The following is a 60,000-nucleotide window of genomic DNA, read 5'->3' on the forward strand; positions in this document are numbered from 1 at the left end:
TCGTCCATTAATTCCTGATTATGGACTCCTCGAAGTGCATTATCCCGCTTATACCATGGTCACTTGCCAAAGAAAAAAAATTAAGACCATTAATTTATATTTTCATGCGTTTTGTAATCAGAATCTAAAGTTTTTCACAAGCCATAACTCAGTTTCCCTGGTAACACCTGATGGTTTGACTAATACCTGGAACAATCATTACCGTCCCATAAGGTTCTTATGCAACGGAAACGTTGTTCACTGCTCCAGTAAATAGGACGAACCATAGATAGGACTTGGCAGCAGGAGATATTTCTAGTCCGCTCAGCTCATAGAACCCTTTGGCTCAGCTAGGAGCCAGAAAGCTAACGTTATGCTAGCAACATTCAAAGTCAATAACAAACAGTAAATATAATTTGACAGTATGTTTAACAACAAGACTAGCTAGCTATCAGCCATGTCATCGTCCCCAAATCAATATCAAGATTTTCACGAACATACAAATTGTAAACGGAGGCTTTGACTGCGTCCCTGTTGCTATGGTTACTCATTTTAGATACAGGCTGATGCTACGTAGCCAGCGCATTAATTTAGAACGGTGAACAGACAGTTTCACTGGAACTACTTAGTAGGTGTCCATTATCAGGAATTAATGGACACCCTGCAGCCAATCAGAATCGAGTATTCACCCAGACCATGGTATAAATTATGTTATTGTTGAGGCTCCCTGTAACTTTAACTCAACCTGATCTGACACAACTTGTTAACACCAAATTACATGTTGGCGGCTTGTAAAGTGGCGGAGGAACGTCATTTTCACATAATTCGTGTCCACAGCAGGTAAATCTGTTTCAGAGTTTGTGCTGATTTCATGACGTTTTATGACTTCATCACTTTGGTTTAACCTCAGTGAGGAAATGAGCGATGTGGGAATCTAGATGTCAGAGAGTCGACCTCGTGATCAGAAGGTTGTCGGTTTGAATTTCAGACCTGCTGGGAAAGTCTGGGAGGGGGAAGGAAACTATAGTAGGTCTGACCTCATTATATTTCCACAGATGGCTTCATTGGCACATTTTTATCTACAAAGCCATCATAGGGCAACTCCCTGGCTGTTTAAATCGTTTCAATCGTATCACAAGTTCTTACAACTTGCCCTCTAAGAATGGCTTTTAGTTATTATGCGCCCTGGTCCTGGAGTCAGCTCCAGAAAGATGCAAACCTGGATCACTTCATCCCTCTGGGTGATTTTAAAAGTCTGTTGCAGTCTTTAAAAACTGAAGTTTGTAGCTGTTTTACTTGAGATTGTATACTGTGTAATTTGTATATTTGTATGTATTCCTTGTAATTTTATATTGTGGTTTTGTGTTGTATTTTTGTAACATCTGTTTGCTGCTCTCTTGGCCAGCGCTCCACTGCAAAAGAGATGAACATCTCAATGGGACTCACCCGGTTAAATAAAGGAGAAATAAAAAATAAAAATAAATAATAGTCCTTCTTCAACTTCAAAGAACTGCTGCGGTGCCGCTGAGCAAGGCTTTTGCTCTGGTCTTTCTGGTTGGTCTGGTCTGCCAGGCTCTATTCTATTCCATTCTATTCTACTGTATTCTATTCTTTACACAGATACATAGACAGTAGATACAGTAGATACAGTAGATGTTTCCGTGTGTTGTGTGTTTCTGAGCTGCAGCGACACTCACAGCTCCTCCTCGCTGTCTTCCTGGAAGGTCAGAGGTCCCATGCAGACCACACAGATGCTTCCCAGGCTGTGGAAACACGGCCGGCAGTACAGACCTGCAAAAACACCGGAGGGTCAGAAAAACACCGACGACGACGACACAGCGGCTTCAGCGCGGAGAAATGAGACGTCCGGCCGCTGGAAACAAGAGACAGACTCTTACAAAACAACCGATGGCACAATGTTAAACCACGACGGGACTGTTAAAGGACAGGAGGCAGCTGGAGGTCTTGGTTAAATGATGAACTTCAGGCCATGATTTGTTTCTCCAAAGTGGATGAAGTTCTATATATACGTTTTCATGAACTCTTCAAATGGACGTTATGCTGAACTGATATTTCTGTGACATTAAAGTTAGTAGCTAGAAGAAATAAATGGTGAAAAACAAGACAAAATATTAGTTGAAACACATTTTTAAAGTGGCATAAAGTCGTCTATTGCCGCTTTTCCACCGCATGGTACCGGCTCAACTCGACTCGACTCTACTCGCTTTTGGTAGTACCACCGTGACGTCATCTTCAACCCGACACACACAGCAACAATGGAGGATATGGAAGGGATGCTGTTCTTGATTCTCGGTATGTGGCTGTCAGTCACAGCAAGGAGACGGATTTTATTTCAGAAGAGGCTGAAAAAAACAGGAGAGTTTGGGAAATCCTACATCAAAGCTCAGACGACGAGACGACTCTGGCTGCTCAAAGGCGACGCAAGAGGGTAAGCTAACCTGGTAGCTAACGTTAGTAACATTAGTAGTTAATTAAATTAAAATTAAGTTAAGTTAAATTAAGTAAAAAAATTGCGGCCGCTACAGTAGCTTGGCTATTTAAATATGGCGGGTTTGTGCAGGATGTCCCGTGTCGCGCAATGATGACGATTCTCTCTGACCAATCAGTAGTCTGCAGTGTTTTCACGTCTCCTTTTGGTATCTCCTCAGCTCGCTTGGAACAAAAAAAGTACCAGGTAATATGGTACCTGGTACCTGGTACTCGCCCAATGGAAAACCAAAAAAGGCGAGTAGAGTCGAGTCGAGTTGAGCCGGTACCATGCGGTCGAAAAGCGGCTTATGACTTTTATCGCCCTCTACCAGCGACCAGTAGGAATTGCAACAACAGTTCTCTGACACGGCTACGGTGGCCTGTAATGGACATGAATAATAAAGTCACATGTTCACAGATGAGTAAGCTTGTTCATTAGAGCACAGACCCAACAGAAACGTCTAGTGAAGATGTAACATGTGATATTCATGTGAACTGCTGCACATCAGGCACGTCTGGGTTCTTTCTGACGCTAACTTGAAACCAGCATGAGTCTGTTCTGGAGCAACATGTTAGTGTAAGATGTTGTGTCTGGAGAGGAAACTGGTTCAAGGAGAAACGGATTCTTTCGGCCTCACACGGCGACCAAAGGACATTCCAACAGTGTATGGAAAAGTTAAAAAAACGTAAAAGTGACTACCGAGCTATCAAGGACTACAACGGCCGGAGAGGTTCGAACAGAAAGAGTTGGAAGTGGTTCGACCAGATGGACAGGAATGGGAAAGACTGGCAGCTATCCAATAAAATCTGTGTAATTCAATAATTTACTTATTTTTCTCAGATTATAAGGTGACTGAACCTCACTGTGTTAGCTCTGTCTGCTTTCTGCCGGTGTTGCTGCGACTCACGTTAGCAACCATGTTAACTGGATGCAACTTAAGCTAGTTGAATGGCTAAATAACAGTAAGTTTAGTCAGATAAAGTAGGTCAGGTCAGGTGGCTTCAGTATAGTAGCTAATGTGAGTCACAGCTAGCGTAGCGACAGACCGGCTGAAGCAGACAGAGCTAACGGAGTGAACTTCCTGTTGTGATGTCAGCTGCTCTCAGCGGCGTCCTGCAGCTGCCAACTCTTCTCCAAGGAAAGCAGCTGTTAGCTGCTCAAAAAGTCGCTAGAAGCCGCCAGATGACGTCATACTCTCATTTTCATATCAACATATGTATATGCTGCAGTCCCTGCTAACAACAGAGGGAGGAACTACACTGTGATCATCAAAAATCTTTCGATTAGACAAGCGAGTAGAGTAAGGCCTTGTCCACACCGAGCCGGGTGAATTTTAAAACACGTTTATTTCTCTGTTTTGGCTTTCCATCCGCACTAAGACGGCGTTTTGGTGTTGTAGTGCGGACAGGGAAAACTGACGTGGGATGGTCATGTGACCTCACTCAGGCGGGAGTCAGACAGTCTGTATTCTCCGTGGCTTTGGCGTCTTGTAGTCGTCCTTTTATTTCAAAAGCAGCTCGACTTCGTCGTCTGTCCAGACAGAGAATTCTGTCTCGCTTTTGTCCGTCTTTTGTCGTGACTCTGGCTTCTTGTTGGTGTTTAAGGCTCTACTGCTGCAGCCATGACAACACTTCTGTAAACAGCGGTAACCATGGTGCTAACGACATAAAGGTCGTGGGTCGGAGGCTTGTGCATGTCTGATAGAGGAGATTTTCTAATCTGTTTTGCGAACCGGTGCGGATGGGAACACGGCCTGGATCCGCTGTGTGGACGGAAACACAAACGACACGAAAACATTTTCAAATCTACCCGGATTAGTGTGGACAAGGTCTAAACTGACATCAGTTAATTTTTCATGTGTTTTGTTATTCAGCTCATTAACATCGTTCCCCTGCAGGCAGAAGAAGCAGCTAGATCTGTTGCTAGTCACTTTTTAGAAATAAAGTGTCCAGGGGGCTGAAAGTCGTTAAAATCTAGTGACAAAGCTTGCCAAGCTGGAATAGTGGTGTTGAACAAATGCCAGTAGGTGTGTGGAGGGGTGTGTGTGTGTGTGTGTGTGTGTGTGTGTGTGTGTGTGTGTGTGTGTGGGGTGGGGTCTGTAAATTCCTGCACCTTATTTTCGCTCTGCATCTGCAAAAAGCGAGTTTTCAAGGAATCAAGAAACTAACTCTAACGCTTTCTTCACTGACACCCATGATTGGTGTTTTTGAAACTATACAGAGGGATCCAACAGGGGTTTCAACAGGTTCCAAGAGCCTCGAGGGCCACAAACCTCCGTCACGCATAAACGACCGTGGAAACTTTATCTCCCAGGTGGAGGAACAAAAACCACCGGAGCTGCGGCCGTGTGTTTCATACAGCTGGAGGTGAAAGGGTTAACAGAGGAACAGCTTCCCTCCAGGTCGCTCCGCTAGGATTTCAGTTGCCGTCTTATCTTTCTCCTTCAGCTGAGTCAACAGTTCTCCAGCAGGACACTCCCTCTGCACACACCGACTAACCAGGCAGCCGCCGCTCCGGTCTGAGCGTTTCACCGGCAGATCACTGAAGACAAAAACTAAAAAGTAATCAAGGATTTAGTTACGTTCATTAAAAAAATCATTAAAAGTTGATGAGACGTGGCAACGTAGTTTAAAACGTACATACCACCTCTTTCTTCATAAGGCCTGGGGCCAGCTGCATAAAGCTAGTCTAAGACCAGTCTAAGCCTTAGACTGGTCTTAGATTCTCAGGTTGGACTAGACTAATTAAGACTGTCTGTTACTTAAATATTACAACTGACTTATTTTGAGGTAGGAATGTTAGCCACCTTCCCCCCGGCTAATCATGAGTTAAGAACTTTGTTGTTATGGCAACGGGTCGGCCTAACTGTCAGAGCGGGAAGTTTAAATACTGAAGCTGTTTCAGACAAGATGCCAAATCTCTGGTTTTTGGGAAGAGTCTGAAGAAGAGAGAGAGTCTTTAGAGACAGAAACAACACATTAGAGATCTACAACAACCAGGAAGCAGTAAGAACAGGTAAATATAAATGTCTATAGCAAGTTTGACTTCAAGTCACATTTAAGTCTAAGACCAGGTCTATCTTTATGCAACTGGCCCAAGGTCTCATTCAATTCAAAGTCGTACATCGGTTGCACTATTCGAATGAGAAATTGGCCACAGTCCGGCTGCATTAGGTCACATGTTCGGGTCGTGTACTTCACTAGGTAACTTCTGGGTGAGGATTTTCAATGCAATCCCCTACATTTGTGGTGGGACAGTAGATCCTAGTGAAATACTCCAGGACAGCACAGACAGTGTGCTTTTTAGGCAAACTAGAGGTGGTTTCATGTCCTCTGAGTGTTGCTATGATTACGCCTTATGTCCTCTGAGTGTTGTTAGTACATCTAAAAAATGATATAACTAATTTGTGATTTTTTTGGAAGCTGCTGCGTCAGCCTGATTACCAATAAGAGTCACCTGCGAGTGACCGATTCAGTTTGTTTGCCTAAAAAGCGAACTGAAGAAGGCCGTCTGGCCCGAAGTGTCTGTGCAGCAATAAATATAAATTAATTAATTGGAGTGCTGTCCTGGAGTATTTCGTTTCACATTTTTTGAGCATTCAGCACCCACATAAATAACTGAGGGTTCAGGGCGTTTTTTGGTAAATTGTTTTCACAGTAGATCGATAGTAGGGGGTGGTGGGGGGGGGTTGTTCTATACTGCCAATGTTTGTTTTTATTTTGTAAACTGAAAATCTATAAATAAAGTCTTAAAAAAAAAGTCTATATTATTTTTTGTTACTACTTATCTGCCTATATATCTTTCATTACTTTTTACCTATTTATTTCCAATGATTGTCATTTATTTATATGTACATGTTAGTCAGTTTCACTGCACATAAGTATCCAGCTAGGCGTCTTGTGAGTGGGTGTGAAGGCTCAGCGGGCCGGAGGTTCGGGTGTGGCTCCTCCTCCAGCATGTAAACACAAAGCTCCTATCAGCAGGATCAGGTCTGGGAGGTGAAAGGCGGTCCGCAATTCAAACTGTACTTCTCTTATTCCTGAAAGTAAAACTTAACCCAAGTACAGTAACGGGAGTATAAGGCAATTGTTTACTCCTCCATGTCGTAAAACTGGTCAATGAACAGCGAACACTCTCTTAACATGAACTCAGATCTGTCAGGCCAAGTCTGAAGTTTACAGCCTGACAGTTAGAAATACAGATGCTTACGCTCCCCATAATGTCCCTTATACTTATTAGGTTTTTCCTTCTCATTGAGCATCTACAGTGTGTGTGTGTGTGTGTGTGTCATTTTTCATTCATTGTTTCTTAACACTGTGGCATTGTGAAGCCCGTTGAGACTGTGACTGTGATTAAGAGCTATGCAAATAAACTGGACATGACTCATTGTGGTCAATAATATTCTGCAGTGAGATTTACTTCAGAAGGCGTCTGAAGTAGCTAGAGGTCTGCAACCCGACCCGAACCAGACGGGACCCGGGCCTGTGTGTCGGGTATCGGCCGGGTCGGGCTCGGTTTTTAAAGAAATCATTCGGGCTCGGGTCGGGTCGGGTCGGGGCTCGGTTGTTTTTTTTTTTTTCATGTGTGGAAAAAAGCAAAATGTTTTCTGCTCCTCGCTTTCTCCTGAAGCTCTGAGTCACACAGGCTGGGCACACACAGCCTCTCTCTCTCTCTATCTTTCTCTCTAGCTCTCTCTCCCTCTTTCTCTCTCTCTCTCTCGCTCCCCCCTCTCTTTCTCCTCTCTCTCTCTTCCCCCCCCCTCTCTCTCTCTCTCTCTCTCCCCCCTCTCTATCTCTCTCTCCTTCTCTTTCTCTCTCTCTCTCCCCCCTCTCTATCTCTCTCTCCCTCTCTTTCTCTCTCTCTCTGCTCAGCGGCTCCAGTACCAAAATGGGCTTTTTTCTTTTTTGTTTTACTACTTCATTTTCTGTTTTACAAATGATAAAGGGAAAATCAAGTCCTTTATAAATGTTGTAGTAGCCTATCTGCCGTTTCTGACCAACAAAACGGAAAATGCCTTCTATTTCTGTTCTTCATTTGTGGATTTTGAAATGAAAATCAAATCACCATTCGTTTTTCATTTTTGAATTTCTGTTTCTGAAAAGAAAATAGAATGACCAAAAAATACAGGGACCACGAGGCTCTGACTTTTAAATAGGAACGTTTTGATTTCTGGTTTCGGGTCGGGTCTGGGCTTCAAATGTTGCGTTACAGTCGGGCTTAGTGTCGGGTCGGGCCTGAACATCGGGGCTCGGGCTGGGCTTGGGCTCAGGCTGGGCTCAGGCTGGGCTCGGGCTGGGCTTGGGCTTGGGCTTGGGCTTGGGCTTGGGCTGGGCTTGGGCTTGGGCTTGGGCTGGGCTTGGGCTTGGGCTGGGCTTGGGCTTGGGCTGGGCTTACTTTCCAGACCCGTGCAGACCTCCAGTCTGAAGACGTTTTTTCAAAAGATGGAAATGTCATTTTGCAAGGAAACTCATTTCCACTGGTTACTGCTGAGTGTTACAGGAAAGCTGTGATGGAAAGGAGGATTTGTCCCTGAGTGTGTTTACATGCAGAGTGATAACAGGATCTAAACCACGTTGAGACAAAACTCAGACTGACGACTCAGACTGCTGACGATCGGAGTCAAAACAACCCGGTCAGCACAGCTAGACTTCTGCTCGGTCTTACCAGTTATCGGACATATACAGTGAACACCTCAGGTGGATTTCTGTCGGCTTTTTCAAAGTGCGCAGGTCAAAGGTCACCGGAGCAGAAACCCGGATGTCGTATTTACAGAGCAAACAGCGTGGAGCAGAGCAGGACAGAAGCTGGAGCTGCTGCTCAACTTGATTATCTCCAGATAACACATGAATGGTTCTGCTGAGCCGGTCGGCCTGATAGCGTTGCCAACGGCAATGAAACTGCAATCAGTGACCTACTGAAGTCTTGATCTGGAGAAAACCAGTTCTGTTATCTAATCCTACTATAACATGAGGAAAACTCTGTCTGTCTGTCTGCATCCATTTTGCTCCTCAATGGTTTGGCCAATCGATCTGAAACTGCACATGGGCATTGAGCATTGACATGACGAAGCAGATTTTTCCATTTTCCCAAATTTATGCTGTTTATGCACATTTTTGCCAAGTCTGCGCAGAGTTGTGGCGCACGCATCCCCGGGTACGGACTAGTGACAATGAAATTATAAATTGTGATCAGAAGGAAATTAGGAATAAAAAAAGTTATGATCAACCAGCCGCTCTCAGCTTCTGTAGAGCAGAGAGGAGCAGGAACTGGATCCATGTAAGATTCAAGATTCAAGATTACTGTATTTGGCAGTGGTTTAGAGAAGCGAGCTTGTGACCGGAAGATCGTCGGTTCAATCCCCCGCACCGGCAGGATAAATCTGGGTGGGGAAAGTGAAAAGCAGCACTATTCCCTCCCTCATTATCACTGAGGTGCCCTTGAGCAAGGCCCTGAACCCCAACCGCTCAGTGGCAGCAGATCAGTACTGGTCAGCTTCCAGGTGTGAATGTGATCAGGGCGTTCCTGAAAAAGACAGCATTGCTCTCAGTGAAACTCCCCCTGAATAAATAAAGGTTAAAAAAAAAATAAAAAAAAATAGGGATATTTGTCTTGGACATAAAGGCCACATACAAATACCTACAATTATAGTGCAGTAACAGACACAAAGTAGCACAAACATGTGCAGACATAACAGACCCTCATTCCACACCCTCCTTATGTCCTGAGTTTAGGAGTTTCACTGATAGAGGGATGAAATAATTTTTATACCTATTCATGTATCTTTTCCTGTATTTAATTGGACTCCTGTGGCGTCTACCTGATGGGAGCAGTTCGTATTCTGAATACAGGACATGGGAGGGGTCAGCGATCATTTTCCTAGCCTGTGGACCTGGTTATTAGAGAAACGGTGTCTTCAAACCATGAAAACACTGTAACTGAAATTTTGCTTTAAGCTGATTACTCCCAGTCATCAGAGCGTTGTGTTCAGGTCAATGTGCCTGAATTCAGATTTCCAGAGTTTGAGCTTTCTGTCTGGAGGTTTTAGTTTTAGTACCAGCTGTTGTGGAAGCATCAGCACTGAGAGAGGACCGGCTGGGCACCAGGGGGTTGTCGGTTCGAATCCCTGCATCTGCTGCTGTGGGTTAGCAGTAGTTTACCTTCAGCAGCCGCAGTGTGGCTGAAGCAGGGCGCGGCGCCGTCTGCCTCCCTGGTTAAATAAAGAATAAAGCTTGAAGTGTTTGTACCTGAACACTGCGGGACGAGGCAGGCGACCATGTTGTTTCCCCCCCGCTCCTCCGCCTCCCCGCAGGCCAGACAGCTGACTGACGACAAGCCCAGCAGGTCGGACAGGTAGAAACCTCCAGGTATCCTGACAGACAGACAGACAGACAGACAGACAGACAGACAGACAGACAGACAGCAGGACACACCTTTACACATCTTTACTTATCAAAACAAAGTTACCAAGTGTATTAACTGATAAATCAAATGTGAACAATAAAGAAGAGAAAAAAGAAGAAAAAATAAAATGGTCAGATGCAGTTCTACAAATTTCGGAGGCGGCACTGCTCTGGAGGCAGGAAGAATCTGATTGGTTGAGTTAAACCTCAGTGGGCGGAGCCAAAGAACCACACTTTTTCTGATCAGAAACGTTAGACTGAAGCTCAGTGAAAAAGACAAGAGCTAAGAGAGGAGGAAGCTAATATTATGAAGCCTAGCGCTCTGCTGCTAACTGAAACAATACAATCTACCATACTAAGTTATCTAGGTTAGCTAGTTAGCTAGCTGACCTTTAAGTTCAAACTAGCCAAACTAGCCTATAGCTAGCTAGGTAAGCTAGTTAGCTAGCTGCTGATCAACATCACAATTTATATATTTTTTATTTACATTTTCACCAGTGTTCCTTCTTTGCCAGACAAGTTTGCTAGCTAGCTTGTGTTCCAAAAATCTGGTTCTTTGGCTCCGCCCACTATGGTTTAACTCAACCAATCAGATTATTTCTGCCTCCAGAGCGGCGCTGCCTTTGCAGAAATGTTTGCAGAAATAAAACTACAATCTGCCTCAGTGTGGAGGAGTTTACTATCCTGATGTTCAGACTGAACGTCCATCTGGTTCCATTCCTTTATCCAGCTGAGATTTCCTCCTCGTTAGCCGTTTTCTGTGTGTGGAGGTTTATTTTTCCCTGAGCCAATCACTAGAGACCGACATATCTGAACCAATCACTAGTGACTGACGTATCCGGCCGCTCTGACATTATCTTCAGATTTCAAATTCAAGAAACTATTCTGCCAAGGTCAGATGCCAATAACAAATGTTGCACGAATGCAACCAGACTCTGAAAAGTAGGCGGGACGAGATTCAGGAGTTTACCGTAGCAGGAGCATCCGGAGCAGACTGCTCCTTCCTCCTCCTCCTCCTCCTCCTCCTCCGTCAGCTCTGCTCCTGGCTGCAGACCTCCTCAGGACTTTACCCACAGTCCTCCTCTGCTCCAGGATGTGGTTATGGAGGAACTGGATCCTCTCCTAGACAACACACACCTCGCTGGTTTCACATTACTCTTCCATTTCAGACATTTAGCTGAAGCTCTTATCCTCTTGTCTTACAGATGCTGCTGAGTCACATTCTCTCCTCCCTCAACATCTACTGCTGAGGAGCCTTTGAGCAAGAGCTGAACACTGAACTGAAGAGTCTTAGAGAGACTCACAGTAGATGGAAAAAATGTTCGGTTTCCTTAAAATAATCATGATGATTGAGAAGTGTTAGGTGAGGATAAAAAGAGACAGAGAAGATGTTTTTTGGTTTGAGTGTGTTTGGTATCAGTTGGAATTGAATTACATGAGGAAATATTAGTCTTTTCTGTTACTACACAACTTCTACACAGAATAACAATAAGAAGAAAGTGCTTTAAAGACAATACAAGAATTCAGAATCAGTGGTGGAAAGTAACTAAGTACATTTACTCAAGTACTGTACTTAAGTACAATTTTGAGGTACTTGTACTTTACTTGAGTATTTCCATTTTATACTACGTTGTACTTACACTCCACTACATTTTAGAGGGAAATATTGTACTTTTTACATACTTTATATTTAAAACATTTGATCATCTTTATAAAATAACTAAAATAGCATTGTTATAGATTAGACTACCCAAAAGTAAAGCTAAATTGTTAAGATTAGCTTCACGTTGACAACTTTAAAATGCTGCTTACATGTACATGTATGTCAGTAAATCAGTATTAATATTCCAATAATTTATGAAAAATATAACTCTCTAAATGGGGACAGTTTGCATAATGAGTACGTTTACTTTGATACTCTAAGTACATTTTGCTGCCAATACTTATGTACTTTTACTTAAGTAAGATTTTGAATGCAGGACTTTTACTTGTAATGGAGTATCTTTACATTGTTGTATTGCTACTTTTACTGCAGTAAAACATCTCAGTACTTCTTCCACCACTGTTCAAAATATACTACAGTGAGATAGATGTTAAAAATGCCAGAGAGAAAGTACAAACAGGGTTATCAAGCAATAAAACAGAATATAATCCAATAAACCAACAGGAGTAAAACAGGTCAGGTGTAAAGATGACAGTGATTCAGCCGGCCTCGCTGACTGACTGCAGGCTGTAACTCTAAACCAGCTGTTAACAGACAGGACAGACATGTGAACAAAGCCTCTCTGTCTCAGCTCAGCAGGTGACAGGTTACAGTATATTCTACATTATGCCCAGGGGCAGCAAACTGTCACAGCAAACAGGAACACACTGTAATCTTAAGTGAATTTATTTTGCTCTTTTTTGGAAATATTATAAATTCTTTCTTTTTTAAATGAAAAAGGTCGAAAGCAGTGAAGGATTAGACCATCGTCCCTGTCTGTTTACAGTGTTTGTGTTGAATGGAAATCCAGAGATGTTTTGTTTAGTTTAGTTTAGTTTAGTTTAGTTTAGTTTAGTTGGCATTTAGGTCTAGTGCTTGGTCTGTCTGACTAGGTTTGTCTGATTATCTGGCCTATCTACTCTAGTTTAATTCAGTTTCATTTAGTCAAGTTTGTTTTGTTTTACTGTAGTTTAGTTTAGTTTAGACTAGTCTGTTAGCATAGTTTCAGCCTGTTAGCATGTTTCATTCTGTTAGCTTGTGGTTTCAGTCTGTTAGCTTGTCTGTGTTGCAGTTACAGTCTGTTAGCTTTTTCAGTCTGTTAGCTTGTTGGTTTCAGTAGCTTGTCGGTTTCTGTTTGTTAGCATTTTCAGTCTGTTAGCTTGTCTGTGTTTCAGTCTGGACCCTTCTTGAACTAACCTATCTTCTTACCCTTCTTAAACTAAAAAAAAAAAAAAAAAAATTCAACGAATGCTAGGCTACTTATTCCTATTAAAAGTCTTAGATGAAGACTGTGATGCACAGCTGGTTTCACTACTGTTGACAAAATGTAATTATACAACAGGTAGTTGCGACCAAGCAATCTGATTGGTCAACTAGACATTTAGAACGTGATCAATCAGCATGACAGCACACCTAGCCGTGCTCATCACTAGCCTAAATGTTACTCCGCCTTATATAATAATATACAATATATTTAAATATAACTCTGTTCAGCCTTGATGTTACAGACACTCTGCATCCTCCATCAGCTGTCCGGTGAGTCGGTGACACGGCGCTATATGTGTGGTATTTATTCAGTTTGGGAAATCCCGCGATCTCTAGAAAGCATTAGCTCCAGTTGGCTGCTGACTCAACAGGGACTAGAAATCGTCTGTTGCAGGTCGGTACTAAGGCTCCGCCTACTCGCTGGAGTAGTAAACTAGGTTCCATTACATAGGAGTCTACTGACGTGACGGATTGTTTTCCAGTTATTAGTCAGACCCCATGTATTTCCAGGGAAACGGAGATAACACTAGCAAAAAGTTTTTTATTTTGAGAGTGAATTGTCCCACAATATGAATACATTTTGATTATATCTTTTATTTTGTTGGTGACTCCTGTATAATCGCAACATTACACTCGAGGGTGAGCTTTACCGTCATTATTGGCACTTCAGTGATGCTTACGGACTCTCGTGTAATATTGCTAAAGTCACTTTGGACAAAAGCGGCTGCTAAATGATGTAATGTAATGTAATGTAATGTAATGTAATGTTAGCTTGTCTGTGTTTCAGTCAGCTTGTCTGTGGTGTCAGTGTGTTAGCTTGTCTGTGTCGTTAGCTTGTGTTTCAGTCAGTCAGTTTCTGTCTGTGGACCGGTCCAGACCTGCCTGCTTCCTCCTCACATAGTTTCCATTCTGTGGATGTTTGAAATGCCTCAGCTCAGTCTGACCTTTCACCTGCAGCTGCTTCTCCATCAGCAGCTGCTCTAACGAACACTTCAGCCAGACAGCAGGGAGGGAAACTGATGCTCTTCACTGTCACATATCAGTCTGTGATGTTCAACACAGCTATTTAGTGATGAAGTGTTGTAATTTACTATTGTGGTGAACCCACTTTCCCTCAACCTGCCTCGTCTGCTTCTGCTGCAGTTAGTGATTTCCTACATTTCCCAGAATGCCTTTCGACAACCCACAGAGAAGGGGGTTCTCTGAACTGTATCAGAGACGGTTTAGAAAGGAGACGGCGCAACTGCGAGTCACTTCCTGTTTCTGTGTCACATGGTTTCTCCTCTGCCCCGCCCCTTTAGGAGACTAGCGGCAGGTCCTGAGTCTGTTCAGTCCAATGGGAGAAGTGAACGTGAGCACAGATCATGACCGAGTCTTTCGCCCCATAGTCACCGAAGTAAATATCGGACCCATTTTTCACAAGCCGCATATCTTCCCAACATTCTGACACTAAAATGGCATTTTTCAGACAAACAGACAAATCAGGAGAAAATTAATTTTGATAGAGAGCTGTCTCTGTCTCAGCAACACACTCTCACCAGATCTGCGATCTGAGATCTGGTTATCTCGCGAGATAACGTTAGCCAAACTGTGTTCGCGAACGCCCTAGCTAACTAATTTTCGGAATGCTAAATATGGCTGTTAGCTGTGTAAATATCTAATGTTAGCAAAAGAAAATGTGAGTACATAGGGGGGATGGGGGGGGGAGAAGTGACCACGCCCACTTAGGAGACAGGAAGTGTAAACCATTTCATACATTGGCGCAGCTTGTAATCTTGTGTGTACAGAGCATCTTTGACTGTATGTAGGTCTTCAGAGCGATAGATGTGAGTTTTTCCAGTCTAGAAGAGGAGAGAACGATGCTCTGCTGCCCTGCTGTTTCACACGCTAACGCCAACAGATCCACAAAGATGGACGCTGTGGCTGCAGTGCATGCTGGTCTCTCTCCTGCTCCTGTGGGTGGAGAAACTGGTCTCTCTCCTCTTCTCTGATGGATCTCTCCCTGTATGATTGTTGAACGTCTCTCGGTGCAAAATGGCGGCTCTAGAAAGAAGAAGCCCTCGCTCTTTGATCCTGAGGGACTGACACCAGAACCTGAAGCTTACCGCTGAGGTTTTACATCCTGAAACATTTTCTCATATCAGACTGGAAACATCTGGAGGTGACGTCACCTCGTCTGTGATTGGCCGGTTATCCACCAAGAAGAAAAACACAACAAACTACTGGATGGAGCCAGAGATGAAAAGTACATCACTAATATCTGACCTCGGGTCTGTCTAACACCTGAACCTGTTTCTACTGTTTCTTTGGTTTTAGTTTTGAAGTTAAACTGTCTAGTTCATAAACAGGATAAAACTCCATTATGACTATTGACTACTGTGTGTGTGTGTGTGTGTGTGTGTGTGTGTGTGTGTGTGTGTGTGTGTGTGTGTGTGTACCTCCTCTCTCTCTGGATGGTATCTGCAGCAGATCAGTCGTCTGCAGCGCTGCACGAAGCCTCCGGCCAGACAGCTGAGCAGAGCCAGAGCGTACAGGAACCCTGCAACAGAACCAGGAGAACCCGTGGAACCAGGAGAACCACAGGAGAACCACTGGAGAACCACAGGAGAACACTGGGCCGCTGGGCTGGGGGTTAGACGCCTTGCTCATGGGCTCCTCAGTGGTCGTTGTTGAGGGAAGGGAGAGTCTTACCTGCTGTGTGGACAGAAGCTCTTCTATATGCAGCTTCCCCCCAAATATTGAGTGAAGACCTTTCTATTTTTTTATTTTTATGATTTATTTATGGGTGAGTCTTTTAAAGGGAGCGGACCGTGCTCAATGACTTTGTTTCTTGGTGTGAGAAGCACTTTTTGCACTTAAAGGTATAATATGTAACATTTCCACATTAAAATATCTAAAAACGACTAGACCTATGTTATATATTTTTTTGAGTTGTGTTCTTACATTATCCCAAATGTTTCCAACAATGTTCAAACCCAGAGAAATCTGTAGTTTTATTCAAGGTAACGGTGCGTTTTATTTGGTCTCCTGTCATGGCGTCATATCCCCTTTACCCCCTAACTTCCTGTCATGATGTCATATCCCCTTTACCCCCTAACTTCCGGGGAAACAGGAAACACCAGATGATCCGTCAGAGAGTGAGGAAGGAAGTCGTCCAGCTAGCCGCTCTGTTGTTTTTTTCATTCTGTAGTTTTTATCTCTGTGACGGATCAGATGATTCATTCCCGTTTGCTGCGTTCTGTCGCTGAAGCTGTCCCCGTAAAAAAAACTCCCATGATCCCACGCTGCTTCACGACGTCATCAAACTACGTCTTTTGTTATTGTTTTGATTGAGAGCCTAGAGGCAGAAACTACAGACTGTGAGTTTAAATGTCACAAAAACAAAAGACATGATTGTGGATTTTAGAAAGTCTCCACCTGGTCCACAGCCGACTGTCATGGATGATTCCAACATTGAGCTGGTGGATAAATATCTAAATATATATCAGTACCTGACACCTTGGTGCAATCATTGACAACAAACTCTCCTTTGAAGCCACTGCTGAGGCTGTTTTAAAAAAAAAGCACAGCAACGTCTTTTCTTTCTTAGAAAAATGAATTATTTTGCTGTTTGCTTGTCCATGATGACTTTATTTTATCAGAGTTTTACGACTGTGGTCGTAATTTTTGTTAAAACGTGTGTCTGCATTATGCAAATAGGTGTGTGTGTGGACAAGGAGGTGATTGGTGGATCAGCTTCCAGCTCCGGCAGGTGATTGGCTGCTTCAAGAGGAAGTCCGCTATATAAAGAGCCAAGATGGCGTCGCCTCTGCACAGGGGATCTCCCATCTCCTCCTCTCCCATCTCTTCCTCTCCCATCTCCTCCTCTCCCATCTCCTCCTCTCCCATCTCCTCCTCTCCCATCTCCTCCTCTCCCAGCCGGCCACACGTCTGACCCTGATGTCTGATCATGGTTTTGTTCCCTCCTTTTGGAGCTAGTAGGGGTGGACTGCCAGTTTGGTTAACCTGATTTTCTCCTGTTCATGTTAGTTAGGGAGGTAAGTTGTTGTCATTTAGTTTCTTTGTTTTCATGAGGTTACTTTGGTTACTTCCCGGTTAGAATTGTTTTGTTTGTTATGTTGGTCTTTGTCCACCCTGAAGTCACATCAAGCTCTGTCTGCATTATTTAATGTAGTATTTAAACCCACTTTCTTTATATTGAGCTGCTGTGCCGATTCCTCGAGTCCCTCTACATTTCATATTTTCATATTTCTCTGGAATAACGGCTCCTGCAGTTTAGTTTGCTGACAGACTAATCTTTGGGCACGATCGCTTTTCCAGTTTTCTGCCCAGAGTTTCCAGCTGCTGCTGCAGGGATTTGAACCAGCAGCTTCCCAGCAGCAGGTCTGACCCCGGTCTGAAACTGGAGTTTGACACCAAGCTGCTGTTTTATTGTTTCTTTTATTACGGTAATAAAAGGCTTCAGATCCAAACCTCCTGTCTTCAAAAAACTCTCCAGGAATTTGGGCAGAGAGCCTCAGACTCTGCAGGTTTCTGCCTCAGGAGCTTCAGTCAGGTCACAACATGCAACGACTACAACTGAAGAGAAAACTGTGACCCGGGGCCGAACTGCTGGACAGGCTCCGCTGGTTTGGGGCCAAAAATCATAAAGATATATATACAGTATATATCCCTGTGTACATTTATTATTTTAAAAGTGTAATAATAATAACAAATAACTTAGGTTTTAAAATCAAGATGCTAATTAATATATTTTGAAATAAATAATATTTCACAAAATAACTTAACTTCAACTGAATTTGATATATGTATATATGTATATATGTATATATATATATATATATATATGTATATATATATATATATATATATATATATATATATATATATATATATATATATAAAACCTCCCCTATACTACTGGCCGCTTTTATTGTTTTTATTATGTATTTAATTGTGTCATTTTACTATAAACCCTGTCTGTCCTCATGGTGAAGTGACAGTGAAGTTTCAACTGAACTGAATATCCTGAATAGTGTCATACCTATGATGTCATATCCTCTATAGTGTCATACCTGTGATGTAATATCCTGTATAGTGTCATACCTGTGATGTAATATCCTGTATAGTCTCATGCCTATGATGTCATACCCTGTACAGTCTCATACCTGTGATGTCATACCCTGCATAGTCTCATACCTATGATGTCATATCCTGTACAGTCTCATGCCTATGATGTCATATCCTGCATAGTCTCATGCCTATGATGCCATATCCTGCATAGTCTCATACCTATGATGTCACACCCTGTACAGTCTCATACCTATGATGTCACACCCTGTAGTCTCATACCTATGATGTCATACCCTGTACAGTCTTATACCTATGATGTCATACCCTGTACAGTCTCATACCTATGATGTCACACCCTGTACAGTCTCATACCTATGATGTAATATCCTGTGTACTGCGGCTCTGCAGGCTGGACCAGACACTTGCTGCTGATGACGGTGATGTTTCCTGTCTGCAGGACGTTGAAAGACGCCGCGACGTCTCTGAAGATGTCCGAGGCCAAACCCGCTCCCTTCACCCGCACCGCCACGAGGAGGGGAGCTGCTGACACACACTCAATACACTGTATCTGGGAAGGACGCTTCCTACAGCCTCGCTCCCTAACTAGGAAGCTTCCTAATAAGGCTCCTTGTTTGAACTAACCGGTTTGAGACAGACAGCGTCATGTGACTGCAGCTAGCAGTGGTGTGTTGTGGTGTGTGACGGTGTTTCTCACCCCTGGCGACGAGGTCTCCCTTGGCCTGCTGCTGAACCTGGTCCAGCATCCAGAACACCAGGAAGTCGAGCGCCAGCAGCAGGCCGCCCATCACCATGTGTTTGAGGACCGAGAGGAGGCCAAGGACCACCGCACGCCGCTCCGCCGCCGTCAGGCTCAACGACACTGGAGGAAGAACAGCTTGGTTTGGTTTGGTTTGGTTTGGTTTGGTTTGGTTTAGTTTAGTTTAGTTTAGTTTAGTTTAGTTTAGTTTAGTCACAGGTGCTGAACAGTTCAACCAAATAACGTTTTTTCCTTTTCAGGTTGTTTCATTTGATTCATTTTTTTGAAAAAATAAAAATAAAAATTTGAGAAATATCTGAAAAAAATAGACATGATAAGATTTTGGGGGGTCGTGGGATGAACGACAACCCCCAGGTTTAGAACCACTGATTTAGTCTAGTCTAGTTTAGTCCAGTTAAGTTTAGTTTAGTGTGGTTTATTTAGAAAGATTTTAAAACAAAAAAGCATTGTATGAGAAAGCAATGCAACTAAAACATTGTCATGGATGTTAAAGTCTGACTGATTTCTAATGGAGTTCTTGAGTGTAAAAAACATGGTGGCCAGCTGTTTGCAGCTTACATTAAAGGAATAGTTCACCCAAAAATGAAAATCCTGTCATCATCTCCTCCCCCTCATGCCAAATGAAACACAGGTGAAATGTGTTAGTCCATATAACACACAGGGAGGCTGCAGCACAACTTGGTAGCAGCCTTCTCCAAAACAACTGAAGTCAATGGGGACCTGTTCTTTAGAGCTCCAAAACAAAAACAGACAAACAATCACACTGTGAATAGAAAGACCTAGACACCATTATTTGTCGCAAATCAATCAGCTGTAGTTCAGATTTGCACTAAATGATGGTGTAAATATACTGTAGGTCTTTGTGGAACTCTGAAGAACTGGTCCCCACTGACTTCAGTTGTTTTGGAGAAGGCTGCTATGGAGTTGTGCTGCAGCCTCCCTGTGTGTTATATGGACAAACTTCACCTGAGTTTCACCTGCATGAGGGGGAGGAGATGAGGACAGGATTTTCATTTTCGGGTTAACTATTCCTTTAACATGACATAACAATCTATTAAATGTATATGAATTCAAAGTGACAGTTGTAATATGAGCTACATTATAATTCAATACAGAAAGTATAAACACACAGTAACTGCTGTGACTGTGGGTTCAGACCGCTAACAGTCCAGGAACCAGGACTGAGAGAGTTTCTGAGGAGAAGATCTTCTGTCAGCAGGTCACTTTTCTGTCTGAATGTGACTGTGGAGCAGCTGATGTTAAAGGCACATACTTAACCAGTGACCTCTACTGACCTCTACTGGTGACCAGTAGGAATTACAACAACATTGATAGAACTGATCTCCTTCTCTGTTACAGCCACCTGAACACACACACACACACACACACACACACACACACACACACAGACTGACTCGGTGTGATGTATGTGGTTGCTTCTCTGCGGGTGAGTGGCAGGACGGAGGCTCCGCCCCCTCTGGCCAGCCGCTGGTCCAGCTCTTCAAACTGAGCCGTGATGTAGATGTTGTCGAAGTCGTCCTGATGTAGATACCTGTGTCTGTACCGCACCGCCCTGCACACACACACACACACACACACACACACACACACACACACACACACACGTTTATATGACTGTACTTGTGAGGAGCTTCCATTGACTCCCTAACCTAATTTAAATCTAATCCTAAATAGCATCTTGAAGAAGTGAAGACTGGCAACATGTTCAAAAATTATAGTAAAATATAATAAGTTATTTATCAAGATATATGCAATATATAAGAAATGTGAATCAATTGAAACAAATATTCTATTTATTTTTATCTAGTATAGTAGTTGTAGTGTAGTGTAGTATAGTAGTTGTAGTTGTATAGTTTATAGTAGTTGTAGTGTAGTTTTTGTTTATATATATATTTAGTAATTCCGTGTTCTGACTACCTCGTGTGTGTTTTTCATAATTTATGTGAAATGCTGCTGCAACACTGTAAATAAAGTACTCTATATATCTATCTATCTATCTATCTATCTATCTATCTATCTATCTATCTATTTATCTATCTATCTATCTATCGTTCTATCTATCTATCTATCTATTTATCTATCTATCTATCTATCTATCTATCTATCATTCTATCTATCTATCTATCTATATATCTATTTATCTATCTATCGTTCTATCTATCTATTTATCTATCTATCTATCATTCTATCTATCTATCTATCTGTCTATCTATTTATCTATCATTCTATCTATCTATCTATATATCTATTTATCTATCTATCTATCATTCTATCTATCTATCTATCTATCTATTTATCTATCATTCTATCTATCTATCTATATATCTATTTATCTATCTATCTATCTATCTATCGTTCTATCTATCTATCTATCTATCTATCTATCTATCATTCTATCTATCTATCTATATATCTATTTATCTATCTATCTATCTATCGTTCTATCTATCTATCTATGTATCTATTTATCTATCTATCTATCATTCTATCTATCTATTTATCTATCTATTGTTCTATCTATCTATCTATCTAATTTTACAGCTGTAGAAACATGTACAGAATGTGCAGATCTGGAAATGTGTATTACCAGCTGTTGGAAATGGAGGAACTGTTTGCAGGTGGCATTGCTGTCTGTTATCACATCAGAGCACTTCTCAGTTTCAGGTGGAGAGGAAGCTGTTATTTGGAAAACTGGGGTCTTTTAGTGTCTCATTAGGGTCCAAAGTCAAGTGCTGCAGGGTTTGATATATTGTTATGATCGTGTCATCAGAGAAATCAGTCAGCAGGTTTCATTAATCTTTCAATCATTACATTTCTGTTTTCACCTTCATGGTCAAAAATGTAAAGTATTGCAGCCATTTCAGTTGGAGAATAACAAACCTTTTTTAGACCAGTTTTTAAATTCTGAACTGTCCTGAAGTTAAGACACAATGTAGGACTTTTGAGAGTCGGGACCTTTCTGTAAAAGCCAAATCCTAAATGATAAAAGACCAAGGTCCCAACTCAAGACTGGAGCTCCTGGTCTGTATTGGCAGAAGTCCTAAATACTGTCCTGAAGTCAGATAAGAGGATTCCCAACACGGTCTCACGGCAGTTTGTGAAATAGTCACGAAAATGTAATCTATTGATTCGTGTTTTATTCGTGAAATGCACACGACCTGAATCACGTTCCTCCACCACGAATTTGAAAACGTAAGTTTTGGCAAACAAAACTACTTGTGTTACGGTTATGGTTAGGCAACTAAAACAACTTGGTTAAGGTTAGAGAAATGGTTTGGTCATGGTTTAAAGAAAACATTCGTTAAAAATTTAAATGTGGCTTACAGTTGAAATGTACTTTGAACACGCTGGGAATCGAACCCCGGTCGTCGGCATCAAAGGCAAACGTACACGCCCACCCGCCCCCCCGACCACAACACCCTGACTACCGTTTTATTTCAATGTCAAACTACTTCCTGAGTCCTGACTGACAGAAAAAAAAAACGTGTTGCAGGCACAAAAGATACTTCCAACTGAAACACATTAGTTTGAAAGTCGTGCTGAGTGTCACGAAAAAAATGGAAAAATCATGAACCATGAACACGAATCAATAGATTAAATTTCGTGACTATTTCACGAACCGCCGTGAGACCGGGTTCGGATTCTGGACCGAGGACTTTGTGAAGTCTAGCGGACGAAGCGCGGTGTGAGCGAGCAGGACTGACCGCAGGAAGGCCCAGGCCAGCAGGACGGTCCCGCCGTAGGCCAGCGGCTCGCTCAGCCTCTGGACCACCTGCAGCTGGGAGGAAACCTCCCGCAGGATCTGCTGCGCCGCCTGCTGCAGAGAGCGGCTGGCGTTCACCTCCAGGTCAAAGGTCACCGAGGCCGAGACGCTGAACTCAAACTCCCGCTTCATCCGCTCAAACGCCAAGACGGTGGCTGTAGGGAGACAGACAGACAGACAGACAGGCAGACAGACAGAGAGACAGGCAGGCAGGCAGACAGACAGACAGGCAGACAGACAGACAGACAGACAGACAGGCAGAGAGGCAGAGACACAGACAGACAGACAGGCAGACAGGCAGACAGAGAGACAGACAGGCAGACAGGCAGACAGACAAGCAGACAGACAGGCTGTTGTTTACTGTGTTCAGTCTGCCAAGCTGTTCACTACAGCACCAAGTTGCCCTGGAGCAAGGCACTGCCTCACTTTTCCCCCATGAAGCGGATCAGTTGTACGAGGCAAAATTAAAGCTCCAAATCCTCCAGAGTTTTATTTAGTGTCTTTCTGTCCAGGTAGGGAAAACTCTCCGGTAATAAACAATGACAAAAAACACTTTGTTAAGCCCTATTCACACGGGACTAGTGTTACCTGGGGACCTCATGTGATTTAGAAATGACCCCCCCCATGTCTGTGTTTTGTGTGGCGCATTTGCACAGGATAAGCAAAGTCAGTATTTTACTCAAATTTACTGACATTATCCTCCGGATATGATGTCAAGGCTCTGCGTATAGGCCTAACTTCACTATTAATAGTCTACCACATAATAACCGTTGAGCCTGTTGAAAGATAGAAAAATTATGCCGCATGCTGCCATGAATATCATCCATCTCGTCATCTTTGGAGATTTTGCTTGATGGATTTGAGCTTGCTCTGTCTGAATGTGTCTCCATGCTGTAGTGAGATCAGCCTCCTGACTTTGCACCCAAAGTGCTGTCAAAACTTTCATTTATAATTTGCCAACGCAGCCTCCGTGATTCTCGACCGGAAAAGAGGCAGAAAAAAGGTGCGGAGAAAACAAAAAACCTTGAAAAAAAAAATACGACCTGCAAATCACAGGACTAATATTATCACATGACCTCTGTGTTTGGTGAAATATGGAAGGTAATTTGCGGTGGAATTTTTTCTTTACAAATTACGGACATGGCAGATTCGCACGGGATTAAGATCACAGACGACCTCCGCAATTATTACAATTATTTATTACTAGAGGTCCCCAGGTCATACTAGTCCCGTGTGAATAGGGCTTTAGTCAATTATTTCTTACAAAAATGATAATGAGCGAACCTTTGTGACATCACAAAGTTACGGAAGTCCAAACGGCTCGTTTAGAGGCTCGCTGCACTAATATGGATTGTGTGGATTTAGTTTTGATACTTTCACCATGTTTAGATAGACCATCCAACTCCTTTATCACCACAGAGGAAGAGGGGAGTCCTGCTTTACATGATGTGGACCTTTAACAACAGACTGTGACATGATGGACTTACGAGCCGCCAGTCGTTCCTTCAGGTGTCCGGCGATGAAGGACGGGACGATGCAGAAGAGCTGACCGACTGCAAGAGGACAGACACCGAGTCAGATTTAAATCAGGAACCTGACAGATCCTCATTTCATTTATTTACTCTCCATCTTTGGTGCTAAATAGGGATGAGACGATATATCAAAATACAAAAATATAACAATCCATCTGCTGTGTCAGGAACATGAATGGTGATATCAGCTCCATGTTATTCTGCTGTCAGGAACATGAATGGTGATATCAGCTCCATGTTATTCTGCTGTCAGGAACATGAATGGTGATATCAGCTCCATGTTATTCTGCTGTCAGGAACATGAATGGTGATATCAGCTCCATGTTATTCTGCTGTCAGGAACATGAATGGTGATATCAGCTCCATGTTATTCTGCTGTCAGGAACATGAATGGTGATATCAGCTCCATGTTATTCTGCTGTAGTAATCACTAATGAGACTCTTGACCATCACAGTTTCACAAGCTCTCCATCCAAATTATATTATTGTCACTTTGTAACGACATTTTTAAATTGTTGTTTACATTCTAGCAGCCAATGGCATCGCTGGAAAGATTTGAGTCTCAGAAATAAACAGAATTCTTTGTTGTCACTGAACTTTTACTGATCACATCGTATCCTGGTTGTATTGATCCTGAACCTCAGATCGTATCGAATCAGATCAGGAGAGAAACAGATCGTCCGTCACTAGTAATTAGTTCTTTACCTCTGCCAACAGAGAAAGAAGGAGGTTCTGTCTTCACCTGTCTGTCTGTCTGTCTGTCTGTCTGTCTCTCTCTCTGTCTCTCTGTCTGTCTGTCTGTCTGTCTCTCTCTCTGTCTGTCTGTCTCTCTGTCTGTCTGTCCCTCTCTCTGTCTGTCTGTCTGCCTGTCTGTCAGCAAGCAGAATAAAATAGAGATATTATCACAAAACTTTTTTTTTCTGACCCACGTTACGTATTGTCACATTTTTGTATTGCGATATATCGTCCCATCCGTACTAACTACTAAATACTATAAAAACATAAATGTGTGTGTGTGTGTGTGTGTGTGTGTGTGTGTGTGTGTGTGTGGCAGACCGCGGGCGAGGCCGCAGAGTGGCAGGAAGCCGTCCATGATGTCACAGAGGAAGCTGAAGGGTCCCAGCAGGGCGGAGCAGGCGTCCCGCGCCTGGCCGAACAGCGCCCGGCACGTCCCGTACGGAGCGCCCAGCCGGGCGTTACACTCGTCCCCGACCTCCGCCAGGAAGTGCAGCACGTTCCTCAGGGTGCGAGCTGCAGGGGTCAGAGGTCACGGTTCACATCGTCATAACGTCTCGCTATTTGATGTTTGCTGTATCGTTTTCAAAATGTTCCGTTGTTTTAATTATTGGTTTTATTTTCTTCAGCACTCAGTACTCATCACCCGTTCAGCCACCAAACTAATCGGTCTTCCCACTCCCACCTTCTCCGCCCGCACCACCGAAACTCCATTTGACCCGTAAAGCACACACACACACACACAGTCCCACAGGACCAGAACCTGCTTCACAGCACTTCACCTCCTCCCCTCTGGTCGAGACACAGCACCCATGAGCAGGAGGGCCCGCTTCAGCAAGAGCTTTGTCCCTTCTGCCATACGAGCTTTAAATAGGAACACCCCCCCCCCCCCCCCCCCCGTCCCGGTGAATATTAACTTTCTGTAACTTGTTTGTAAAATGTCAGTGTGTTTTTGTCTCTGTACCACTGTACAATGTCAGTGTGTTTTTTGGGTTTCTGCTATATTTTTCTGCTATTTTGCATCATGTCTTTGAACTGTTTTCATGTGAGCATCAACTGTGAAAAGAATTTCCTCTCTGAGGACAATAAACTAACTAACTACTCACTGGTTTTCTTATTCTTAGCTAGCTAGATTTGTTGCTAAACTTTAATCTAATCTACTTTACTCTAAAACAGATTTTTTTTTTAAACAACAATGCAATAATAAGTAAAAGCCAGTAGGATAAACAGTGAAATATTAAATATTCTTATCTATATCCTATTTTTCTTTGCTGTATCCTATTACTATTTTCTGCTGCAACAACCCAGTTTCCCTGTAGGATTTTATGAATCTATCTTCAAAACAAGTTACAGAAAAAAAAACAGGCAAAAACAGAAAGAATTAAACGTGAAAGCTGATAGGACCGAACGCACCAACATGGCGGACGTTGTCGGTCAGAGAGCTGATGAGGTTCTGGACTCTTCCTGCTGCAGCCTGAGCGTTACTGCTGATCTGCTGGATCTGATCCAGAACCGCTACAGAGGGAGAGGAGGGGAGGAGGGGGAGAGGGGAGGGGAGAGGAGGGGAGAGGAGGGGAGGGGAGGGGAGGGGAGGGGAGGAGAGGAGAGGGGAGGGGAGGAGGGGAGGAGGGGAGAGGAGAGGGGAGGGGAGGGGAGGAGGGGAGGGGAGAGGAGGGGAGGGGAGGAGAGGAGGAGAGGAGGGGAGAGGAGAGGAGAGGAGGGGAGAGGAGAGGAGAGGAGGAGAGGAGAGGGGAGGGGAGGGGAGGAGAGGAGGAGAGGAGAGGAGGAGAGGAGGGGAGAGGAGAGGAGAGGAGAGGAGGAGAGGAGGGGAGAGGAAAGGAGAGGAGGAGAGGAGAGGAGGAGAGGAGGGGAGAGGAGGAGGGGTTGGTACTGGAAGGTTGCTGGTTTGAATCTCCGAACCAATTGGGAGAAATCCTCTCCATCAACTACAAAATACAGTAATACTGTTTTGATAGTAGAAGCAGCAGTAGAAGGAGTAGTAGTAGTAGTACCAGTAGTAGTAGTAGTGGTAGTATTATTAATAGTAATAGTACCAGTAGTAGTAGTAGTAGTATTAGTAGTAGCAGTAGTAGTAGTAGTATTAATAGTAAGAGTACCAGTAGTAGTAGTAGTAGTAGTAGTAGTAGTAGTAGTAGTAGTAATAGTAATAGTTTAAGTAGTAGTAGTAGTATTATTAGTAGTAGTAGCAGTAGTAGTAGTAGTAGCAGTAGTAGTAGTAGCAGCAGCAGTAGTAGTAGTAGTAGTATTAGTAGAGTAGTAGTAGCAGTAGTAGCAGTAGTAGTAGTAGTAGTATTAGTAGAGTAGTAGTAGCAGTAGTAGCAGTAGTAGTAGTAGTATGGCAAGCCGTTTGAGCATTTATTCCATATCCTTGATATCAAACTGTAGTGCACTTTACTAGTTAGACATTTTGTCTTACTAGTTTGCCGTTTTGTCTTACTAGTTACACTAGTAAGGCTCTTTTTGTCCTGACTAGTTACACTAGTGAGGGCTAAAGTGCTTACTAGTAGAACTAGTAAGAGCTAAAATGTTTACTAGTTACACTAGTAAGAGCCAAAATGTCCACTAGTTGAACTAGTAAGGCCCAAATTGTTTACTAGTTGAACTAGTAAGGCCCAAAATTTCTACTAGTCATGCTAGTGAGGGTTTTTTGACCTTACTAGTTGAACTAGTAAGAGCCAAAATGCTTACTAGTTACACTAGTAAGAGCTAAAACGTTTACTAGTTCTACTAGTGAGCCTCAAAATGTTTACTAGTTGAACTAGTAGGGGCCAAAATGTCCACTAGTCACACTAGTAAGGGTCTTTTGACCTTACTAGTTGAACTAGTGAAGGCCAAAATGTTTACTAGTCACACTAGTAAGGGTCTTTTGACCTTACTAGTTGAACTAGTAAGGGCCAAAATGTCCACTAGTTACACTAGTTGCACTAGTAGAGGCGGGAAAGTGTGCATTGAGGCTTCCGATTGGCTCTCCAGGGCAAAATTTAAAATGCCAACCAATCAGGACTCAGCATTTTGTCATTTTCCAGCCTACTAGTGGCACTAGTGCCACTAGTAGGCTGCATTTTGCAGCTTACTAGTTGAACTAGTAAGGTCCAAAATGTCCACTAGTTGAACTAGTAAGGTCCAAAATGTCCACTAGTTACACTAGTAAGGATCTTTTGACCTCACTAGTTCAACTAGTGAGGGCCAAAATGTTTACTAGTTGCACTAGTAAGGGCCAAAATGTCCACTAGTTTGACTAGTAAGGTCCAAAATGTCCACTAGTTACACTAGTAAGGGTCTTTTGACCTCACTAGTTCAACTAGTGAGGGCCAAAATGTTTACTAGTTGCACTAGTAAGGGCCAAAATGTTTACTAGTTCAACTAGTAAGGGCCAAAATGTCTACTAGTCACACTAGTGAGGGTTTTTTGACCTTACTAGTTGAACTAGTAAGAGCCAAAATGTTTACTAGTTACACTAGTGAGGGTCTTTTTGACCTTACTAGTTCAACTAGTGGCACTGATTTTCATCTGACTAGTTGGACAAAACTGCTTACTAGTCGACATCTGCACGCGACTAGTTCAACTAGTGAAGTGATCACATTTAACTAGTTTAACATGTATGACGGTACAGCACTTTACTAGTTGAACTAGTTGCGCGCACATGTCGACTAGTGCGCAGTTTTGTCAAACTAGTAAGATGAAAACATCAACTAGTAAGCCGAATATCAGCGCCACTAGTTCAACTAGTGAGGTCAAAAAGACCCTTACTAGTGTAACTAGTAAACATTTTGGCTCTTACTAGTGTAACTAGTGAACATTTTGGCCCTTACTAGTTGAACTAGTAAACATTTTGGTCCTTACTAGTGTGACTAGTAAACATTTTGGGCCTTACTAGTTCAACTAGTAAGGCCAAAAAACCCTCACTAGTGTGACTAGTAGAGATTTTGGGCCTTACTAGTGTGACTAGTAAACATTTTGGCCCTTACTAGTTCAACTAGTAAGGTCAAAAGACCCTTACTAGTGTGACTAGTGGACATTTTGGCCCTTACTAGTTCAACTAGTAAACATTTTGGGCCTTACTAGTGTGACTAGTAAACATTTGGGCCTTACTAGTGTGACTAGTGGACATTTTGGGCCTTACTAGTGTGACTAGTAAGCTGCAAAATGAGTCCTGATTGGTTGGCATTTTAAATTTTGAACTCGAGAGCCAATCAGCAGCCTCAATGCACACTGTCCCGCCTCTACTAGTGCAACTAGTGGACATTTTGGCCCTTACTAGTTCAACTAGTAAACATTTTGGGCCTTACTAGTGTGACTAGTGGACATTCTGGGCCTTACTAGTGTGACTAGTGGACATTTTGGACCTTACTAGTTCAACTAGTAAACATTTGGGGCCTTACTAGTGTGACTAGTGGACATTTTGGGCCTTACTAGTGTGACTAGTGGACATTTTGGGCCTTACTAGTGTGACTAGTAAACATTTTGGCTCTTACTAGTTCAACTAGTAAGGCCAAAAAACCCTCACTAGTGTGACTAGTAGACATTTTGGGCCTTACTAGTGTAACTAGTAAACATTTTAGCTCTTACTAGTTCTACTAGTAAGCATTTTAGCCCTCACTAGTGTAACTAGTCAGGACAAAAAGAGCCTTACTAGTGTAACTAGTAAGACAAAATGGCGAACTAGTAAGACAAAACGGCGAACTAGTAAGACAAAATGTCCAACTAGTAAAGCGCAGTGGTGTTTGATATCAAGGATATGGAATAAATGCTCAAACGGCTTTCCATATAGTAGCAGCAGTACCAGTAGTAGTAGTAGTGTTAGTAGAGTAGTAGTAGTACCAGTAGTAGTAGTAGTAGTAGTAGCAGCAGTAGTAGTAGTAGTAGTAGTGTTAGTAGAGTAGTAGTAGTAGCAGTAGTAGCAGTAGTAGTAGTAGCAGCAGTAGTAGTAGTAGTAGTAGTATTAGTAGAGTAGTAGTAGCAGTAGTAGCAGTAGTAGTAGTAGCAGCAGTACCAGTAGTAGTAGTAGTGTTAGTAGAGTAGTAGTAGTACCAGTAGTAGTAGTAGTAGTAGTAGTAGCAGCAGTAGTAGCAGCAGTAGTAGTAGTAGTAGTAGTAGTAGTAGTAGCAGCAGCAGCAGCAGCAGTAGTAGTAGTAGTAGTAGTAGTAGTAGTAGTAGTATTAATAGTGTATAGTGATGCAGAAGGGGGCGGGTCTTACGGAAAAGGGGCGTGGCCGCCCTCTGCAGCAGCTCCTGGGTCTGGTTGGCTGTTAGCTCCGCCCCACACAGCAGGCTGGCGGCGGCTCGCTCTGCGTTCAGCAGCGTGTTGGAGAGCGGCCCGGACAGCAGCTGAGACACAACCAGGAACAACAGGAGGCTCCGCCCCCTCGCTGAGGAGGAGGGGGGGGGGGGGGGGGGGCACGGAGGGTCAGAGGTCAGAGGTCAGAGAGAGAAAACTGTTGTGCAGAAAGACAAAACACACAGAACTACATCTCCAGAACTGGTCCGTCTCACCTGAGCAGAGGGAAGGCAGCATGGCGGCCGTGTCGGCCCGCACGCCGGCCCACAGCCCCATGCCGAAGGCGGCGAGCGAGGCCCCGCCCACCGTGGCGTAGACACAGAGCCACAGAGGCTGCTGCTGCAGGAAGAGAGCGGCGGCTCCGCACAGCGCCGCCAGCAGCAGACCGAGGAGGAACGCCACCAGGCTCCGCCCCGCCGCCACCATGTGACCTCTGACCTTCCTGTGAGCGCCACGCCGCCACCGACCAGCCAGCCTGCAGGGGGGGGGGGGGGGGATCCATCACTTCATATTCCTCTCCACCTATTATACTATATTTCATATTTTGAGTACATTTTCTTACAATAACATGATGTTTTCTACGATAGAATATTTCTACGATAAAAGAATATTTCTATTTCTTATTGTTATCCTGATCTATTTTCTTTCTTTCTTTCTTTCTTTCTTTCTTTCTTTCTTTCTTTCTTTCTTTCTTTCAATTCAATTCAATTTGCTTTATTGGCATGAAAGTTTACAAACAATGTTGCCAAAGCATGAAGTTATAGAGTGTGTGTGTGTGTGTTTCTTTGTTTCTTTCCTTCTTTCTTTCTTTCTTTCTTTCATGTCATTTAGACACATTACTGTTTTACTTTTGCTTGTATTTTTGATTTTGCTTGAAAATTTTCCTTTTGCCTGTGATTGTTTTAATTCATTTATTTTCTGTAAAGCACTTCAAGTTGCAATTTATGTATGAAGGTACTATACTATAAATAAAGTTATTATTATTATTATTATTATTATTATTATCATTATTATTATTATTATTATTACATTATTATTATTATTATTATTATTATCATTATTATTATTATTACATTATTATTATTATTATTATTATTATTATCATTATTATTATTATTACATTATTATTATTATACATATTCTGCGTTCCTTCTTTCTTTTCCTAGTCTTTTGGTATTTGATCTCCTCCCAGTCGTTTACCTTCCCACAGCGGTTGTGACTCTGACTCCGCCCCTCACTCTGGCCACGCCCCCCACTCTGACTCCGCCCCTCGCTCTGGCTCCGCCCCTCACTCTGGCCCCACCCCTCACTAAGTAAAATGGAGGAAAATGTAACCTAACCTTTAATCTAACCCTTTCATGATTTTCCATGTTCATCCTGAGAGTCTCTCTGCATCTCAGACTGTAACAGGAAGTGACAGTGTTCAACATGGCCGCCAGCAGGATGTTCAGTTAACTGATGCCGTCGCCATGGCAACACATGATGCTCCCTGAGTCTCATGCACCAAACACAAACAAACCAAACATCCTGTGGCAGCCATTTTGAGGCGAACCAATCAAATGACCGATCAAGACCGCTGATCTGATGAGGTATCGCCTTTCTAACCATTCCAGTTCTATTGATCTGCCTGTTTCTATTGATCTCTCTGTGTTTCTATTGATCTCTCTGTGTTTCTATTGATCTCTCTGTGTTTCTATTGATCTCTCTGTGTTTCTATTGCTCTCTCTGTGTTTCAATTGATCTCTCTGTGTTTCTATTGATCTCTCTGTGTTTCAATTGCTCTCTCTGTGTTTCAATTGATCTCTCTGTGTTTCAATTGATCTCTCTGTGTTTCTATTGATCTCTCTGTGTTTCAATTGATCTCTCTGTGTTTCTATTGATCTCTCTGTGTTTCAATTGCTCTCTCTGTGTTTCAATTGATCTCTCTGTGTTTCTATTGCTCTCTCTGTGTTTCAATTGATCTCTCTGTGTTTCTATTGATCTCTCTGTGTTTCAATTGCTCTCTCTGTGTTTCTATTGATCTCTCTGTGTTTCTATTGATCTGCCTGTGTTTCTATTGCTCTCTCTGTGTTTCTATTGCTCTCTCTGTGTTTCAATTGCTCTCTCTGTGTTTCTATTGATCTCTCTGTGTTTCAATTGCTCTCTCTGTGTTTCAATTGATCTCTCTGTGTTTCAATTGCTCTCTCTGTGTTTCTATTGATCTCTCTGTGTTTCAATTGATCTCTCTGTGTTTCAATTGATCTCTCTGTGTTTCTATTGCTCTCTCTGTGTTTCTATTGCTCTGCCTGTGTTTCTATTGCTCTGCCTGTGTTTCTATTGCTCTCTCTGTGTTTCTATTGATCTGCCTGTGTTTCTATTGCTCTCTCTGTGTTTCTATTGATCTCTCTGTGTTTCAATTGCTCTCTCTGTGTTTCTATTGATCTCTCTGTGTTTCAATTGCTCTCTCTGTGTTTCTATTGATCTGCCTGTTTCAATTGATCTCTCTGTGTTTCTATTGATCTCTCTGTGTTTCTATTGCTCTCTCTGTGTTTCTATTGATCTGCCTGTTTCAATTGATCTCTCTGTGTTTCTATTGATCTCTCTGTGTTTCTATTGCTCTCTCTGTGTTTCAATTGCTCTCTCTGTGTTTCTATTGATCTCTGTGTTGAAGCTGAGGCTGGTGGTCTGACCTGCTGATCATGTTGCAGTCGACCCTGCACAGTGTGAAGCGCCGCAGGACTCCTCACAGCAGTAAGACTCAATCTGAAACTAAAACTCACTGATGATTCCTGTTGAAGTTATGAGTTATTATCTTGAGCCTGTTACCTGTAAAATAATTCACTTTTAGAGGATGTGATCATTTTTTTGAAATATGAATCATAACAGGAATTGTTTTTCTCCAGAGTGGATAGCTAGCATTTTTTGAAAATTGCAAAATTGCATCTAGCATTTTTTGAATTCAACTCTTCAGTTCTTGCTTGATTTGCATCTTTTTAACCTTCTTCATCCAGGGGAAGCTGACAGAGCTGATTCATATTCACAGTTACACACATTTACATTCACAGTTACACACATGTGCTCAGCAGGTACTGAGGGAGAGACTGTTCCTCACTGGCTGAATCTGACTGACTGTCCAGATTCAACTATTATCTTCTATAAAGTCTCCTTTAGCATCTCTGTGTGTGATGATCTGTATTATCAGGTGTAATGCCACCCGGCCGTCCATCTTGATGCTGCTAAACTCATTAGCTAATTTAGCTAATTTAGCCAACGTAAGCTTGGTCAGTAGGAACACAGTAAAAAAAAAAAAAAATGTTAATGTTTGATCAAACAGACTTAGCATCACAGAATCACTTGTAAATTTAAAAACGGAATAAACACAGATTTGATAAACCATCTTTATTGTGACTTAGGGCTGCAACTAACAATTGTTTTCATGATCAATTAATCCATTGATTATTTTTTCGATTAATCATTTAATTAATTTTCAAAATAATGTCAAATGTCCGTCTCAGTTCAGAGTCTGAAGTGATTCTTCAGATTTCTCCCTCAGTCTGAGCAGCAGCCAGGAAACACAAAGGATTCATTTAATAAAGAGATGAAACAGAAAAGCAGCAAATCTGTGAAGCTGGAACCAGTGAATGTTTGGTATTTTTTCTTGATAAATGTTCTTTTAATCCATTATCAAAACTATAATCAATTTCTATCAATCAACAAATCCATTAATCATTGCTAGAGCTGCAACGATTCATCGATTAATCGTTTAGTTGTCAACTATTAAATTAATCACCAACTATTTTGATAATCGATTAATCGGTTTGAGTAATTTTTTAAGAAAAATAAGTCAAAATTATCTGATTCCAGCTTCTTAAATGTGAATATTTTCTGGTTTCTTTCCTCCTCTATGACAGTAAACTGAATATCTTTGGGTTGTGGACAAAACAAGACATTTGAGGACGTCATCTTGGGCTTTGGGAAACACTGATCCACATTTTTCACCATTTTCTGACATTTTATAGACCAAACAACTAATCGATTAATCGAGAAAATAATCGACAGATTAATCGACAGTGAAAATAATCGTTAGTTGCAGCCACTAATCATTGCAGCACTATTGTGATTCTTGCCACAAGTCTTCTGCTACAAAGTGTCACCATGTGTCCATCTCTGATGACAAACAGCTTGTGTGTGAAAATATTCACTGTTACTCCTCTGCTGTGTACAGCTCTCTGTACTGACACCCAGCACTGAGTCCAACACAAGCTTCCCCACGAGGACAATGAAGTACAGTTAGGCCCAGAAATATTTGGACAGTGACACAAATTTTGTTATTTTAGCTGTTTACGAAAACATATTCAGGATACAGTTATATAATCAATATGGGCTTAAAGTGCAGACTCTCAGCTGTAATTTGAGAGTATTCACATCCAAATTGGAGGAAGGGTTTAGGAATTACAGCTCTTTAATATGTAGCCGCCTCTTTTTCAAGGGACCAAAAGTAATTGGACAATTGACTCAGAAGGCTGCACGGGCTCTTTCCAGGATCCTTTCCATGGTGAAGAAAAACCCCTTCACAGCATCCACCCAAGTGAAGAACACTCTCCAGGAAGTAGGTGTATCAGTATCTAAGTCTACCATAAAGAGAAGACTTAATGAGAGTAAATACAGAGGGTTCACCACAAGGTGCAAACCATTAATCAGCCTCAAAAATAGAAAGGCCAGATTATTGCCAAAAAACATCTGAAGAAGCCAGCCCAGTTCTGGAACAGTATTCTTTGGACAGATGAGACTAAGATCAACCTGTACCAGAATGATGGGAAGAAGAAAGTATGGAGAATAATTGGAACAGCTCATGATCCAAAGCACACCACATCTTCTGTAAAACATGGTGGAGGCAGTGTGATGGCATGGGCATGCATGGCTTCCAATGGCACTGGGTCACTAGTGTTTATTGATGACGTGACAGAAGACAGAAGCAGCCGGATGAATTCTGAAGTGTATAGGGATATACTTTCTGCTCAGATTCAGCCAAATGCAGCAAAGTTGATTGGACAGCACTTCACAGTACAGATGGACAATGACCCAAAACATACTGCGAAAGCAACCCAGGAGTTTTTTAAGGCAAAGAAGTGGAACATTCTGCAATGGCCGAGTCAATCACCAGATCTCAACCCGATCGAGCATGCATTTCACTTGCTCAAGACAAAACTTAAGGCAGAAAGACCCACAAACAAGCAACAACTGAAGACAGCTGCAGTAAAGGCCTGGCAAAGCATCACAAAGGAGGAAACCCAGCGTTTGGTGATGTCCATGGGTTCCAGACTTCAGGCAGTCATTGCCTGCAAAGGATTCTCAACAAAGTATTAAAAATGAACATTTTACTTATGGTAATGTTAATTTGTCCAATTACTTTTGGTCCCTTGAAAAAGAGGCGGCTACATATTAAAGAGCTGTAATTCCTAAACCCTTCCTCCAATTTGGATGTGAATACTCTCAAATTACAGTTGAGAGTCTGCACTTTAAGCCCATATTGATTATATAACTGTATCCTGAATATGTTTTCGTAAACAGCTAAAATAACAAAACTTCTGTCACTGTCCAAATATTTCTGGGCCTAACTGTATATCCTATCACATCCTATCACATCCTATAACATCCTATCACATCCTATCACATCCTATCACATCCTATCACATCCTATCACATCCTATAACATCCTATCACATCCTATCACATCCTATCACATCCTATCGTATTGTACGCATCGTGTCGTATCGTATGTATCGCACGGTACATATCGAACGTAGCCTATCGTACGTATCAAACGTATCGTACATATCGTATCGTATCTATCGGACATATCGATCATATCGTACCGTACGTATCGAATGGATCGTATTGTACCATACCTTGTCGTATTGTATCGTATCGTCCTCCAGCTGTGTCTCTGGATGAAAACCAGCTGCTTCTCTCTGCTGTCTGTCTGTCTGTCTGTCTGTCCCTCTGTCTGTCCCTCTGTCTGTCTGTCTGTCTGTCTGTCTGTCTGTCTGTCTCTCTCTCTGTCTCTCTGTCTCTCTGTCTGTCTGTCTGTCTGTCTGTCTCTCTGTCTGTCTGTCTCTCTGTCTCTCTGTCTGTCTGTCTGTCTGTCTGTCTGTCTCTCTGTCTCTCTGTCTGTCTCTCTGTCTGTTGTCTGTCTGTGTTTCCTCCCTCAGCTCTGGAGCGGTTCAGTCTGGCCTTCCTGCCACCGTCCGTCCATCGATTCCTCTTCAGCCAATCAGATGAGTTTCCTGCCGCTCGCTTCCTGCTCGGCGCTCTGTTGGGAGCGGTGAGCGGAGCAGGTGAAGTCAAACCAGAGCTGCACTGAAAACAAACACAAACTAAACTAAATGGAAATAAAAATGTAAAAGTATATAGAAACAAAAACAAATGAAAACTCCAGAACCATGATGACCCTGCTGTGTTAGTGTCATGTGACCTCATCATGTGACCTCATCATGTGACCTGTGCTTCCTGTCCGTCCCTCAGGTCTGTTCCTAGGTGTCGCCCACAGCCTGCCGCTGACCTTTGACCTCTGGCTGGCAGCAGGATGTGTGTTTGTCGGTGAGAAACGTTCAGAACTGCTGATTTATAAACACACAACACACTCTGACTGAAATCTACTGTATGTGTGTGTGTGTGTGTGTGTGTGTGTGTGTGTGTGTGTGCGTGTGTGTGTGTGTGTGTGTGTGTGTGCGTGTGTGTGTGTGTGTGCTCCAGCTGTGTGTATGCTGGGCGGAGCGTTCTCCTCCTCGTTCCGTTGTTCGGTCCTCCTGACGTTTCCCAGCATGCTCGGCTCCAGAGGCAGAAACTACATGATGCTGTTTATCCTGTCTGAGCTGTACAGAGGTGAGGGACTGAGACACACACACACACACACACACACACACACACACACACACACACACTCTCACATTGTTGTTTATATCAGTGGTTCTCAACCTTTTTGGGACATTACCTGCTGCTGAGTCATATTAGGGGGGGATCCCTCTCTGCCTCAGCCCACCCAAGGTTTCTTCCAAGTTTACCTACCAAGGTTTCTCTTGGGAGTTTTTCCTTGTGTGCATCAGGGTCTAAGGCTGGGTGCCGGGGAGGTCAGGCTGTAGAACAGGTAGATCTTGCTAAAATCTCCTCTTGTCTACCTTTAGTTTTTCACTATGCTTGTCCTGTATAATTTTGTTCACCACTGATTGTGTTTAGTTAGACCGAGCTAGACACTTTCTCTGAAGTCCTCTGAGACATGCTGTGATAAAGGGCTATATAAATAAACTTGACTTGACTTGACATTGTATTGAAATGTATCATAATGTATCCTATTGTATCGTATCGTATCGTATCACATTGTATCGTATCGTATCATATCATATATTGTATCGTATCATATCGTATCGTATAGTATTGTATCATATCATCGGATTGTATCATATTGTATTATATCATTAAATATATTGTGTTGTATTGCAGTATACTATCATTATGTACAATATTGTATTGTATCTTGTCATATCATGTCATATATATAAATATATTTATTTGCTTCTATTCCTTTTGGTAAACCACTCTGTAAGCTCTACTTTTAGATAAGTGCCATATAGACAAATGATGATGATGGTGATGATGAAGATAATAGCAGAGATGATGATATTAGCAGGAATATTGATTATTATTGTTGTTATTGTCATGACCCCAGGCCCGGTGTGGAACATCCAGCAGAACGTCCAGACTGCTGCTCTGTCTCTGGGCTGCAGTCTGGACCTGCAGCTCCAACACAGCAGGCTGATGTGGAGAGAGACGGTACAGCCGTTCATCCTGATCGCCCAGGAGATCCAGGTGAGAGAGAGAGGGGGGGTTCAGGGAGGGGTTCAGAGGTCAGAGGTCAGAGGTCAGAGGTCACTCCTGCTCCTGTCTCCCTGTCAGAACGACACAGCAGAGTTCCAGGAAGAGGCTCGCAGCGTCAGCAGGAAGTTCCAGAGCATCAGAGACGAAGTCATGTCGCAGTACGGCTACGACCGCTTCCAACCGCAGCCCCCCCCCGGCCCCGCCCCCGCCTCCGGCCCCGCCCCAGGCCCCGCCCCCCTCTCCGCCCCCGCCTCCGGGAACACAACACAGGAGCGCTTTGCCGCCAGGACCATGATGCAGTGCGACAGTGAGTGGTGAAGATGAGATTAAATAGACTTAATTAAGATGGAACTTAGAACTTAAGATGGATAATGTAGGGAAATTAGGTTGTTGCAACAGTAAATAGTAACTGGATACAGTACTAAGAAAAATCTAAAAATACAATACAAGTATGAAGAGAAGTGGGAACAGTTTACAGTCCGATTAGCAACCTGAGACGTGAGAATGGAGTCGGAGTCGAGAGCCGACGTCTCATATGCAGATATCTGTTTATAGAGATTAGCCCAAATGTCGTCCGGACCTGAAACACCTACAGAAAGTATCGATGTTTGTGTTTTGTGTGGAGAAACGTTCGACTCTCGCGTCTCAAGTTCCTAATTGGACTGTAAACGATGACCGGAGCACAGAAGAGGAAGTCTTGGCCCGGATGTCCGCTGGCTGCACCGGAAACCCCCAAATATTGACCACGGCCCCCAGAGTCTAATCGTCGTCAGACCGATAGACGATGGGTTCAGAGATTGTAGAAGTGTGAAAAATTTGGAGTGTGTGCAAAAATGTAATTGTCTTATGAAAAATATACCAAAAATATCAAACATACGCAGTATGAAATTAGTAAAAATGTCTAAAAAATGTCAAGATATATGCAAAGTATAACAGTTTAGAAGAATGACTTTTATTTTTATTACTTTTGTTTTATTTGTCATTTGGCAACAGGAAGTCAGGAAGAACATGAAAACTGTTTGACGTTATTATTGAGTGCAAAAGCTTTATTCTTTTGTTTTCATAGCAGCTGTACTACAAGTGATACACAGAGCAGCTTTTGGGCAACACTAGAGGGCAACATTGCCCATAGAGTTGCCTCAGAACTGTTGCCTTAATGCCACAGGAAACTTTCTGACCCTGTGGATCACTGTGTTGCCTGTGTTGCTTGAAGCATTGCCCAACAGATTGCCCAATGGAAACTAGTGATGGAGGTTCTACTGAACAGAGCAGGGTGTGTGTAATACCTGGTGTGTGTGTGTGTGTGTGTGTGTGTGTGTGTGTGTGTCAGTGGTGGCCCAGCAGGCCGTGCGGCGCTGTGCAGACTGGTTCCAGGTCCGGTGGCGGCGCTGCATGCAGGCGGTCAGAGTTCCCGTCATCAGCCACTTCCTCTGCGCTTCCATGAGGTTCCACTTCCTGTGTGATGTCATGAGAGGTGAAAGGTCACAGAGGCCCGGCACACAAGGAACACACACGCTAACACAAGGGCTGTGGCCGGAATGGATCACTATTCCCTCATCTGTATTTCCCTATATAGTGCTGCTCTATTAGTGCACTAATTAGCAGTAAATCACACATGATTACTGAGTGAATTCAGACACTTAATTCATCATCATTCATCATCAACCTGCGTCTGCGTTCACCAGTCACATAAACAAATGTTTCAGCTCACATTTGACAAGTTACCAATATTCCTTCAAAGCCATATATGAGTCACTAGCCGACATTAAACAGAAAAAAAAATCACCGACGTTCCCGTCTCTGCGTTTTCCGACCTTATGTCTGTGAATAAATATTCTCTGTGTCGGAGTTGTGTTCGGCTTCTTCTTTCTGTTTATTTTCACACAGCAGCTCTTCACTGATCCAGCTGAGCGGTTTCCTTCAGGTTTTGGATTCTCACTAGGGCTGCAACTAATGATTATTTTCACTGTCGATTAATCTGTCGATTATTTTCTCGATTAATCGATTAGTTGTTTGATCTATAAAATGTCAGAAAATGGTGGAAAATGTGGATCAGTGTTTCCCAAAGCCCAAGATGACGTCCTCAAATGTCTTGTTTTGTCCACAACCCAAAGATATTCAGTTTACTGTCATAGAGGAGGAAAGAAACCAGAAAATATTCACATTTAAGAAGCTGGAATCAGAGAATTTTGACTTATTTTTCTTAAAGATTTACTCAAACCGATTAATCGATTATCAAAATAGTTGGCGATTAATTTAATAGTTGACAACTAATCGATTCATCGATTAATCGTTGCAGCTCTAATTCTCACTAGCTGACATTAACAAAAAACACGTTACAATAAGCTCTGAACCGTATAACCTGCAGCTAGAGATAAATACCTTCCTGAACAACAGACCGCAATGTTAATGTTAGCATTAACGAGCTCAAATTAGCATAACAAAACATGCATTTATAATTAGTTATGAATTGGCAGTTAAAAGAAAACATCTTTACAATAGCTTGACATCTTTTTGGTACCAAAAAAAGTTGCTTGGCATTAGTAAACGAGGTTTGAAGAGGATGATGTCATCATTATAAAACCACAGAAGGGTTACAGCTTGGTTGCTTGGTAACGGCCAGGTGACGACAGATTGCGATTCGGACACTAACATTAAAATGTCTGACGTACGTATTAGTGCCCTAAAACACTGATAGTGATCCAGTCCGGCCACAGCCAAGGTCTGACCAGCCGGTCTGAGGTCATGCTGCATCCATCCAGCAGGGGGAGCAGAGACACCAGTCTGCAGCATGGCAGTGTTATATCACTATTATTATTATTATTATTATTTTTATTATTATTCTTTTTTATTGTTATTATTATTATATTATCTGGGGCTCTGACATGTGAGCAGAGTGTTTAGACGGTTGCTGTAGAGGAATGTGGACTTTATTCGTTCTCCATCGGCACCAAAAGAAAAAAGCTGAAAAGCAGAAGCTGCTGCCAGACCAGCCGCCATTTTCATGTTTACACAGGAGGTTACTTCTTTATTGGTAGTTGTTTGTTGTTTGTTTATTTTTCATTTGGTGCTCCTACCTGAACTGTGTTATGCTGCAGAACGTTAGCATCGCATTACAAGTTTGGGGGAAATGAGGAACAGGAGAGAGTGTTTGGTGTCAGATGTTGAGCCTGTTGGTGCTGATGTGGTCTCTGTCTCAGTCATGACTCCCTGGTGCCGGCAGCAGATCCCGGTGGAGGGAAACTTCGGTCAGACGTTCGATCAGCTGAACCGATCCATCCACCTGCTGAGCAGAGAGTTCAGCTCCGAGCTGGTGCTGCAGGTGACACACACACACACACACACACACACACGCACACACACACACACACACACACACACACACACACAGTCTTACTTATGTCACTTTTGGGGTATTTACATAGACTTACATTCATTTCCTGGAGACTTACCATAACCATAACCCTAACCTTAACCACTGACCCAAAAATCAGCTTTTTACCAATTGGGGACACACATTTGTCCCCAATTGCACAAGCCGTCCCCAATCAACTGGTCTTAAGTCTGGTGTGTGTCCCTGAAAGTGACTTAAGTCATACCCCCCCCCCCCCCACACACACACACACACACACACACAGAGAGAGAGACTCAGCTCAGCCAATCAGAAGTCATTTGACACTAGCCTATAGTCAGGTCCTTCAGTATTTTAAAGAGGAACTAAACCCCAAAACCAAATCTGTGTAAAGCCTGACATCTAATAGTACAAACCATGCGACTGAAATGTCCATCTGCTATTGGCTGATCTTTGGTGCCAGGTGATGATGTCACCACCTGGTTTACCATTGTTGCTCTTTACCATGAGGTGTCAGGCTTTACACAGGTTTTGGTTTGGGCTCTACTTCCTCTTAAATCCACTGTGAATGTGAAGTGAATTGTGAACTTCACTGACCTCTGACCCCCCCCCCCCCCCCCCACAGGAGCAGCAGCAGCAGTCGGTCCTGTCTGGGTCTCTGCAGCAGGACTTCAGCGAGTCCCTCAGCCGGTCGTTCAGTCGGCTGACAGCAGGGATGGAGCGGCTGCTGCGCCTCCTGCAGCTCCTCCTCTCCCTCTCCTTCACCTCCATCTTCACCTCGTGAGCCTCAGCTTCTTTTAAAACCTTTATTTATCTGACCTCCATTTTCTTTTCACAGTTCCACCGGTCTGCTGCCGGTGTTGGCGGCTCACTGCAGCAGAAGAGTTTCTTAGTGTTCCTAATTCCTAAGTTGACCCACAAAATATTGATTTAATATGATTTTAACCATAACCTAACCTGTAACCATAGCAACATAACAGATGCAGTTAGATCCTCCTTCAGCCTCTAACCAGCAATGAAAGGTTTGGTTCTCTTTTAATCAAATACAGTAATATTGTAGAAATCTTTAGTGGAAGTCAGAACTAACTGCAGTAACGTTGTTCTGCCACAGGGTGGAGCCAGTTACTCTGATTACAAATCAACATGATCGACCAGACCTGTTGACTGCAGTGATGTGATGAGATGTGAAAACAGAGATTTGTTATTCAGAAATAACACTCCTCAAAATGCCTTCATCAACCAATCAGAATTGAGTATTCAACCAAGCTGTGTAATAAATGATGATAAATTACATTTCATCTCCCTAATGCCCAGCTGGGTATAAACTGACTGTGCAGGCTGATGCCCGAAGTAGACCTGAATCAACACATTTACATTTGACAGTTTAGTTGTGTGTGTGTGTGTGTGTGTGTGTGTGTGTGTGTGTGTGTGTGTGTGTGTGTGTGTGTTCACAGTCTTCTTCTTCTCCTCCTCTGGCTGCAGGGCGTTTGGTTACAGCAGGAGGTTCAGGCAGGACGTTCGCTTCGATAACGTTTACATCTCCAGATACTTCAGACTGATCGACGCCCGCAGGAGGAGAGCGGTGAGAACAGCTGCTGTGTTTCACACTTCATCCATATCACACATTTACCTGAGGTTCAGTCTCAATATGTCAAAACTAAAAGTGATGATATCCTCTGAAATGTTAGTATTTTGTGAGTAAAGGTCTCTAGCTCACTAATAACCTCAGTACTTTTCAGCAGTGAGTTTGACTTCAATGCAGTAACTGTTTTGTTTTTGTGTCAGTGTGAGTTTCACACTTCAGATCTGATTTTGGAATGAAATTCTTTGTTTCATTACAAAATACAGGAACAGCTCTGAAGTATGTCAATGTTTTGCAATTTCCATGCCATATAAGAAAAGTACTATCCAAATATAATACTAATACTAATAGTAACAATAATAATACTGCTACTACTACAACTAGGACTACTACCACTGCTACTAATAATAGTACTTGTACTTGTAGCAGCAGCAGTACTAGCAGTAGTGTTAGTTGTATTATTAATATTGTTTACATGTAGATATTTATATGCTGTGTAATGATAACGCAGAAGAGATGATGACTGAGTGTAAAATTTCCCATGTTTTATCTTGTCTCACCTCATCTTCTCTTGTTCTCTTGTTTTATCTTGTCTCACCTCATCTTCTCTTGTTCTCTTGTTTTATCTTGTTTTATCTTGTCTCATTTTGTCTAATCTAATCTGTCATCTCGTCTCATCTCGTCTCATTTTGTCTTGTCTCATCTCACCTCTCATCTCGTCTCACTTGTCGTCTCGTCTCATCTCGTCTCGTCTCGTCTCATCTCACCTCTCATCTCTCCTCTCATCTCTCTCATCTCTCATCTTGTCTCATCTCATCTTGTCTCTCATCTCATGTCGTCTCTCGTCTCGTCCCTCATCTCATCTCTCATCTTGTCTCATCTCTCCTCTCATCTCCTCATCTCGTCTCTCATCTCTCATCTCGTCTCATCTCACCTCTCATCTCGTCTCATCTCACCTCTCATCTCTTCATCTCGTCTCTCATCTCACCTCTCATCCCGTCTCACTTCTCATCTCGTCTCATCTCACCTCTCATCTCGTCTCTCATCTCATCTCATCTCACCTCTCATCTCGTCTCACTTCTCATCTCGTCTCATCTCACGTCTCATCTCATCTTTCCTCTCATCTCGTCTCACTTCTCCTCTCATCTTGTCTCATCTCATTTCATCTAGCCTCATCTTGTCTCATCTCACCTCTCATCTAGTCTCATCTCTCCTCTCCTCATCTTATCTCATCTCTCATCTCGTCTCATCTTATCTCACCTCTCATTTCTTCTCTCATCTCTCATCTCGTCTCATCTCTCATCTCATCTTGTCTCTCATCTCGTCTTGTCTCTCATCTCATCTCTCATCTCGTCTTTTTTCATCTTGTCTCATCTCTCATCTCTCATCTTATCTCATCTCGTCTCATCTTGTCTGATGTCTCATCTCTCGTCTCATCTTGTCTCATCTTGTCTGATGTCTCATCTCTCGTCTCATCTCATGTTACAGGGGAAGCGCTGTCTGTTTCCTCTCAGCAGATCTGAGAGAAGTCAGTTCATCGACCCCTGGAGTCCAGCCATCCATCCCACTGAGCTCCGACAAGTGGTGATGATGATGATGATGATAATGATGATGATATTAATGATAATGATAATAATGATAATGATGATGATCCATGTAGAAAGCACAAGGGAGAGTTACATCACCTCCTGTGGACTGGTGAAAACATTTTTGAGTTAAACCTCGTTATGAGACTGAAGTTATTTCACCTGTAGAAGTGGAATCAGTTGACAGTATTTGAATAAGTGTGTGTGTGTGTGTGTGTGTGTGTGTGTGTGTGTGTGTGTGTGTGTGTGTGTGCAGGTGGTCCGTGTTGCAGGTGGTGTGTGTTGCTCTGCTGTCTGCCGTCCTGCTGGCTGTGGATCTGTCTCTGTTTCACATGCTGGACATCGTCAGCAGACACAGCGTCACCCAGTTCAACCTCACCAGTAAACACACACACACACACACACACACACACACACAGACACACACACACACACACACACACACACACACACACAGACACACAGTCCTCACAATTCAAGCAGTTTCCTCTCGTCACCACCTTGTACACTCTGACATGGTGCAGCTTTACAGTCGGGTCCCTTCCTGTCCGGTGTGTGACTCCGCCCCCCTGCAGGCAGCCACCATGTGGACATCAGAGTGGGCGGAGCCTCCATGATGGCCCGCCTCCTGAGGAAGACTGTCGCTGCCTTCAACTCCTCCTCCAGCCTCCACATGACCACCAGCAACCAGAGTAGGTCAAAGGTCAAAGGTGTGTGTGTGTGTTTCTGTGTATGTGTGTGTGTTTTCATCAATCTAATTCTTTTTTATAAAATGTCACCCCCCCCCCCCAGTGTGTGTGTCCCCCCCCTCCCCCCTCCCTGCAGGTGTGTATGTCACCTGTGTGTGTTCTGTCCTGTTGGCGGCGCTGTTCAGCTGTCTGCAGGTTTACACCAACCGCCTCAGACGAGTCATCGCCGCCTTCCACTATCCTGCGGTACACACACACACACACACACACACACACACACACACACACACACACACACACACACACACACACACACACCATGAAACTAGTTGGCCCTACAAAGCCAAAGACCGAAAGACCAATAATTCTTGGAATGCATATGAGTGTGCTTGTGTGTGTGTGTGTGTGTGTGTGTGTGTGTGTGTGTGTGTGTGTGTGTGTGTGTGTGTGTGTGTGTGTGTGTGTGTGTGTGTGAACTGGTAATTGTATGAATACAGCTCTTAATCCTCAGCCTGGACTTTGAACCACAGAGCCGTTTCTGTGTTTACCTGCAGAGGATCATGGGTAAATAAGTCAGAGCCACAGAGAAAAGCTGCAGAGGATTTTTTCATTACGGGGAAAACAATCTGTACGAGTGTGTGTTTACATCTGTAAAGAAATTATTATTATTATTGGTTCTGTTAGTGTGTTAGTGTTAACCCAGGTGAACAGCAGCAGTGTGTCTCCTCTGCACAGCAGGCTGCATCAGGATCAGGCCATGCTCTGATAAACAAAGATGATGTCATACATGTGTGTGTGTGTGTGTGTGTGTGTGTGAGTGTGTGTGTGTGTGTGTGTGTGTGTGTGTGAGTGTGTGTGTTCATTATGGCTCAGCGTTTCAGAGCCCATAGCTAATTTTAATCAGATATGAATCCTGACTGTGAAGAGAGATAAAGTGAGTTGAATAAAGTCACGTGACTCAGCAGCTGAGAGGAAGATGATCTGGATCTGAAGCAGCAGCAGGCTGCAGAGTCACAACACAATGCAGCGCTTCATGTGGTTCTCAACGTGGGGTCCGGGGACCACCAGGGGTCCTTGAGGGGGTTCCAGGGGGTCCCCAGCAAATTGATGAATTATTAAACTTCACCGTTATTTCATTTACAGGAAGTTAACACAGTTAGAGAATGTAGAGGAATGACTGTTCTGATCATAGTTTCTCTGTTGTCTCTCTACCTGCAATACAGACAGTCATGGAGTTCTGGACAAAATCAAATCTGACAATAAAAATATTCTCAGATTTGGGTCAGAGAGACAAAATCTCATCAAATGGGGGTCTGTGGCCCTAATGTGGACTAAATTAGGGTCCTTGATATGAAAAAGGTTGAGAGTCTCTGCTATAGACACACAGAGGGGAACAGTCCCTGTGACAGAGCCATGCTGACACCTTCAAAGCTAATGTTCAGGTTATTTTGGGGCTTTGGTGTTGATGATCAAATGACCAAGCCTTCGACTGCAGGGCTGTGAACGTAAAGTTAGTGACAGCATCATGTATCAGGCTCCGGCTCAGGGGCCCCGGAGCTCATGGGCCCCTGAGCCTGTGCCTGGTTGGTCCATTCAGTAATCCATCCATGAGCAGTAGTAGTAGTAGTAGTAGTAGCAGTAGTAGTAGTAGCAGTAGTAGTAATGGTAGTAGCAGTAGTAGTAGCAGTAGTAGTAGTAGTGGTAGAAACAGTAGTATCAGGTATTTGTTTCTGTGTTTCAGGTCTTGCTGTGAACAAAATGTTTCTCTCAAAGTGTTTAAATCAGTTCATCACAAGTCATTAAAAAGCTTGTTTGTCTTTTTGTTGTTGTTGTGAGTGTTTGTTAGTGTGACATCACTACATCTGCCAGGTGATTCAATCTAATTAACAGATGAATCATACTGCTGGCATCAGGAATACACACACACACACACACACACACACACACACACACACACACACACACACACACACACGTCAAATCAAATCCTGTAAGCAAAGAGGCGCTGTGTGGAGTAAAGCTGATCTGAGAACAGATTAGTGTAATAGCATTACAGAGAGAGAGAGAGCAAGAGAGACAGAGAAAGAGAGAGAGAGAGAGGGTGAGAGAGAGAGAGACAGAGAGAGACACACACAGAGCGAGCGAGAGAGAGAGAGAGAGAGAGGGTGAGAGAGAGAGACAGAGAGAGAGAGGGTGAATGAAAGAGGATTTAGTGGAAGAAAAGTGTTAATGAGGGTCATTACCAGCCTCTCTCTCCACCTACTGACTCCATGTCTTCTTCTTCTACACATTATTTACAGCATGTAGAGAGAGAGAGAGAGCAGTTGGTTTCTCTGAGATTTACTGGTTTGAAAAACATTTTTACATGAAATCCCTTTCTTCTCTCGTGTCAGTGTGTGTGTGTGTGTGTGTGTGTTTGTGTGTGTGTGTGTGTGTGTGTGTGTGTTCATCTGTGTAACTGTTAAACAGTCCATCTGACCGGTGGATTCTCTCCCTCTCTCTGCAGAGAGAGAAGAAGCGAGTCTTGTTCCTCTACAACCTCCAGATCCAGCAGCGGATTTCCTCCATGAACAGGAAACGCATCATCAGCCGGGGACGGAGGCACCGGACGGTGCGTTACCGAGCAACAATATTAAACTAATCATTATTACAGCTATACAATATTTAATCTATATTAAAACGATATTGAGATATAATAATAGTTGCAGATGGAACCCGGGGCTGTGTCAGTGTTGCAGGACAGCTGCTTCTGAAACACTGAGCATGTTTACATGACTGCAATATTCTGATATTAACCCGATCAAGACAAAACTCTGAATCAGACTCTGCCATGTAAACATCATGTTCTGATCACCTTAACCTGAATAAGGTCACAGTCGGAGTAAGCAACAGTCGAGTTAAGACATGTGGAGTATTCTGATCTGAGTCTCATTATTGAAGTGCGTTGTAGAGATGTAAACACCTTCATCACTCTGTGGCGTCCTGTCAGAGTTTTCGCAGCATTTTGCAACACGTTACGGCGATCCACCTGCTTGACAACACATGCTCTAGCTTCCAGTGAGTGTTGCGCAACTTGTTGACAGAAGAAAAGACGACTGCCACCGGTAAAAAGAAGTCCCGACATTTTGTCCCGACCACGGCAGCAACATGGCAGAAAACGACATGGCAGAAAACGACATGGCAGAAAACGACATGGCAGAAAACAACATGGCAGAAAAACAACATGACAGAAAACAACATGGCAGAAAACAACATGACAGAAAACAACATGGCAGAAAACAACATGGCAGAAAAACAACATGGCAGAAAACGACATGGCAGAAAACGACATGGCAGAAAACGACATGGCAGAAAACAACATGGCAGAAAAACAACATGACAGAAAACAACATGGCAGAAAAACAACATGACAGAAAACAACATGGCAGAAAAACAACATGACAGAAAACAACATGGCAGAAAACAACATGACAGAAAACAACATGGCAGAAAACAACATGGCAGAAAAACAACATGACAGAAAAACAACATGGCAGAAAAACAACATGACAGAAAACAACATGGCAGAAAAACAACATGGCAGAAAAACAACATGACAGAAAACAACATGACAGAAAAACAACATGGCAGAAAAACAACATGACAGAAAACAACATGGCAGAAAAACAACATGGCAGAAAAACAACATGACAGAAAACAACATGGCAGAAAAACAACATGGCAGAAAAACAACATGGCAGAAAACAACATGACAGAAAACAACATGGCAGAAAACAACATGACAGAAAACAACATGGCAGAAAGACAACATGGCAGAAAACAACATGACAGAAAACAACATGGCAGAAAAACAACATGGCAGAAAACAACATGGCAGAAAACAACATGGCAGAAAACAACATGGCAGAAAGGGTTTCAGGTTAAAGTGACGTCATGTGGGCGTGTCTTCAGTCATTAATCGGACTCTGCTCTGTAGCATGTAAACAGGAATATGAATGGAATATTCTATAAGCAACTCATGTAAACACCTTAATCAAAATATTGTCTTATTTAGAATCAAAGGTCAATAGTCAGATTATTGCAGTCCATGTAAACGTAGTCAGAGACACTGAACTCAGCTCCACCTGAAGCTGCTGTGCAGTAACAGCAGTCTGTCCTCTGCCCTCTGCCCTCTGTCCTCTGTCCTCTGTCCTCTGTCTTCTGCCCTCTGTCCTCTGCCCTCTGTCCTCTGTCCTCTGTCCTCTGCCCTCTGTCCTCTGCCCTCTGCCCTCTGTCCACTGTCCTCTGCCCTCTGCCCTCTGTCCTCTGCCCTCTGTCCTCTGTCCTCTGTCCTCTGTCCTCTGCCCTCTGTCCTCTGTCCTCTGTCCTCTGCCCTCTGTCCTCTGCCCTCTGCCCTCTGTCCTCTGTCCTCTGTCCTCTGTCCTCTGTCTTCTGCCCTCTGTCCTCTGTCCTCTGTCCTCTGTCCTCTGCCCTCTGTCCTCTGTCCTCTGTCCTCTGCAGCGCTGCTGCTCAGCCTGGATCTGCTGCCTGGAGCGGCTGGGACTCCGTCTGCTGCAACACACAGAGAGAGAGAGACAGCCAGGAGAGACACAGACAGGAGAGACACAGACAGGAGAGACACAGACAGGAGAGACACAACCAGGAGAGACACAACCAGGAGAGACAGGAGAGACACAGCCAGGAGAGACAGGAGAGACACAACCAGGAGAGACACAGACAGGAGAGACACAGACAGGCTGCTGACTGACACTGACAGCTGATATTAAACCACATGAAGCAGAGACACACTGGGCTCCTTCATTCATGGCAGAGTAACACCAACATCCAGAGGGGAGACCAAGTCTCTGCTCCAGTCCCAAGTCAGTCTCAAGTCTTGATGCACAAGTCTCAAGTCAAGTCTCAAGTCTAAATGTAGAACAGCGAGTCAAGTTAGAACAAAGCAAGAGTCCAGTATCAAAACTAAATCTAGGACTTTTCAATGCAATATGGTTTTAATAGGATAAAAACTCGGTAAGAGCATCATGAGTTTGATTTCTATAATCAGTTTCAACTTCAATAAATTCAATCATTCCATACAAATTCAGAAAACAGAATTTAAATTCAGTCGTCTGCTGGAACAAATCTCATCACTTTCAATCTAAGTCATTTACACAAACACAAGATCTCAAGTCAAGACTTTAGAAACCTTTTCAAGTCATCAGAGTACAAGTCAGAGTCAAGTCCCAAACAATTAAAACTGTGACTCGAGTCCAAGTCATGTGACTTGAGTCCTTGCCTCTGCCATCATCCAATTCAAGCATCACAAAGCATGTACATATGCATTATAAACACAATATATTCAACTCTAATGTCATTTATACACATATACACAGTACATATCATAATAATCATCAACTGTCTGTTTCAGGTAAGAAAGGAAAAAGAAAATGGAAACAGCAAACCAGAGTGAAATGAAACACAGTTTGTTCCTTTACACCGGTGTTATAGACGACTCGGTCATTTTGAAAACGATCCAATAAAATAAATTAGTGTGTGTGTGTGTGTGTGTGTGTGTGTGTGTGTGTGTGTGTGTGTTGAAGTGTTACAGTGTTACAGTGTTTAGCTGATGTGGACAAAACAATGGAGCGTGAGAGCAGGTTAATCCAGTGTGTGTGTGTGTGTGTGTGTGTGTGTGTGTGTGTGTGTGTGTGTGTGTGTGTGTGTGTGTGTGTGTGTGCTGTACACTTCACATCACAGCATCATATTATCAGATTAGATACCATGTAGGAAAGCGGTCACATAATGCTGTTAATCCCCCCCCACACACACAGCAGCACGTGCCGATTCATTCACACATCCCAGCGCTGAGGTCTGACACACTGGGCAACGTGTTGACCAACATGCTGGGCAACATGTTGGTCAACTCAGACAAGCAACGTCACCGTCTGATAACAGCCGGGTGTCTCTCTGCTGTCCGGTCAAGACGGAGACAAGATGAAACTTTATCGATCTGTGCAGCAAATAATACAGAAATATAAATATGAAAAGAGTAAAATGGAGGATGAATTTAAAGGTTAGATGTGTAATATTTCTGCTTTACTGAAGTGTAATATGAGCAGTCAATATCAGCAGGTTGCTGATAGAGTGAAGCACAGGAGGCCGAGGCTGCAGACCTCCACAGGGTTTAGTCTCCATCTGAGCTGATGATGGTTTTGTGATTTAATCAGGAAATCTTTTTTCCTTATTGTGATTTGATCTAGCTGACTTTTTATAGAAGGGTGTTAAGACCCAATTTCTTACATGAATTTGAGATTTCTTCTTTTTCTCTAACTTAATATCATTTTTTTTTAAATGTAGGTGATGTAGATTTTGATATATGGGATGTTGTATCTGATATTATGTTTATGCTTATATATAAGATATACATGTATGTTTGATATTTTTGAAGTATGGCCTTTGTACTACTGTTTTTTTCTCTATGTATCTGTTTTCTATGTACTTTATTGAATTGTTAATTATTTTTGGATGTTTATCACCCTGGGCGGTTTGGATGGTAAACCACAGCTGCCATCATAGAGCCTGTCAGCCTGTGGGTGCATGATGTAGAAATATGGGCGTGGTTTCCATTTTTCAAACATTTTGACCTGACGAAGATCCAAGTAGGATCGAAACGTCACTATTAAACTTTTGTGGCATGGAGCGAGTGTGAAGGTGTTATTCCTTTAATCGGGAAATCTGACACCCTGCAATCTGACCCTGCAGCCTCCTCCAGGACCCTCCAGGACCCTGTCCTGAACCGCAGTTTGGAAACCTCCATCACTCCAGACAGGAAAGAGTTAAGACTAGAGAGGAAATCCCGCCTGTGTGTGTGTGTGTGTGTGTGTGTGTGTGTGTGTGTGTGTGTGTGTGTGTGTGTGTGTGTGTGTGTGTGTGTGTGTGTGTGTGTGTGTTCTCACAAACTCAAATACCTTTGTAAAGCCAGTCAGAATCAAAAACAGTACATCCGGTCAGAATTTTCTAAATAAAAGCCTCACTGCTTTTGGGAAATAGAGGAGCCAAAGTGAAAATATCAGTGGGGAATCAGTGGTAAATGAAAAAAGTATTTCATTTTAAGAAAGTTTTTGTTGCTCTTTACATCCCAACAGAGGCTTTACAGTTTCATCAGCAGTCTGCGGTGTGTTAGTGAATAAAGTGTAAATGTGTATGAAGCAGCTGTCAGCAGAGAGCAGCTGAGTCAGCTTGTTGTGGTGTGGCTGTAGATCCATTCAGTAACGTTCTCAGTAAAAGTGAATAGTGTGATAAGGTGGATTTGTTTCCAAATGTAGGTTACTGTGACACAGTAAACTGTCTTGTCTTTAGCCCTAGTCTCTACTCCAAAACATGAAGAGTTGGAGCTTGAGAAGAGTCAGCTCAGTTAACCTGAACAAACTGTTAGCTAGCTAACTAGCCAGCAAACACACTGATGTTAATGTGTGAATCGGCTCTAAATCTCATTTTATTTAGCTGTAAACTTATGTGGCCTCTATAAAGTGTTTATGCTCTCTTTAATAAGCAGCTACAGCTAGCCACCTAACATTATTGTGCAAATCAAAAGGCAGTAATGACCACTTGCTAACTAGCTAACATTATCTAACCCAGTGATTCTAAACCTTTTCATATCAAGGACCCTAATTCAGTCCACATTAGAGCCACAGACCCCATTTGATGAGATTTTGTCTCTCTGACCCAAATCTGAGAATATATTGTTTGTTAGATGATTTGAATTCCAAGACTCTCTGTATTGTAGGTAGAGAGATAACAGTCCTTCTACAATGTAGAAGAATGACTGTGTTAACTTCTTGTAAATGAAATAATGGTGAAGTTTAATAATTCATCAATTTGCTGGGGACCCCCTGGAACCCCCTCAAGGACCCCTGGTGGTCCCTGGACCCCAGTTGAGAACCACTGATCTAACCAATAATGAGTCAGGTCAATGATGTTTCACTGTCTCAACAGTGGAACAGTAGGATGTTTAGAAATGCTATCAGCCGGAGGACGCATTACGTCATCTAAATACTGTATAGCCTACACTCCATCTTTTACTTTACAAAAATGACAAACACGATTTTATTTTGAAGGCCATATCGCCTAACATCCGGTCTTGTGGCTAACGCTGGCTCGCTTGACGCAGCTGGGTGACGTATCATTTCAACTCCCGGTATAAACACAGGCGGTCCGGTGTCCAGCGGCACGAGACGGGCCTTCAGGACGGTTCACCCGGTACCAGAGCTGACGGGCCGCCGGAGGTCCAAACCGACAGGCTGCCGGTTCTGTCGTGATTCGGTTTGGGCAGAAACTGTTTTCGCCAAAGCTGCGCAGTTACCGGAGACCGGAGGACCGAGGAGTCCGCCCGCTACATTAACGGCGAATTAACGGTCACCACCTCTGCCTGTCTCCCGGGACAGCAGCGGCTCCCCCGCCTCTGACCAGCCCGACCCGGCCGGGCGGTGGATGTTACCGGATTCACAGTAACATGGATTCTCGGTCGAGGTTTCCCCGCTGCTTCGACACGGTGAGGTAACCGGACGGGACGGGAGGTTTCCTCATACAGCAACCTGTTGCCGGTTGCCTCTTGACTGTTGGAGTTGCTGGATCGGTCGGTCGGTCGGTCGGTCGGACGGTAAACTCGGACCCCGGCAGGATGAACCGAGCCGCCGGGCTGCTGCTGCTGCTGCTGGCCGCCCGGGCTGCGCTCACCGCCGGCCGCGCTGTGAGCGGAGCGCCGGGGGGAGAACCGGGAGGATTTCTACCGGACAGACACACACAGAGCTCACTGCACGGTACACCGACTTTACTCACGTTATCTACTAACTCTAAACTCTAAACTCTAAACTCACCTGTTCAGAATCATTTTTACCTGCCGTGTTTTCTGACAGAAGTATCTCACCTAGCTGCTTCCAAGACGTTTCTTATACAGAATAGATTAAATAAAAATTGAGTAACAGAAAAAACAGTAAAATAAATACAAGTAACACAGAGCATAAAATGAATGAGGAAAAGAATGAGGTTTCTTTTAATAAAATATATGAAAACTCTATATATCAACAGGATAAAACCATTGAGATGAAACAAAAGCAAAGCTAGAAGACAACGAGCACAGAAAGTTATAAAGTAAAAACAAAAAAACACAGTAAGAAAGAACAGATCAGACACAAGACAGAAAGACTCAGACAAAAAAACAAAAGGCAAGGCAGCTTTATTTGTAAAGCACATTTCATACACTGAGGCAATTCAAAGTGCTTTACAGAGTAATAAAAAATACAGTAAAGTAAAAAAAAAAAATACAATTAAAAGTGCAAAAGTACAGACAAGAGATCCACAAGATAAAAGATTCAAAAAGTAAACTAGTGCAGTTCAAATCAAGTGAAATAGAATGATATAATAAAAATAAAGACAAGCAAGAGGATTAGAAAAGTGAAAAGTGCATTCAAATCACATTTAAAAGAAAATAAAAAAAATATATATAAATAAATAAATATTACAGTGCAGAGAAAAAGAGAGAAAAAATTCAACAGCATGGAAATGTGTAATACATATTTCACCTGGCAGGGACACAGAAAGTGATGGAAACAGCTTCACCTGCCAGCTGACTGCAGCAGTGTGGGGGGTCAGTGCCTTGCTCATGGGCAGCTGATGGTGTGAAAACTCTAAAACTCAGTGACTGTTAAAACCGGCCTCCATAGAGAGCCTAAGCCCCGCCCCTTCCCCTGTCCACCATGGGACCTTATTTCAGAAAAAATCTGTACAGTAGTCAACGGAGAGAGACGAATAATAGTTTGATCCCGTTTGAATTGTGCCATGAATTACTCATATGATGTTTTGTCAATTTAAAAGATAATTTTACAAGTCAAGAAAGTGTCAGTTTGTGGTAAAACAGTTGAAGTATCAGACTGTGAAAATACATAATCAGAAAGACGACACACCCAAAAGTGGCGTAAGTGACATCATCACTTTCTCTCTCCACAAGCTCCCAGAGCCTGAAGCTCAGTCCCTCTCAGACAGCAGGAGTATTAAACACAACCTGGAAGGGAGAAGAAGGGATTTAAACTGCTGTAGGATAGTTTCAGTACAGTGGGGGCTAACGTTAACGCCATGCTGTGTGTTTCCTGTTTCCTTCATGTTGGTGTCGGTGAGACAGAGATGTAGTTCACTGAGCCTGAAACACTAAACTAAACTTTACTTTACTGTTTTACCACAAACTGACACTTTCTTCACTTGTAAAATTATCTTTTAAATTGACAAAACATCTAGAGCTGCAACGATTAATCGATTAGTTGTCAACTATTAAATTAATCGCCAACTATTTTGAGAATCGATTAATCGGTTTGAGTAATTTTTTAAGAAAAATAAGTCAAAATTCTCTGATTCCAGCTTCTTAAATGTGAATATTTTCTGGTTTCTTTCCTCCTCTATGACAGTAAACTGAATATCTTTGGGTTGTGGACAAAACAAGACATTTGAGGACGTCATCTTGGGCTTTGGGAAACACTGATCCACATTTTCCACCATTTTCTGACATTTTATAAACCAAACAACTAATCGATTAATCGAGAAAATAATCGACAGATTAATCGACAATGAAAATAATCGTTAGTTGCAGCCCTAAAAACATCATATGTGTAATTCATGGCACAATTCAAACGGGATCAAACAATTATTTGTCTCTCGCCGTTGACAGATTTTTTCTGAAATAAGGTCCCATGGTGGACAGGGGAAGGGGGCGGGGCTTAGACTCTATTCAGCAGTTTGTTGAGTTTTTCTTCTCGGTGGATAACCGGCCAATCACAGACGAGGTGACGTCACCTCCAGATATTTCCAGTCTGATGTGAGAAAATGTTTCAGGATGTAAAACCTCAGCGGTAAGCTTCAGGTTTTGGTGTCAGTCCCTCAGCTTCTTCCTCTCTCTGGAGGGAAAAGTGAAGAGTCTTCATCACAAGATGAACTGAACATCACAGACTGATGTTGGCAGATATTGGATATGAGAGTAAACTTAATATCTAGAAGGTAAAACATCCAGGTCAGGCTGCTGTCTGTCTGACTCAGTAAACTGTGTAAACCAGTGGTTCTCAACGTGGGGTCCGGGGACCACCAGGGGTCCTTGAGGGGGTTCCAGGGGGTCCCCAGCAAAATGATGAGATGTTAAACTTCTCTGTTACTTCATTTATAAGAAGTGAACACAGTTATAGAATGTAGAAGAATGACTGATCATAGTCTCTCTGTTATCTCTCTGTCTGCAGTACAGATCGTCATGAAATTCTGGACAAAATCATATCTGACAGTAAAAATATTCTCAGATTTGGGTCAGAGACAAAATCGAATCAAATTGGGGGGTCCGTGGCTCTAATGTGGACTACATTAGGGTCCTTGATATGAAAAAGGTTGAGAGTCTGGACCCACCTGACTGAAGGTTCTGTGTTTCATTCTGATCTTCAGTCTTCTGCTTAAAGTCTTGAAATGAGTTTCTTAGTCAAATATAAATAGTGAAGTTGATCCTTTGTATGAATTTCTTTCCAAAGCCTTTGTCTTTCCATCAAGGCAAAGAATCTAAAATATAAGATAATGTTGATTTGTTTAACAGTTTTTGGTCGCTGCATAATTCCATTTGTGTTATTTCATAGTTTTGATGCCTTTACTGTTATTCTAAAATGTGGAAAATTAGTAAAAATATTGAAAGATGTGGAGTGTGTCCAACTGTTGACTGGTAGTGTCTGAGAACAGGCAGAGACCAAAAACTCTAACTGAATTCAAATGTTACTGTAACTGATTTAGCCACTAAAGACTGGTTTTATTATCATTTAGTGTGTGTGTGTGTGTGTGTGTGTGTGTGTGTGTGTGTGTGTGTGTGTGTGTTCAGAGCCTGTTGTTTTAGTCTGATCCAGCATTCTAATGTTGAGGAGATTTGTGTTAAACCACCAAACTCTGTTAAGATAAACTTTATTATCCGTCTGCCTCTGAACCATTTACTGGCTGTAGTATTATATTGTTATTATTATTATATTGTAGTGAAATACTCCAGGGCAGCACTCCAATTAGGCAATAAATGAACTGTGCTGTCCTGGAGTATTTCGTTACACATTTTTTGAGGATTCAGCACCTACATAAATAACTGAAAAATCCAACTGAGGGTTGAGTGTGTTTTTTGGTAAATTGTTTAGATTTTATTATATTGTAAAAATGAACATGTTTTTTTATTTTGGTCTGTTATTGATTCCAGCTCCAGTTGTTTTGTCATTTTGAGGCGTTTCATTCTTTTAGCTCAGTTTAACATCAACCAACACTGAGAGACAGCTGTGTGTGTGTGTGTGTGTGTGTGTGTGTGTGTGTGTGTGTGTGTGTGTGTGTGTGTGTGTGTGTGTGTGTGTGTGTGTGTGTGTGAGAGAGAGAGAGAGAGAGAGAGAGAGAGAGAGTGTGTGTGTATGCGTGACCCTTGACCTCCTTCCAATTAACTGCTTGGCACATTGCCAGTGTAGGAACTCAGGCTTATCCTGTTAGGAGTCAGCCGCATGCTGTGACTGTAAACCTGCTCTGCGTGCTGATTCGCTGTGAGATTAGCCAATCAGCGAGCGAGGCTCAGTTCAAACCTACAGAAAAATCTAATTGCGATTATTTTGACTGATATTGCAATTGCGATATGATTTGCGATATTAGAGGGAATGATAATTTTTACATCATTATTCTCATTCTCATTGAAAAACGTATTAAAATGATTATGGTGTGATTTTTGTGGGGATCTGTACCAAACAAAGATGTTTTCTTCAGTCTGTAGAATATGATGTGTAGGCCAGGACATCTCTGCAGCACCACAATATTTACTTTAAAATTATATTTTGACACATTTCACCTTTAACAAATATTGTGTCTCTTGAGATTTGAAAATTGCATTAGGCCATATTGCGATTTCCGTACAATTTCGATTCATTGTTCAGCCTTAATATCAAGTAAAATCAAGTTTTAAGTACAAATTGATGCAAAGGGATTTCAGTTTACCTTTCACACAGCTGTGTCGGAGAACTCGTTTCCGACTCGTTTCCGGCCTGACTCCCGGTGGAGCCTTGGGTCCAGCTGACCTGTGTGTTTCCTGTCCTCAGGTGCGGAGCGGCGGCAGCAGCGGCGCCCCCTGCTGGAGAAAACCCGGCCCTTCGTCCTGGTGGACGGACGGCGCCGCAGCCTGGCTGAAGCCCTGCAGGTCAGACAAACCTCCTGATGAGCTTCTGACTGGGCTTCCAGGTCCAGGTCCAGGTCCAGGTCCAGGGACACGGCAGTTCAGCTGAGTCTGAGGCTTGATAGTGATATATCTGGACTGAAGCTGCTGATAGACTAGAATAGAATAGAATAGAATAGAATAGACTGGAATAGAATGACCTTTATTGTCATTATACTCAGGTACAATGAAATTTCACCTGGCTTCTCTCGGTGTCGTTAAAATAAAACAAATAAATAAAAGCAGTAACAGCAGCATAATGTTACGAAAGACTTCAAAATAAAAGACACTAGTTAAATTAAATTTACACATTTACAAATTTACAAAGGTTGAATGTTATAAATATTAATAATAATAATAATAATAATGATAATAAACTTTATTTGTATAGCACCTTTCATACAAGAAATGCAGCTCAAAGTGCTTTACAGCCAAGAAATTACACGCATGAAAATAGACATAGAATGAGCATAACATAAGATGGAAAATAAAACCCACTGAATAATAATAAAAATAAGGTTAAGAAATATAGTACATAGAATGCATAAAATCAAGTAAAATACAACATAGATAAATAATAAATAGATGTTAAATCCTTGTGTTTATAAATGGTGTGTGGTAGCAGTCTCTGAGGGTGGAGGTGTGTATGTCACAGTCTTTGATATGTGTGTGTGTGTGTGTGTGTGTGTATCACAGTCCTTGATGTGTGTGTGTGTGTGTGTGTGCTTACAGTTCTTATAATCTGTTCTGTAGTTGGGCTAGTTGGTATTTTGTACAGAATATATTTACTCAATATCTTTGGATTTTGCCATTTTCATGCCAGAAAGTTCCAAGTATTCAGTGTTTCTGTTGTCAGAGTGGAAAAGCCTCTGAAACATTTAGAGCATCATGGGACACTAAAACTCTCCACTGAATCCAGGAGGAAGTGAACAGTGATAATGTGACAGCAGAGTCAGTTCAGTCTGGTCCAGTTTGTGTTCACACTGATAAAACACAAAGTGAATCAAAACCACGTGAAGAATAATTCTGGATGATTTAATGTGTTTAGTGTGTGTGTGTGTGTGTGTGTGTGTGTGTGTGTGTGTGTGTGTGTGTGTGTGTGTGTGTGTGTGTGTGTGTGTGAGTGTGTGTGAGAGGTCAGCCTGGTTTCTATCAGCAGAAAGCAGCTGGAGAGACATTGTTCACTGGATGTTTGATATGGGTGGAGACACACACACACACACACACACACACACGCACACACACACACACACACCCAGGGGACAGACGCCCACCTTCCCTCTCACAGTTTGGAAAACATGCAGAGAAAGATTCCCCACCCGTTGCCATGGTTACCTATTGTATGCGGCTGTATTATGGGATGTGATGGTGAGACAGATAGAGATTCTGTAACCTGGAACAAAATACTGACTACTGCTACATCCACTACTACGGCTCCTGCTGCAGACTGTTGGTTGTAGAGTTTTGTGTTGGTCTTCATGGTCTCTGATTAAAACTGAGTCAGGTTTGTCTTGATATGAAGATGAATCTGTTCTGCTCTCTGTGTCTCTGCTTCACTTCCTCATGACCCAGAGGAGCAACAGTTCCTGTTTCACCAGAACTACAAGAGAGGAATAAAGAGTGAGGGAGGGAGAGGAAAGAAAATCAGAAATAGAGAGAGGAAGGAGATGGAGACAGAA

At 42.7% G+C, this 60,000-nt stretch overlaps 2 protein-coding genes across 2 annotated transcripts; one reads left to right on the forward strand and one right to left on the reverse strand.

Moving 5' to 3' along the window:
• Positions 1–1,672: 1,672 nt before the first annotated feature.
• On the reverse strand, positions 1,673–30,465 carry dcst2 (DC-STAMP domain containing 2). The gene is made up of 13 exons (XM_071514181.1): positions 30,255–30,465; positions 29,960–30,130; positions 26,154–26,255; positions 25,062–25,256; positions 23,961–24,026; positions 22,415–22,628; positions 20,105–20,262; positions 18,627–18,791; positions 18,284–18,451; positions 15,277–15,377; positions 10,841–10,992; positions 9,715–9,839; positions 1,673–1,770 (listed from the first exon to the last, which is right to left on the reverse strand). The coding sequence occupies exons 1-13, from the start codon at positions 30,463–30,465 to the stop codon at positions 1,673–1,675; spliced, it is 1,926 nt and encodes a 641-aa protein (XP_071370282.1).
• Positions 30,466–32,717: 2,252 nt separating this feature from the next.
• On the forward strand, positions 32,718–53,399 carry dcst1 (DC-STAMP domain containing 1). The gene is made up of 17 exons (XM_071514180.1): positions 32,718–32,769; positions 36,231–36,356; positions 36,544–36,618; positions 36,775–36,903; positions 37,745–37,884; positions 37,972–38,069; positions 38,145–38,200; positions 39,224–39,367; positions 41,094–41,215; positions 41,871–42,025; positions 42,728–42,827; positions 44,316–44,415; positions 44,672–44,794; positions 44,989–45,105; positions 45,206–45,348; positions 47,609–47,713; positions 53,307–53,399. The coding sequence occupies exons 1-17, from the start codon at positions 32,718–32,720 to the stop codon at positions 53,397–53,399; spliced, it is 1,878 nt and encodes a 625-aa protein (XP_071370281.1).
• Positions 53,400–60,000: the final 6,601 nt, after the last annotated feature.

Source organism: Centroberyx affinis, unplaced genomic scaffold, assembly GCF_046629955.1.
Source record: "Centroberyx affinis isolate AG114_WGS23_722 - 3 ecotype Tasmania unplaced genomic scaffold, CSIRO-AGI_Caff_v1 ptg008176l_1, whole genome shotgun sequence".
Classification (NCBI taxonomy): Eukaryota; Metazoa; Chordata; class Actinopteri; order Beryciformes; family Berycidae; genus Centroberyx; species Centroberyx affinis.

What these genes read in the sequence shown, in the direction of transcription:
- dcst2 (XM_071514181.1), bottom strand. Translation starts at nt 30,465, where the DNA reads ATGGTGGCGGCGGGGCGGAGCCTGGTGGCGTTCCTCCTCGGTCTGCTG. An exon ending in GGCGGCCACGCCCCTTTTCC is followed by an intron (nt 26,256 to 29,959) that starts GTAAGACCCGCC and finishes CTCCCTCTGTAG; the next exon opens with CGGTTCTGGATCAGATCCAG. An exon ending in GGGAGACCTCGTCGCCAGGG is followed by an intron (nt 18,452 to 18,626) that starts GTGAGAAACACC and finishes GTGTGTCAGCAG; the next exon opens with CTCCCCTCCTCGTGGCGGTG.
- dcst1 (XM_071514180.1), top strand. Translation starts at nt 32,718, where the DNA reads ATGTTGCAGTCGACCCTGCACAGTGTGAAGCGCCGCAGGACTCCTCAC. An exon ending in GGGAGCGGTGAGCGGAGCAG is followed by an intron (nt 36,357 to 36,543) that starts GTGAAGTCAAAC and finishes TCCGTCCCTCAG; the next exon opens with GTCTGTTCCTAGGTGTCGCC. An exon ending in AGCAGGATGTGTGTTTGTCG is followed by an intron (nt 36,619 to 36,774) that starts GTGAGAAACGTT and finishes TGTGTGCTCCAG; the next exon opens with CTGTGTGTATGCTGGGCGGA.